We start from the raw sequence: 72,089 nt of genomic DNA, 5'->3' as shown, positions 1-72,089 counted from the left end.
GTTATTTGCAGTCAACGAAAATATTGCTTCTGACTGTGAGGTTTCCTGGATGCGAGTAACCCGCCTAAGAGAACTTTAATTAATCATCGGATGTTTCTGCTGGCCGCTTGATTCCGCCGTAACAGTTGTGGAATCATTCAAAGGAAGTTTGTGTTCGGTAGTGCAGAAGTACCCAGCACACATGGACTAGCAACATTGGAAATCGTAACTAGCGCCAAAAGATAATTTAACCTCACGAAACTCGGACTGAAAAGGCTGATTCTAACCTGAAACACAAGAGAATTACACGAGAAAAAGTAACATGCTTGTAACTATTACATTATTCATTTATTATTTATTTGTAAAAAGGAACATGTATGACAAACCACTGAAGATGCTTCATAAATAAAAGAAGCCAAACGCGTATGGCAAGAAACAAACTGGCTTTCATTTAGTTGCAAAGACTGGACACACCTCCATGATCAAGTGAAACTATACGGTTCTAGAGACCTTCTCAAGTCTCAAAGGTCTATTGCAGATACATGCAGACTGAAGCGACAAATGGAAATTTGCACCGGGTTGGAACCTCGGCCTTGGTACAAATTTTCATTCGTCGCCTCAGTCTGGATATATACATTATACCGCCGTGAGTTCTGAAGCAACTAAGGTATGACGGAAAACGGAAAAAACGACTACATGCAATATGTCTGTTTAACCTACCGAGCATAGACTGGAACGCCTATGAATTCGTTGCAGGTAGTACGCCAGACAGTCTTCTGAAGTAGTTCGGAACACATTTTCCTAAGACTTTCTTGACCGGCTTGTTCGATAACCCACTCACAATGGGAAAAATTTTAGACTTTGTAGTTAGAAAGAAGTCTGACCTTATCGACAGTGTCAGTAAAGAGAAAGGGATTAATGATCACGGTATCATAGAGATGATGGTTTTCGAAGTTAATAAATCCGGCAAGAAGTCTAGGAGGGATTTTATGCTGGAAAGAGCACAAAAGCTGCTGTCTGCATCCTACTTAGTTTCAGTATGATGGACGTAGAGGAATTATGGGTAAAGTTTAAACTAATTGCGAATCGCGCACAGGAAAAGGTGTGCCGAGTAAGTGGCTTAAGGACAGAAAAGTCCCACCGTGGTTTAATAACAAATTTCGATAGATGCTGAGAAAACAGAAATTGTAGCACTCTCGGTTCAAAAAAGAACATGGAAGTGTCGACAGACAAAAGTTAGTAGTATTTTGGGCACCTATAAAAATATCGCAAATCGTACAACAACTACCACCGTCATATGTTAGCGAAAGATCTTAGAACCCAAGAAAATTCTGGTCTCCGTAAAATCACTAAGCGGATCGAAAGCTTCTATTCAGTCAATCATGCACCGACCACTCTGGTGTGGCAATAGAAGAAAGCAAATGGAAAACTGAAGAGTAAATTTCACGTTTAAAAGATCATCGAGTAGACAAACCATCGTTTGACCATAACATAAACTGCCCTGTAGAAGATATGGAAACAGGCATCCCTGGAGTTGAGAAGCAACTGAAAGAGCTGAAAACACATAAGTCGCCAGGTTCATAGGGAATCCCGGTTCGGTTTTACAGAGCGTACCCTTCAGCAATGGCCTGTTACTTAGCCTGCATTTATCGCGAATCTCGCGCCCAGCGTACAGTCCCAAGCGACTGGAAAAAAGCGCAAGTGACTGTCTCATATAAGAGAGGTAAAAGAACAGACTCACAAAATTACTGACCAACATTCTTAACATCGGTTTGCTGCAGGGGTCTTGAGCATATTCTGTGTTCGAATACAATAAATTTCCTTGAGACATGAAAGCTTCTGTCCAGAAATCAGCACAGAATTGGTAAACATCAGTCAGTCAAAAGTCAGCTTGCCCTTTTCTCACACGATATTCTGAGCACCATGGATGAGGGGCAACGGGCAAATTCCATATCTCTAGATTTCTGTAAAACGTTGATATGGTGCACCACTGCACACTGTTTACGAAGTTCGAAGCATATGGTATAACTTTTCAGATATGCGAGTCACTCGAAGACTTCTTAAGTCAGGCCTGGCCAAACAGTGCTCCCCGAGAGCGAGCGCCCCGTCGAGAGGGGCTGAGGGTCGAGGATGAAGAGGACAATGAAGGCTGCTGCATCCGGACGCAGCTAGAGCTGGACAGTCAACTTGTCAACCGCCGAGCAGTTTGCTGATGGTACTATCTGCGTTAAATTAGATCTACGTTGTGTCTACGCAGGCGTCCAAAAAAGAAGAGGAGGAGAAGCCACGTGTTCAGTGTCGAATGGGAATTGCCTCAGTTTTCGTATTGTTTACAGGACAAGCAAAGAGCTTAATATGCCACTGCACTGTTATGAGGTGCAAAAACATTTAGGAACGTCATTACAAAGACAATACGATGCACTTTTTTCCTGACAAACAATGGTGAATGCTGGCTGAACTGAAGGCTGCCATTAGGGAATAAAAGTGACTTAGTGTTAAGGAGAGTGGTGACAAAATCTTTTATTGTTGACATAATAAATTATTTGAATTTTTTAAGTGTCTAATACAAGGGCAGAATCAATTGGTAACAGATGTGGTGGACAAGACTGATGCATTGGAAAAATCAGCTTTAGGTTCATGACATGAAACACGTTCCATAACTCAACACAGCAATTTGTAGGTTAGATATGTTTGTGAACCTTTTTCCATCTGTTATGAAACTCATGAAGTCCTGCCAGTGTTCAGGTTAAAAAGATTACAATCTGCTTAACTCCATGAGTTGACTCTATCATGAACCATGTTTCAGAATTATTAAATGTTCTAAAATTGAAATGTGTGTGAGTTCTTAAACATCACAACATAATGTTAAATGCCTGTATGAAATGCTTTTTGTAGTCATGCTCACCATATTAGCACTGCATAATGTATTTATTTAATCGAATAATACAAGTAATTGCTTTGGCAGAAAAACAAAAAGTTGAAAACAGACAGATGTGAGAAACACCTGCTTATAAAAGTATGATGCAATATTCGTCTCTTATAATATTACAACAAGTCTTCCTAAGATTCCGTGCGCGCAGCTTCAGCACAGTGCAGCCGTCTCAGACTCGACGACGCTCGCTGGGCTCCGCTCCAGCGTTCTCCGGGAGCGCAAAAGTTGCCCTGGTCTGTCTTAAATAACAGACCTCAGTATGTTTCCCTGGATAGCGAGTCAGAAAAGGGTATCATCTGGAGTGCTTGGGGGAAGAGTGATAAGACCGCTCATCATCACTACGTCATCTATATTCATGGACTGAGGACCCTGTTCTGGCTTCAGGTTTTTAGTTCCATCGCTTCCTGGGTTGACCTACTATCCTCACCCCTTTGGGTACGTATTGTGAAACATCTTTAGGACATCCAATTTCTTGCATTCTGTTTATATGTTCCTTCAATTTCTGCTCGTATTTGCCAATTTTTTCCGTAACTGTAAATATCTTAAGCACATTTCTAATATCTATATTCCTTAACCTACAGGGTATTCATAATTAAAGTTCCAGTTTCAAAGGCTGTAGAAAGAAAATCACTGCTCAGTATGTCAAATCTGAACAGCATACTATTAGTGACACAGTGGGAGACATCATGGAACAAACAAATTTAACGAAAATTTACCTATAGGTGGGATGTAAGTGTAAGAATGTGTACACCAACAGATGCGTCGCACATGGTTGTTCTTGATTTTGCGTCCCAGAAGCCCAACACGACTGTCTCTATGAAAGATCGCGCGCTTTCGTAAAGTTCTTTTGTAAGAACAGTGACAGCACGCCAGTAGCTATGCAGAAATTCTGGACACTCAAGGGTATGAAAAATGGCGTCAGTCCAATGTCTGCTAAGGTTCTGGAGTGAAATATGGCAGAGGGAGAAAAGAAGTTGATCCGGCATCTGTCAAAGATGTAGCCACAGCACTGCTGGAGGGTTCGACTAGTAGTGTGCAAACATGCAGCAGATGGTGAACTGTCCGAACTTTGTACATGCTGATGACCATGGTGTGTAAAATTCTACGATACATCGTGCATTGCTATCCATATAAAATCACCTATATTCAGGAGATGCTTCCTGCTGAGCTGCCAGCAAGACAAACGTCAGCTACCGAATTTCTTGCTCACATGGAAGTGGACAGTGAATGGCCATGGAACATTCTGCGAACAAAGAAAGCTCCTTTCCGTCTCCAGTGACATATCAATACACAGAACTTCAGAATATAAAACTAAACTAAACTCCATCCAAACAAGCCTTGGAAGGCCCCACGGTACCAACCAGCTGCCGTGTCATCATCAGCCCACAGCGTCACTAGATGCGGATACGGAGGGGCACGTGGTCAGCACACCGCTCTCCCGGCCATATGTCAGTTTACGAGACGGGAAATGCTACTTCTCAATCAAATAGCTCCTTAGTTTGCCTTACAAGGGCTGTGTCCATCCCACTTGCCAACAGTACTCGGCAGACCGGATGGTCACCCATCCAAGTGCTAGACCAGCCGGACAGTGCTTAACTTTGGTGATCTGACAGGAACCAGTGTTACCACTGTGGCAAGGTCATTGGCACTTCAGAATATGGGCAACGGAAAATCCACATGCACATCACCCGGTACCATTTCATTCTGAAAAGATGACTGTGTGGTGCTGGTCGACCGTGTAGCAGGGCCATATTTTTTCAGGGAGATGAGTCCTGTAGGTCCTCTTATCTATAGCGACACTGGTAAATGCTATGAGAGTCTATTCCACACCATCATTCCAGCCCTTCAACAGTGTGGGATCATTTTTATGCAAGATGGTGCTCCTCCGCAAAATGCACAACCAGTGAAGCGGATGCTGCAGAGTCATGTCGGAAATGCTAGTATTATCATCCATCATTTCCCTACCGCCTGGCCGTCTGCATCACCAGTACGATCTGCGGCTGTGGAGTTATCTGAAATATGTTGTGTTCCGCACTCCAGTTACGAACTTGGCTGAACTGAAGGCACGAACTGCGCAATTCTTTCTGAACGTGAGCCTCAAGACACTCCAATATGTTGTGGAACATTCTGTTCCTCGATTTCAATTTGTGGCAGAAAACAGTGGACAGCAAATTCAACATGTCTTGCGCAAGTCTCACTACTGTTAGCAACCGATGGCATTGTGGTTTTTATGCGGTTTTTGGCCCCAGGATAGTTAAAAGCCCAATGTCACTTTGCTCTTTGTGTGGTTTTTGGCCTCAGGACAATTAAAAACCGATTTTTCCCATCCAATGTGCTTAATGTCCTGATGGCAGTGATCCTCTCCCTTTCCTTTCTCCCCTTCAATTAACATATAATCTAACACAGCTGCAGCTTCTGAGTGGTCACTGCTCTTTCGGACATGCACATTTGCATAACTGACAAGTCTGTTTCACATAATGCATTTTGTTCTATGTTTATCCTTGCCATGTTCTAAGAGCCAACCCTTACACAATTTAGTTTCGCGCCAGTCTAGACTGAAGACACATTTTCCATTCAGCACTATATCACTGAAACTGGGCCAGTAATATGTATCTAGACATTGTCAGAAAATGTAATGTCAAAAATGGGTCATTCCATAAGAATATACCCACTTTAAGGGGACTGATGACCATAGATTTTAAGTCCCATAGTGCTCAGAGCCATACCCACTTTAAAGAAAGTAGTTGTGTACCATATAAAGAAATAACTGCTCTATTCTTTCACAGGTTATTATCAAAATATACAGCATTACAATTTATTCACATAAAAATATTCAGACTGGAAGTAAAAAATAAAATAAATGACTCCAGAATTTTTTTTACACAGGAGACATCACAAACAAAAATTATCATTACAGGAGTAGCAGTCTCTCATGAAGTCATACATTACGGATACAACAATGTTTTAGAAAAACCATTAAATTAGGACTACCAGTTTACCGAGATTTTACATAGTGTTTATTAAAAGGTATCAGAAAAAAAATTATTGTCCACAAAACATTGCTTCAAGAGTTCTGCTTTATGGCAGGATGCCTTGTCATGCTGATACAATCAGTCACAGTCTCTGAACTGTAATGATTATTCTCCATTTTGAAAATTCAGTTTCATTGAGTACACTGCACACAGTGAACAATGCTGTAACATGTTCATATACTTCTATAATTTGCATGTTCTTAAGGGCAATAATGGGGACACACACAAACCATAAAAATCATCCCCAGTCCATAACACCACTACCTCTGAACTTCACTTTTGGTGCTATACATAATGATGGGTAACGTTCTCCAGGCATTTTTTGCCAAACCCAAACACCTCCATCAGACTGCCACAGCATATAGAATGATTCATCTCTCCAAATCACTCATCTCCAGTAATCCACTGTCCAATAGCATCATTCTTTATGCAACCTCAAGTGTCACCATTGGCTACAGAAATGTGTGGGACTTATGAGGAGCTGCTTGTCTGTTATATCCAATTCTTTTTAACCACCTACACACTCTCATAGTGCCAGCTGGACTGCTGATAGCACTTTGGAACTCGCGAGTGATTCCTCCGATTTTTTATAAACACCCTCTGCAACATTCTGTGGCTGCTTTACATCAGTACATAACGTCTGCCTGGTCTTGGTTTAACTGTGAGTGTACCTGCACACTTCCACTTCACCATCACATCACCAACAGTTGATTTGGGCAGCTTTAGAAGAAATGAAATGTCCGTGATGGATGTCTTAGTCAGGCGGCACCCAATGGCATGTCCATGTTCGAAGTCACTGAGCTTCCCACTCTACTGTTACTGCTCCTCTGAGACAAAATAATACTCCCCACCCCTCTTCTATACCGATTATATGCCTCTTGTGACATGTAGTGGTTAATGCCCAATTACTTCTGATCAGATAGTGTAGACATGATTCACATTTGGTTGAAAGTTAATTTTATTATCTACTAGCATACCCATATAATCTACTAGCATACTAGCGTACCCAGCCCCCCCATTAACCATGGACCTTGCCGTTGGTCGGGAAGCTTGTGTGCCTCAGCGATACAGACAGCCGTACCGTAGGTGCAACCACAACGGAGGAGTATCTGTTAAGAGGCCAGACAAATGTGTGGTTCCTGAAGAGGGGCAGCAGCCTTTTCAGTAGTTGCAAGGGCAACAGTCTGGATGATTGACTGATCTCGCCGTGTAACAATAACCAAAACGGCCTTGCTGTGCTGGTACTGCGAACGGCTGAAAGCAAGGGGAAAATACAGCCGTAATTTTTCCCGAGGACATGCAGTTTTACTGTATGATTAAATAATGATGGCGTCCTCTTGGGTAAAATATTCCGGAGGTAAAATAGTCCCCCATTCAGATCTCCGGGCGGGGACTACTCAGGAGGATGTCGTTATCAGGAGAAAGAAAACTGGCGATCTACGGATCGGAGTGTGGAATGTCAGATCCCTTAATCAGGCAGGTAGGTTAGAAAATTTAAAAAGAGAAATGGATAGGTTGAAGTTAGATATAGTGGGAATTAGTGAAGTTCGGTGTCAGGAGGAACAAGACTTCTGGTCAGGTGACTACAGGGTTATAAACACTAAATCAAATAGGGGTAATGCAGGAGTAGGTTTAATAATGAATAGGAAAATAGGAATGCAGGTAAGCTACTACAAACAGCATAGTGAACGCATTATTGTGGCCAAGATAGATACGAAGCCCACACCTACTACAGTAGTACAAGTTTATATGCCAACTAGCTCTGCAGATGACGAAGAAATTGAAGAAATGTATGATGAAATAAAAGAAATTATTCAGATAGTGAAGGGAGACGAAAATATAATAGTCATAGGTGACTGGAATTCAAGTGTAGGAAAAGGGAGAGAAGGAAACATAGTCGGTGAATATGGATTGGGGATAAGAAATGAAAGAGGAAGCAGCCTGGTAGAATTTTGCACAGAGCACAACATAATCATAGCTAACACTTGGTTTAAGAATCATGAAAGAAGGTTGTATACATGGAAGAACCCTGGAGATACTAAAAGGTATCAGATAGATTATAGAATGGTAAGACAGAGATTTAGGAACCAGGTTTTAAATTGTAAGACATTTCCAGGGGCAGATGTGGACTCTGACCACAATCTATTGGTTATGACCTGTAGATTAAAACTGAAGAAACTGCAAAAAGGTGGGAATTTAAGGAGATGGGACCTGGATAAACTGAAAGAACCAGAGGTTGTACAGAGTTTCAGGGAGAGCATAAGGGAGCAATTGACAGGAATGGGGGAAAGAAATACAGTAGAAGAAGAATGGGTACCTTTGAGGGATGAAGTAGTGAAGGCAACAGAGGATCAAGTAGGTAAAAAGACGAGGGCTAGTAGAAATCCTTGGGTAACAGAAGAAATATTGAATTTAATTGATGAAAGGAGAAAATATAAAAATGCAGTAAATGAAGCAGGCAAAAAGGAATACAAACGTCTCAAAAATGAGATCGACAGGATGTGCAAAATGGCTAAGCAGGGATGGCTAGAGGACAAATGTAAGGCTGTAGAGGCTTATCTCACTAGGGGTAAGATAGATACTGCCTACAGGAAAATTAAAGAGACCTTTGGAGATAAGAGAAAGACTTGTAAGAATATCAAGAGCTCAGATGGAAACCCACTTCTAAGGAAAGAAGGGAAAGCAGAAAGGTGGAAGGAGTATATAGAGGGTCTATACAAGGGCGATGTGCTTGAGGACAATATTATGGAAATGGAAGAGGATGTAGATGAAGATGAAATGGGAGATACGATACTGCATGAAGAGTTTGACAGAGCACTGAAAGACCTGAGTCGAAACAAGGCCCCCGGAGTAGACAACATTCCACTGCAACTACTGACAGCCTTGGGAGAGCCAGTCCTGACAAAACTCTACCATCTGGTGAGCAAGATGTATGAAACAGGCGAAATACCCTCAGACTTCAAGAAGAATATAATAATTCCAATCCCAAAGAAAGCAGGTGTTGACAGATGTGAAAATTACCGAACTATCAGTTTAATAAGTCATAGCTGCAAAATACTAACACGAATTCTTTACAGACGAATGGAAAAACTAGTAGAAGCCAACCTCGGGGAAGATCAGTTTGGATTCCGTAGAAACACTGGAACACGTGAGGCAATACTGACCTTACGACTTATCTTAGAAGAAAGATTAAGGAAAGGCAAGCCTACGTTTCTAGCATTTGTAGACTTAGAGAAAGCTTTTGACAATGTTGACTGGAATACTCTCTTTCAAATTCTGAAGGTGGCAGGGGTAAAATACAGGGAGCGAAAGGCTATTTACAATTTGTACAGAAACCAGATGGCAGTTACAAGAGTCGAGGGACATGAAAGGGAAGCAGTGGTTGGGAAGGGAGTAAGACAGGGTTGTAGCCTCTCCCCAATGTTGTTCAATCTGTATATTGAGCAAGCAGTAAAGGAAACAAAAGAAAAATTCGGAGTAGGTATTAAAATCCATGGAGAAGAAATAAAAACTTTGAGGTTCGCCAATGACATTGTAATTCTGTCAGAGACAGCAAAGGACTTGGAAGAGCAGCTGAACGGAATGGACAGTGTCTTGAAAGGAGGATAAAAGGTGAACATCAACAAAAGCAAAAAGAGGATAATAGAATGTAGTCGAATTAAGTCAGGTGATGCTGAGGGAATTAGATTAGGAAATGTGACACTTAAAGTAGTAAAGGCGTTTTGCTATTTGGGGGGCAAAATAACTGATGATGGTCGAAGTAGAGAGGATATGAAATGTAGACAGGCAATGGCAAGTAAAGCATTTCTGAAGAAGAGAAATTTGTTAACAGCGAGTATAGATTTAAGTGTCAGGAAGTCACTTCTGAAAGTATTTGTATGGAGTGTAGCCATGTATTGAAGTGAAACGTGGACGATAAACAGTTTAGACAAAAAGAGAATAGAAGCTTTTGAAAAGTGGTGCTACAGAAGAGTGCTGAAGATTAGATGGGTAGATCACATAACTAATGAGGAAGTATTGAATAGGATTGGGGAGAAGAGAAGTTTGTGGCACAACTTGACCAGAAGATGGGACCGGTTGTTAGGGCATGTTCTGAGGCATCAAGGGATCACCAATTTAGTATTGGAGGGCAGCGTGGAGGGTAAAAATCGTAGAGGGAGACCAAGGGATGAATACACTAAGCAGATTCAGAAGGATGTAGATTGCAGTAGGTACTGGGATATGAAGAAGCTTGCACAGGATAGAGTAGCATGGAGAGCTGCATCAAACCAGTCTCAGGACTGAAGACCACCCAACAACAGCATACCCAGCAACACTTCACAATTGTTAAATATGTATTAGAGTTATACAGGGTGTAATAGGTACAAGTGTAGATGTTTTTATATGTAGTGACTTAGTATCTACACACATCAGTATGTTGATTGGTTGATGCATGTTGGTTGTTTTTTTCTCTGCATCACAGACACGTCACAAACTTTACGACCTGATGTTCTCTGTATGGCTGTGACTGCACAGTAGGTGGACTATATCTATCAGTACAGAGTAAGAGTTTGCATCCACAATACAACACCTTAACTGTTTCCCAAGGGAAGATAATTATTAATGCCTTGCTCTTGTAATATGAACTTGCAGGTACAACCAAACCTAAAACCATACAACTCATAACAGCTAATTATTTGTCTGCAAATAGTGAAAATACAGATGTAATGTTGTTCAGTACATCATCCTCTGTCACCAACACAAATATCTGCAATTACACCCGTTACACCTTGGATATGAGTCTTAATCTCCTACTCTTCCCCCCCCCCCCCCCCCCCCAATCCACTAGTCCATTTCACCTCTGCCCACCCTTCACTGTCCGTCTCCTCTTCCTAATGTTACTGCAAACAAAATCTTCATCGGGAATAAAAAGTCACCTCAAATGAGTGCGTAAATCACTTGGGATCATGGGAGTATGGAGTAGGAGGTACAGCTCTCCAACTGCTGGAGCTGTGAGGATACTAGCTTCAGTGACTATTTAGTCTGTTTTCTGTTAAAACCAACTGCAAGGAAGAAAACAAAAAAACAACACACTGTTACGTATGAAATTCTTGTTTAAAATTGTATATAAGGAGAAAGAATATATATGGGGGGGAACAATTTGTCTGACAGTTTAAATGCCTTACTATCATAATTAAAACAGAGAAACAAAACTACACCACACATTTTCATACTCACTGTCAGTGTTAATGGAAAATCTCAACATTATTATTTAATCAATATACATCCTACGTCCACCTGAATGTTAATTAGAATATCAAGTAATAATTCGAAGTAAAGCAGTCAAGAATTTTTTGTACAGTTCACTGCCTTTGAGGCTGAACCTGCGTTCATAAAAAAAACAACAGTACTCCACCCTTCCCTCCAACAAACTTTCACTTGACACCAATGAAGTCGCAAATGGTGGTGGTTTGAGGTAAGTGGAATGCACGCTACAGGGAATCTGGCTCAGAGCTGTCCTTGAAGTAACTGATTTGCAACAGTTCATAGTGTCACTGTGGTGCAAACTGCTGCAGCAGATGCAGTAAGATGCGCCACAACTATACACCAAACATGATGGACTTCCTTGTTCTAGTGCCATGTGGCTGTCCAGAGCCCAGTCTTCTTGTGACCATACATTCTGGTAACCATTGCTGCAAGCATCATGTACAATGGCTGTATTCTTGGCAAGTCCTCCATCAGATCACAGAAGAAATATCCAATTTCTCACAGTCCTATTACATGACCTCATTCAAACTCAGTGAGGTGTTGACAATGGCATCATTGTCACCTTAAAGGCTTTCTTGCCCAACATCAACTCACCAAGGCCAATCTCAAAGGTAATTAACACTCATGACTGTTGCAGCATTTATTTAAAGCAAATCTGATTTCAATCCTCATAGTGGCACTACTAGGACACTCTTACCTGAAATTTGAATAGACATCATCTTTCATATGAAGAATCACACTAACAATCTTTCGTTTATGTCACACAACTCCTTCCTGGGGTTGCATTTTTTTTAACAGTGTATGTGAAGAACAGGATTTCAGTGGTTGTGATGTTACCAACATCATGAAAGTTATTGTTTTTGTAGGCGTTACATTACATTATTTATTTTTTATAAAGAGCTTGGAGTATTCACCATTTGCCCAATGTACTGCAACTTGCATTTACGCTATTGCTTTGTACCTTGAATTGTTCATGTCAGCCTCCTGTGCTGCTTCAAAGAAATGATTATCAAATATGTTGGCCGCCTGACTACAGTAATACAGTTGACACATTCCATACCGTATTTCCCAGTTTCCCTTCAAATATTGGCCACATAAATTTAATTTTACTATCCAGATCATTAATTTCAGAGATACCAAGGTTTCTTTAGCATTTCAATCACTTTTCAAGACAGAACCATATTTATTACAACATGTAATTAGGATTTCTGTTTGTGCAAACCAGTTCCAACCATTCCCTTGTAAACAATATGATGATTCTTTTTGCAGTCCTTGTGTTTCTGTTGTCTTATTATTACCAAGCTTGGTTTTCTTATGAGATCAGCAGTTAAGGATAGATAGAAGCCCATTTATAAAAATATTAAATTTAGAATTCATACCTGTCACATTATACACATCCCTCCAGCAAGCATCATGTAAGGCTACTTTGAAACTTGGTTGGCTGTTCATTAACTACTCTATTTCCATTTATCTATTTCATTTCAATCAGCTGCATATCTCGATCACAGGCCATTCACTACTGGATAAACAAATATCATGTATTAACTGAGGTGACAAAAAATCATGGGATGCGGCAACTTGATGTGGCATGGACAACAGCAAGTCATTGTTAAGTCCCATACAGAAATATTGGGCTGTGCTGCCTCTACAACCATCCATAATCAGTAAAGTGTTGCCTGTCCAGGATTTTGTGCATGAACTGACCTCTCAATTACATCCCATAAACATTCAATTGGAAGCATGTTGGGCGATCTGGGTAGCCAAATCATTCACTCAAACTGTCCAGAATGTTCTTCAAACCAATTGTGAACAAATGTGGCCCAATGACAGGCACATTATTGTCCATAAAAATTCCATCATTTGGGAGCATTAAGTTCATGAATGGCTGCATATGGTTCCCAAGTAGCCAAACATAACCATTCACAGTCGATGATCAGTTTAGTTGGATCAGAGTACCCAGTCCATTCCATGTAAACAAAACCCACACCATTATGGGGGCCACCACCAGCAGGCCACAGTTTTCCAGTCCTCATAAGTCCAACCAGTTTGGTCACGAGCCTAGGAGAGCTGCTACACGCAGTGTCATGCTGTTAGCAAAGGTACTCACGTTGGCTGTCTCCTGCCATACCCCATTAATGCTAAATTTTGCCACACTGTCCTAACGGGTAAGTTCGTCGTATGTCCCACATTGATTTCTGAAGGTGTTTTGTTCAGTGTTGCCTGTCTGTTAGCACTGACAACTATACACAAAGGTAGCTGCTCTCAATTATTAAGTGAAGGTTCACTGAAGTGTCTGTTGTGAGAGCTAATGCCTGAAATTTGGTATTCTCAACACACTCTAAATACCTTAATGAATTCCGAAATGGAATGTACCATGTGTCTAGTTCCAACTACCATTCTGTCTTCAGTCTGTTAATTCCTGCCCTGCAGCCATAATCACATAGGGCACTTTTTCACTTGAATCACCCAAGAACAAATGACAGCTCTACCAATGCACTGCCTGTTTATACCTCGTGTACGTGATACTACCACCACCCGATTCTTGTCACCTGGGTGTTTCAAGTGCTCACCCGCAAAATTCTTGTCTACTAGTGCAGCGCTTTCCTGTGTCATTTTGGTGTGAAATTTGCAAGAGAATTTTAAACATTCACAAATAGCTCTTAATAACCAGACTTGTCAACAGATAGATCATTAGTATCCCAAAATCAAGAATTAATTAATTAATTCCATGCAATCTTCTTTTTTTTTTCTTTTGGAATAACAGCAATTGTCACCTGACTGTCCTACTTCGACGTCAATACCACCCCCAAGATGTGACGTCAAAGTGTGAATAGCTCCTTCCCACAAGTAAAACACTCTCCCTCTGTTACACCTTGTAGCTGTATTGTTTTGTATGTGTGCATAAATGAAAAATGTGCGCACACCATGTGGTCTTTCTTCTACCACTACTGTCATAAATTAAGATTTCTATGCAACCATCTTCCACTGTGCAGTAAAAAGGAAAATGGCCATGTTGCTACCTTGAATAGCAACATTTATTACCACAATGTGTACATCACATGACCCCAACAAAAATTCGGAGACTGATTCTTCTCCAGGCTTATAATCAAGGTCAGCACTGCAACTATGGGGGCAGCTTGAACTGTAAACAACAGAAGTGCATTCGACCAGTCAGTTATGAATAGGCAGTGTTAAGTAGTTGATGTGCGACCATAGTGTATCAATGTTGTGTCACAAATTGTGACGGAGCAACATCTCTAAATGAAGTGTTTCCAAATAACATCATAGACATGGCTTGATTGAAATGCAAACCACAGACAATTCATGTCTTTCAAGAATCATCACTGGTGACGAGACAGTGTTATCAATTTGAACCTACCACAAAACAACAAACTGCAGAAATTCACATGGAGGGTCAACTCTTTGATCACATACTTACATTCAGGCCAGTGTGGCATCCGAGATCATGCCAAAGAAGGAGTTTACCGAGTTTCACATGGGTGTTCTATGAACATTCTGCGTATTGTGTTACAGTGGAGGGCAGATTAATTAGTTCTCCATTCTTGGCCAGGCTGTTACCTGCTCCCTCAACTGCTTCACTCAAATCTCTAGTGATTAGGCAATCAGTTGTTTACAGTTCCGTTACCTGTACCTGAGACCTGGTACGCTGATCTCAAATCTTCCTCCCAAAACTACTACCTAGCACCAGTATCTTTCTGTTCTCCTCACTTTCCAACGTAACTTTTAAATTCTTAATGTTCTGTTGTGCACTTCTTTCTTCTATACCTGAAACAGGCTTCTCTCTCAAAAAGACAAGAAGCTAAATTTGTTCTTGACTTCAGTGGTAACAAGATTTCCCAAACTAGTCCCTTTTTGCAAATTTCCTCCCCACCCCCATATTTAATAATAAAATTTTTTGCTGTCTCAGTCTGTGCCAGTTGGGCACAAATCTTAGCTACTTATTTTGCCATCTACAGATCTTTTAAATATACCCCACATATACATCGGAGAACCTTCATCTGATCAACTCCAGCTGTCCCAACAAAACAGCAACTTACCAGCCCAAACTATTATTCACTGCAGCAACATGTACATCTGTCATTTATGTCCATATATTAGAAATAATTACACAGATCTGCATGTGTCTACATATTAGTAGCATGTTGCAGTTCTGTTTGTACTCACAGATAATACACAAACAAGTTAGGGTTACCAGTAGTGACTTCCAACACTGAATAGCCTTATAAAAGCTTAAACAAAATCAAACTGTGTTATTTTTTGTAGATAAGCTCTAATCAGTCTGATACTCAGCCTGTCTAATGAAAGAAAGACATTAATCTGATCAGGTTAAATAAATAAATAAATAAATAAAAAATTAAATCCAGATAAGTTAATCCCATGCCAATCAATACCCAATTTAAAGCTAAATATACGACTTCTCTTCTTCTGAAGTTTTCCCTTTCAATAAACAATACAACTGAAAATTTGAAACTGCAGCAACGTGAACTAGAACACACTTACAGAGCTAGCGGTTCAAATCCAATTAACAACTTACCTTAACACCAGCACGAAATGAGAGTACCTCATTTACAACCAAAAATAAGACTGGCCCAGGAACAGCAGGTAATGAAGTAGGATGAGAGGTGCACTCAGAGGAATTTAAGCAGTCATTCTTCCATCCTCTATATGGAAATGGAATGAGAAAAAACCCAAATGCATACTACAATGCGACATCCTTACCACTAAGCACTTCTTAGTGGTTTGTAGAGTAGGGATGTAGATGTATATTTCAGGAAGGAAATTATCTATGCCTTTTTCAAATGGACTGTCATGACATTTGCCATAAATAACACAGTGAAACAATGGAAAACCTAAATATGGATGGCTGGACTGGGATTTGGATCGCCATCCTACGAAATCCAAGTCCAGTGTCTCACCTCTGAGCCATTTCATTCAGTGCTATAGAATACAATGTTGGCGAAGGGAACACTAAGATTACAAATATATCATTGGTACAGTAGATCTCAATTTTTAAAACTTACTTAATTGTAACTTAATTTTATTTTTTATGTACAATTTTATCCAAAAGTTAGCATTTTAAACTTTGAAGTATCCAGAATTTATATGTCTGTGAATTTTTACTAATATCCTCTTTATAAGATTATAAAAATACTTTACTTCTTGAGACATCATACAGCAAAGAAATACAACAATCCATAATTGTGATATTGGCATAAAATTTAAGTTCTTTCTATAAAATTAATAGTCTGCAAAATATTTGTACGCTTTCATCATTATCTTACAGGTTCAGTTCTTACAATCGATGTTCCTTAGAAAATCCATAAATCTAAAGTTTGTTGCACTTTTGTTCATATACCAAAATACGTCAGTTGTGTTTGAGAGAATTCACATGTAACTTACATATTTGAAATGGACAAAATAACTGTGATGTTTCAATAAACATGGTGTACAACCAAGTCAATGTTAAAAATTAACTTTTATAGACAAGAACAGGAAGACAGACTCGAATTACACATGCACATGCACACGCACACATATATTCATCAGTGAAAATGCAATGCCTTGAGAAAAGTGAGAATACAATACATTAACAAAAGAAGACAAGAGAGACTGATCATTTGAACAACACAACAGGCTGTACTTTTTTATATAACTATGGTTAACCACTTGATGAAAACAGTCTTGTTGCAGATCCATGATATCCATCGCACTCTTCACTGCCACTAGTACAAAAATACTAAATTCTTTCTTTTAAGCATTCAAAACGCGGTCTTTGTATATTGTGCATGTACGTACATGTGTACACACACACACACACACACACACACACACACACACACACACATACACACACACCCCTGACAGAAAGCACTTTGGCAGAAAACTGCAATTTATACAATATGTATACACATCAGACGTGAATGAGATAAGCTCACTAGGAAAGCCAATCTCATCTCCAACAGATCACTGGGATTGTTTAAAACAACTGTTTTGGAACATATACCCTGAAGGTTCATTCATTATCTGGGTGTATTATTTTCTTAATTATCAGATGTCTGTCAGCTTCATACTTGAATCCATTACCAGTGAAAATATGAGACTTGAAAAATGTTGATACATCAGTAATACCAATGACTCTGGCCTGCAACAAAAGAAAAATGCAATTATTTTATGCAAAACACCAATGCTGCTTATCTCTAAAAGAAAAGATATGTGTCAAATAGTAAGAAGTATCTTTAATGTACTTAGATGGATATGGTGTCTGTTCTTTCGGACTTGTCCGACAGGTGAAAATGTGTGCCGTGACTCAAACCCGGGATCACCAGCTTATATGACAGGCGCTCTATCCATCTGAGCCACCAAGGGCACAGAGGATAGCGACTGCAGGGACTATCTCGCGCACGCCTCCTGCGAGACCCACATTCTCACTTTGTATGTCCACACACTACATTCGTAGTGTCCCACCCCAACACACTCATTACTCACGGAAGACATTGTTACGAAGTCCCGTAAGAGTTCGGGGAGTATGTGTGCATCCGCACAGAAGAAGAAGGTCATGGTCGGTGTTGCCAGAACTATATACTTGTATGGATATGGTGTCTGTTCTTTCGGACATCAGGTGTTGCCGTCTGGAAATGGCTGTTCGGGTGGTAGACTCAATGGAAACAAGATTATCAGTGGTAGAGCGACCCTAGGTGAAGCCACTCTGACATGGAGCCAGCAAGCCACACGACTCCAGGACACAACACAACCGCCGACATACCATATGTTCCAGCAGCTTACAAAGAACGTTGGTGAGGCTGATGGGCCGACAGCTATCCACATCAAGTGGGTATTGCCAGGTTTGAGCACTGGACTGATGGTGCTCTCCCACCATTGCGATGGAAAGACGTCATCGCACCAGAGGCAGTTGAAGATGATGAGGAGATGTCACTTGTAGTCGGACAAGAGATGTTTGATCATCTGATCTGGCCCAGGAGCAGTGCGGGGCAGTGGGCAAGGGCGCTGAGGTGCTCCCATTCTGTAAAGGGAGCATTATAGGGCTCACTGTGACATTCAGTGAATGAGAGGACTTTCCTTTCCATCTGCAATTTGAGGGTGCGAAAAGCTGCGGGATAATTCTCCAACGCAGAGGCTCGAACATAGTGCTCAGCAAAGTGCTCGGCAACTGCGTTTGTGTCGGTAGATAACATGCCACTTATGTTAATGCCAGGGACACCTGTTGGGGCCTGGTACCAAAAAACACGTCTGATCTTCCAGACTTGGGAAAATGATTTATGGCACCCAATGGTCGAGACCCACCTCTCCCAACACTCCTGTTTCCATCTTTTTATAAGCTGGCGAACACAAGCACGGAGTCATTTAAAATCTATTAGGTCGTCAAGGGGAGTGACAGAAACAGAAGTATCACCCAGCTGGTCACAGGCAAGTAATGCCCGGGATTGGGCTAGGGATACTGCCTGAATCAAGACTGCACTGTTTCTCATCTTGGACAGTGCTGTCACTTCCCCAAACTTATATCCGCAAGGTGTTCAACAAAAAATTGAGGCTTCGTAGCTAGAAAGGAGTCCCCATCTATTCTGCTACAGATTAAATACCAAGGTGAATACAGCTCTCTTCTTTCTGTAGCCCTACGTTCCTCCCATGGGGGAGAGAAATGATTTAGGGTCTTACCTGTCAGCACTGTACTCGATCTTACCCTTCTTAGAGACTGCTGGCACCATACGGTCACCAGCAAGAGATGACTTAGACCGCTTCATTGTGGGTCATCTGCCCTGATGCCACTCACTCCGATCGGGGGCTCTCCCTACAGGCGCCACCCAGACACAACAAAGGCCACCTGGCATGGTGGCCATTGCTGGGAGGAAGACAGGCATCTACTCCTTGGCATATGTGGGGAGTTTACAGCTCAGCAATCAGCAGTGCGATCCCTGTGTTGTCAGGGGGCTACCACCAAATGGGTACATCACGGTCCCACCGTAACGGACTGGCTACCGTGCTGAATATTGGGCACAGAGAAATTTAATACTGTCATGGGAGCAAAAGAGGACAGGAGACAGCAGACGAAGATAACACACACCAGAAAGTGTCCTCGCCCAAATAGTTGAATTGCAGGTGAAGATGCAAAGCCATGACGACAAGAGGTTCAGGAGATGGAATCTAAGGGCGTTACGGATAACTTGTGCACCGTCCCCATATGGCCCACACTTCTGTAGAATTTAGAAAGTGGCAGGTCAAACCATAAAATGGAACCTGAGCTTACAGGGCCGAAAAGTGTGAGACACCTCTTAGTCAACTCTTATGACAGGCAGGAATACTGTGGGCCTGTTCTAACCCCCAGATCTGCAAGGGGGTGCTGGACAGAGATCATGTGTTTGTGCTTCCAGCAACTCCCAGTGTCAAGTCATATTGTGTGTATAGTAGCAAAAAGTGTGACGATACAGTGTGTGTATAGCAGTTTATGAACCTGTGCACTGGTTACTACCTCTTCCATAACATGAGAGGTTGTCATCTGTCATTCCATCACCTACAATTTTAATTTTACAAGGCTGCACTTTTTTGAGTGTCACAGTGCGACCGCATTATCACACATTTGATCATTTCAATCACATTTTTAGTTGTGGATGCATACTGCTGGGCAAAATAATTAAATTCCGTAAAGGGACCTAACTTATCCCAGCAGCACAGTTCACTAATGCCCGGAAATAAAGAATTACTCAACTACAACATAGCTGGCCCAAATCCTCGTGATAGAAGAAATTTTCACCACCAGCATTTGTCTGGCAATGAGAAGAGGGGTGGTATTATATATTCTTTACGACCAGACTACATAAAACTGTTGTTGGTTTAAATAGCAAACCTCTCCGCAGTAACTGCACGTGACTATTCTTACAGTGATTTGCGCATTGGAATATGAATCCACTGTCACGTTTCTCAAACGTATCACAAGAATTTTGCATTTTATGTTCCATAAATACATAAAACACGTATCTAACTGAATGTTCTGGCAAAGTCTTCTTGTAACAAGAAAGGGCACTCATACGGACAACTTTGCGACAGTTTGAGCTTCAGCATTCTTCCATAGAAGCACATTCAAAAGTTTCTATTCTTTTATTTTCTGAACTGTTTATCATCCATGTTTCATTATACTCCTGACAAATATCTTCAGTGACATACTTACATATAAACTTATATTCAATGTTAATAATTTTCACTTTTTCAGAAATGCTTTTTTTGCTATTGCTAATCTGCATTTCTACTTTAGCCATCATCATTCATGTAGCTGCCACAACATGAGAACTCATGTACTGTTTTTAGTACCTCAGTTCTTAACATAATTCCCTTAGCACTGCCCAATGTAATTCAACTACACTCCAGTACTCAGTTCCCTCCACAGCTTGCTCGCTCTACACAGTGAACATCAGGAACAGGCTACAATCATTTCTCTCCCTTCTGAACTACTGCTTCCCTTTCATGTCATTATTATTTTTATAACTGCAGTCTGTATGAGCTGTAGACATAACCGATGTATCTTGAGCTTATCTGAAAAATCCTATTACAAGTTACAGTATTTTTGAACCAGTGAAGTAAGAGAAGGACTGACATTTTTTCAAACTGGTGCTCACTTTTCTTGATAGCCAATAGCATACACTTAATAATGGAGTTATTGAATTACAGAGTTCCTGTACAACAGTTTACAGCACTAAGTGTGTTCCATTTTCTTCTCACGAACAACTAAAGAATTAATAGTTCACACAAACTGGGATCAGCATACTAGACATGCACAACAAAATTGAACAGGTGCCACACCAGTTCATAAAGAACATGATTCTCACCTTCTTCACAAATTCAACTGCTACTCAACTGGATTTATCATTATGTATACTACAGGAAAATGAAGAGTGTGCTGGGGATAAAATTCTGTTCAAGAGACACATGGAATACAGCATGTCTTCCCGGAACACAGGACACGACATAAAAGTTAGTAACTGTCTGAAGAAATTTGCAGATATCTGAGATCGCTGCAATTATGAATTACAAGAAAGGCCAACACGAGACACAACTATAACATAGCTTTTATGAAAGTACATTTATAAAAATACACTTTCTGATGTTATAGCACAGTAGCTATTGTATTGAATATGATTTTATCATATTTATCAGAGAAAATTCATTTGGCTTAGGCAGAAGTTCTTAATATCCAAAGCCCTGAAGACAGTTATATTGATAGAAAAAATTAAGATGTAAACATAAAGGGAAGAGTATTACTACAAGATAACAAACACGTAGATGAAAACAGTCAACTATTCAAAAATAGATAATGCCAGAATTCACAATCCATTTACATAGCATTACAAAAAAGAAAGTTATATTATTATTATTACTTCAGTCAACTAACCCTTTCTCCATCATTTTCAGGGGAAGTAGTTTGATGGCTGACTACAACAGTGCACACACACACACACACAGAGAAAGAGAGAGAGAGAGAGAGAGAGAGAGAGAGAGAGAGAGAGAGCATCCAAAATTCCAAACCGTAACCAAGGCACAAAATTGGTATGGCTTTCATGGTCAAATGTTGACACATTGCCTGTTGGCAATGAAGAGTGAAACTTTGATAATGCCAGCCACTTATATTGGCAAAACATTTGAAAGATCATCAAACAAAATTTGGTTGAAGAATCCAAGCCAGAAACCAAGAGCAAGTTGTTTGTTCATAACCACACAAGTAACTACAACTACGATAAAAATTAACATTATAAATAATCATAGGATTTTCAATTTTTTGAAAATTTTTAATGAAGTGAACAAAAATGTATAAGTTAATCAATCAATTGCGAACTCTAATCTAGATTTACTTTAAATGTTTATTTGAGCACACCACATAGAGCCTTTTTTATAAATGGGACAAAACTAATCCTACATTTAATTATTAAATTAATTTTCACAATCTACTACACACCTTATCTAAGAAGTCTTTCTCTCTCAGCTTCAGCATACGAACTTTTGTTCCATGTAAACTTCTCATGAAAATCAATTGATCCTTCGTCATGGACTGTAGGATGTAGTACAGCAATTCATTATTGTCTTTGTCATATGAAAGGTATTTCTGGAATGTCTGGAAAATAAAATGCAATGCCTCTTGTGCATATCAAGACACAACAAAGAAATGCAGATATTAAAATTAAGTGTAGAAGGAATATAATATTCATGCAAGAATATAATAGCTTGGAGGAACAAGAAAAGTAAACCATCAAAATGAACATACACAATCAAATAATTAAGTCATGATTAATAAATTTTTATTCAGCACTTACCGTTTTCATAGCATTCATGACACTGTATTTCTGTGTCTGGATAAAGCTCTGCAACATCATGCATATAGCCATGTTGACATCCGATTCTTGTACATATTCACGCAAGTGCATCCTTGCATGAGCTTCAGACATTCTAATTATACTTTCTATATGCCTTGCAGTAATTGGAAGGCTTCCAGTCACCTGCAATTGAAAAGTTATTATTTCAGAATTGACAACTCTTTTATCAGTTTCTTCAGACAGTAGAAATATAGATGGAAGTAAAAGCTGCACTCAGCAAATTTTTGTAAAAATTGAGATACTTTATGTCTTTCCCACTGAGACCTTACAACTATTCTGAATTCATAAATCAATCCATCAATCAGATAATGTGCCATTTACCTGATAATAACTGGAAAATGTCACAACAACAACAACAACAACAACAACAATAATAATAATAATGCAGCAAACGTGAATGCAGAAGACATATACATATTGATATAATGCAAGTGATGAAGTTTATTTTCATATTGCAGAACAGAATGAATAACAAGGGACAGAAAAATTTCGTGTAATTGAGAACACACACAAAAAAGCTAGAAATTGTCACTTTCTAAGAAATATAATTAAATTCACCATTTTCCTCATTCTCACGAACAAATGTTGTAATATGCATCAGATAGCATCTGATGGTTATTCAGTGTTGAAATTAGGTTTCACCTTTTTGCTGGAGGCTGAGGTACACATATAATCTTAAAATTAGAGTACATTTCTCTTGTTAAGAGCTGTAGTCCTAGAAGTGACAAAAAATGAAAAAAATTCTGCTTTTTACAAACTTCATTCCCAGAACAGTTACCTTTCCCAACAATTTAGCAGAGAGAATCTCCAATGCAGTGCACCAATTAAACTGCACACTTTGATGGTAAGTGTGTATAAAAATGAAAACCCTCCAAATATGACATTTTTTCTGTGCAAACTCATAAATCAACATCATATCTGTTCGGTTCACTTCTATCAGCCAATCACAGCACAGGATATGCACTTTATTTGATGCACCCCTTTAAAGATCTTTTTGAAATTCCTAGTGAGCTTTAAAAAACATTAACAGACAAAGACTTCCAGCAGAGGTGAGCAAAAGCACGACTCGCGCCCGGTCCTCACAGCCTTACTTCTGCCAGTATCGCGTTTCCTACCTTCCAAACTTTACTGGCAAAAGTAAGGCTGTGAGGACCGGGCGTGAGTCGTGCTTCGGTAGCTCAGTTGGTAGAGCACTTGCCCGCGAAAGGCAAAGGTCCCGAGTTCGAGTCTCGGTCGGGCACACAGTTTTAATCTGCCAGGAAGTTTCATATCAGCGCACACTCCGCTGCAGAGTGAAAATCTCATTCTGGAGAGGTAAGCAAGTTCTGAAACTAATGATTGCACCTTCATGCTAGGCAAACAACTCTTATGGCCATAAATCTGTTGTCTATGTTTACAGTCCTAAGTTTTTGTTCCATCCATAGGATGATGGTAATTAACTCCATTAATGCTGACAAGGCACAGAACGTTATGTGTATACTTGGAATGGTATGTCTTAACTATGATGATGATAATTATTTAGTGGAAAAGTAACTTTCCATCCTGAAAGGAAATGTAAAATTGTCAAAATCTTGGTATTATGCTATAAACAGTTTGTTTTCACATCATAGAGAAGTGTTGGTGGACAGCTGGCATACTATCTCAGAAAAGAAGTTTGAAGTTATGGCAATGCTTTCTTTTGGATGGAGCAAATTGCATTGTCTAATTCATAAAAAGACCTTTTGGCTACAAGCTTACTCGTTTAGAAGTCTGTCTGTGACTCAGCATATCTCCACTATATGGTGAGTAGCTATTTCCTTTTTTCATAATACTGTTTAATTTAAGATACTTGCCATTCAACTTTTGTTTTCACATTGTTCAACCCAACAAGGCTTCTTTTCATATTAAACTAGCTCGATAAATGAGTTCACAGGTCTAAGAAAAGCAGGAGCATACTACATCGAGTACTGCCATGTCAAAAAACTGTGGTGTTCAAATCAACCTTCAGGTTATGGACAGCATTTTGTAACAATTGTAACAACTCTCACATAGTTACATAATGTGAAATATTAAGCACTCTTTAGTCTTAGGAGACAGCTTGATATTCCAAATTAAAGAGCGTGAATGAAGTTAATTTACATACGTAAATCATTTTTGACAAGTGTATATTTTAGCAATATAAAGAAAATAAAGAACTTTAGACCACTTTGGACTTGTTTGTTCTTCTCATATGTCAATTCTGACAATGCAAAGGAAAACACAAAACATGAAATTTACAATGAAAATTTCTTTTAAAAGACAGTAGATTTCAATAAATTAACATAGTCTTATCAATTAAGAAAACATATATCTCAGTTTCACGGTTATGTAAAATAAGGGAAAGGCAAATGTTTCTTGTTACTTACAAGAGACTCTTGACGTAATTTGCTGTACATATTTGCGATTTTATCCTGGTCAATGTTTTTGAGTGTTGGGTGGACATTTTGACGTGCATAAAGTAGATATTTTTTAAGCAGATCCTGAGGTATGACATCGACTTGTTTCAGACCTGGATCTGGGAGTGGCTCGTCTGCGTAATTGCATGGTCTGTACATTGCATGAACCTTCCTATGAGACTTCACAACAAATCGAGCGAGCTGTTCATCTTGCATCACATCAACTTCATCTCTCACAACACACAAAATATCAAATCTTGACAAAATTGGCTCCGAGAGATTAACCTGAAAATCAATCCGACAAATCTTAAGTCATTCAAGCCTTATACATTAAACAATGAACATAGTGCAAAAGAATGTAAAAATAACAATTACATTAAAAATTTTTAATCACAGCATCACTGCTTTTAATCAATAACAAGAAACCCTTAAGTTGAAAAGTACTGTAGATGTGAGAAAACCATTAGCTTTAGAAATGTAACATTGGGCGACACACACGCAGACGCACACGCACACACACACACACACACACACACACACACACACACACACACTGGGAAATCACTATCAATGATAAGGACTAAAATGAATTAAATATTTCATACAGACTAACAGGTTGGAAAAATTAAATAAATAAAAACAGATGCCAGGTGTCAAGAGATTAACAGAAAGAAATCTGAAATGAACTGTAAATATTATGTGTATTAATTCCAAACATCATATACTACTTAGCTAAACATAGAAACTGGAAGGCACTTTTCTATACACATTATACTAAAGGATTCGAAAAGTAAGTAATCAAAAATTCTGGGGGAAAAAAAGAGCACGTCTATAATGAAAAAACAAGCTCAGATTATAAGAAGAAACCAGCATGCAGCATTTTCCTAATACTTGTATAATCATAAATGTACCCCACCCTGATAGTATATTCTTGCCATTTCAACATAGACCAACTGCAAGATAGAATCAATCCAGTAAACAGAACTGAAATAGAACTTTACTGTTGCGCTGTGTACTTTGTCTCCACACAGATGGGAATTCCTCCAAGCTTAATGGACATCACAAGTTTCTCTTCAGCTCACTTCAACAATGGCCCTGTGATTGCAGAACGACTGGGGGTACACAAGAAGAATACCACTGGGAAACACCGAGTCTGACCAAGAGCATGCCATGGGATCAAAAACACAGATATTCAAGTCATGCACACACTTGAGTATTCTTTCAGGAAATATACACACATCAAAAAAAGTTTTGCATCACCCCAGTTCCCCGAACTCCTGAAGATAGACACTGACTGTGGATATTCTATCACACAGTGCCTTTGACTGTTCAGAGATGTCACTAAATCCACCCAAAGATGTGAACAACCATGCATGTGCCTATTAGATGGAGGGGGTCCGACAGCCAATCAGTTCCAGTCATTCCACCAGGAAGGGTGTACAAAGCTCGTGCTGTCTGTATTTCAACCATGCGTAAGCGGTCAATATCACGGTTCGATCATGTCTGCATTGTTACTTTGTGCAAGGAGGACTCTCAACAAGGGAAGTGTCCAGGTGAGCGAACCAAAGTGATGTTGTTCAGACATGGGGGAGATACAGAGAGACAGGAACTGTCGATGACATGCCTCGCTCAGGCGACCCAAGGGCTACTACTGCAGTGGATGACCTCTGCCTACAGACTACGACTCAGAGGAACCCTGACAGCAATGCCACCATGCTGAATAATGCTTTCCGTGTAGCCACAGGACATCATGTTACAAGTCAAACTGTGTGCAACAGGTTGCATGACGTGCAACTTCACTCCCGACATCCATGGCGAGGTCCATCTATGCAACCATGACACCATGCAGCACTGTACAGATGGGCCCAACATCATGCTGAATGGATGGCTCACTCAGGATTGGCATCGCGTTCTATTCACGGATGGGTATCGTGCATGCCTTCAACCAAACAATCATCGGAGACTTGTTTGGAGGTAACTCGGTCAGGCTGAATGCCTTAGACACACTGTCCAGTGAGTGCAGCAAGGTAGAGGTTTTCTACTATTTTGGGGTGGCATATGTGGGGCCAACATACACCGCTGGTGGTCGTGGAAGCACCGTAATGGCTGTACAATACATGAATGCCATCCTCAGACTGGTAGCGCAACCAGATCGGCAGAATATTGGCAAGGCATTCGTCTTCATGGATGACAATTTGTGCCCCCATCATGCACATCTTGTGAATAACTTCCTTCAGGATAACGACATCGCTCAACTAGATTGGCCAGCATGTTCTCCGGCCATGAACCCTATCGACATGACTGGGATAGACTGAAAAGGGCTGTTGCTGGACGAAGTGACCCCCCCCCCCCCAACCACTATGATGGATCTCCGCTGAATCGCTGTTGAGGAGTGGGACAATCTGGACCAACAGTGCCTTGATGAACTTGTGGATAGTATGCCACAACGAATACAGGCATGCATCAATGCAAGAGGACGTGCTACTGCATATCAGAGGTACCAGTGTGCACAGCAATCTGGACACCTCTGAAGATCTCACTGTATGGTGGTACAACATGCAATGTGTAGTTTTCATGAGCAATAAAAAGGGTGAAAATGATATGTTGATCTCTATTCCAATTTTCTGTACAGGTTCTGGAACTCTCAGAATCGAGGTGATGCTAAACTTTTGTTGATGCGTGTATATTTAAAGACATTTACTTCCTATGGAAAATCCCATTTAGAAACTAAGAGAGAGACTATTTAAAACATGGCTTGATAACAAAAGTCAAATAAACTAGTCCTACTGGTTAATGAGTAAGCTTTGGTAGCTGCAGTTTCATTGGATTGCCATCTGAAAATGCTGTAGTAGGACTTATCGTTAAAATGAATTGCCAGATGCTTCTTTTTTAAGTTCAGAACTGGAAGTTTACCTGTCTTTAATCATCACAACTTTAAGATCATACCAATGATGACTACGTCTAGTGTTTACAAACAGGCTGTTAATTTGGAAATAGGAGGAGCACAATAATTCTTTAAACAGTTTTTGATGTTGCTGAGCAATAGTCATACAATAATTTATAAACAAACGCACCGCCACTTGACACGGCTACTGAATCTGCTTGATCAAAGGGCACCACCAATTAACAAACAAACACTAACTCACTCCCCGTTACACTCACATGACAATTCTGTAGCTTCCTAAAATGAACAGGCACTACTGGTCAAACACTATATTGGTTTGCAAAGCACTGCGCTCTCAAATAAATCTAAAAACTATAATATACCAATAAAACACTTTCAAATACAGTGGAAACACTGCACCATATCTTACTTTTAACATTAAGACATAAACTATCTGCACATTTGAACTGAAAGAGCAACGAAGTTCAAAGCTTTGTTACTCTTCAGCCATGGTACTAATACAATGGTGTACTACTACTGACTACTGAAGTACTTCTACCTAACTCACATTTTCACTGAAGGTCATGCTCGCATCATATCTTCCACCAATTGGATTGGCTGCAGCAATAACAGAACATCGTGCTTGTAGCGAGGTGACAATGCCAGCCTTGGAAATAGATATGGTTTGTTGTTCCATGGCTTCATGAATGGATGTTCGGTCCTGGTCATTCATCTTTCAATGACAAAACAAATTATACAATTATTTTCAATTATGTTGAATCATTTCACCGGAAAAAAAAAGAAACCCAGATACATAAAGATTTTCACAAACTTTTGCTATAGAACAACAGAAAATGATTGATACGCTGAAATTGTTTTGAAATTTTCACGAACAACATTAGTTTAGCTTTTTTACCTCCTGTTTATTACTTTTTCCACAAAACTTCAAGATAAACTTCCATTTTACTGACAAAATCATTTCAGGTTATTAGCCCAGTGACTGACTTCTGTTGTTGACCAATTTCAATGTGTTTTTCCTCTTCACCTACTGGTGAGGTATACTGGTCATGTATGAAGCCATCATTTTGGAAAAGTTTGGCCCACTTTCGTCCCACAGTGAGGAAAATTTACTAAATTGCAGTACCAATTTCACACGATGTATAACAACATGAAGTTCACAATGGAGGTGGAAGAAATTTGATATCTATCATTTTGAAACATTACGATAAAGATTCTGGATAGCACACACTAGCATTCCATGACACGTTTGAAGTTGCATCTAACAGTGCACAGAGTTGGGTCATCTCATCACAAGACGTGGAGGCATATCTATCCATCTTCAAACAAATATGAATAATAAAATTATTAAAGAACATGTGCTTAGTTTTACTACAACTTGCAATACTACCCATTCTCAGTACCTCTCTGCTCCTGGACCACACATCTAAATTAAGAACTTCATGGGCTCCATCAAAGATACACATACCTAAACGTAACCTGGGCTCCATCAAAGCCAACCAGAGCTATACACAGGCTAATTGGTACTACAAATGACTTGCTGTTTGCAGCTCTAGGTGTGAAGGTAATCACCCACTATGGCCAAATCCAATGTTCTATCTTGCAGCAGTGGGCAAAAGACCTTGGAGGCATTTGCCACACCAACAAGGAGAAGTCTACAGCAGTAGAATGGGAAGACAGTGGAAAAACACTGTTAACGATCTAGTCACCCATAACAACAGTTTCCATCAAGTTCTGCATCGGATGCAGCTGGAACAAGAGTTTTTGAAGGGCACTTGAGGTTGAGGGTTGTACTTGCAGATATGGATGTTACAGAATGACGGCAACAGGGACACATTGGCTAGTCACTCCAACACTAGCTACAACCTTCACATCTAAGTATGCACAGTTCTAAATAATTTAGGGAAAAGTTGTTTCTTGACTGATACCCAGAGAAGATTTTGTCAATGTTATTTATCATGAAAGCCTCGATTCCCTCTCACCTTACTCTACAACAAAGAATAGCACACACGCACACACATACACAAAATAAATGCAATGAACAATATTTACAATTACAATACCTTGTCAAATTCATCAATGAGACAGACACCTCTGTCGGCCAAGACAAGTGCTCCAGCCTCCAGCGTCCACTGGCGTGTAATGGGGTTTCGATTCACATACGCAGTCAGACCAACAGCAGATGCCCCCTGGCCTGTTGTGAATATTGCTCGGGGAGCTACCTTCTCTGTATACTTAAGAAACTGTGACTTTGCTGTACCAGGATCTCCACATATCAGCATGTTGATATCACCTCTCACCTTGTGTTTTTGCCCTGACAAAATAAAGATAATAATGATCGTAGACCTGATACAATACATGCAAATTTTGCAAAAACAAACCTCTTGCCCATATATGCAATAGAACTGCATCTTTAAATTTCAGTAACAATCACTATTACAAAGGAGGTCTAGGTCATCTGCTTCAAAATCCATTGAACTGGCAGTATTTTTGACAGTCCCCAGCAGAATCAAGAATTACAGAGATTGGGCACAATCTAATACAATGTAATAGCACTGAGGTAACAGCACATTCATTGGAAAGAAAATGAGTAAGTCTACTGCTCAATTATACCACAACATACTTGAGAGGTGAAACCACATCTACCGTTGATTCAGCGAGCAATTTTACAATACTGTGGCTTCTTTCAGTGTGTTTTTAATACATAATTCTTAACTGGATGGAATATATCTGTCATCAGCCTTATCTGCCTGGAAATGACATGTGAATGGTGACAGATCCGATAGTGCCACTAAATGAAGTGGTAGAGGACACTTGAAGAAATCAGCTACTTGAGCAAAAAAGAACGACGACACAGCATTACAAACCTGCAAGCTAGAGCAAGGGAGGATAATAGGAAAGGAAAAGAACTGTATACTGTCAAAATGGACAAACAAAAAACTACTATCTCTACACGGAGCTTCTAGTGTGCAAGAAGTAAACACTGGTGATCGTTTAGCATTCTACCAAGAACTTCATGGTCAACCAGCTTGATATGTCACTTACAAGAGAATTAAAGTAAAAAACTATAGAAGATATACAACTAAAATAACACCAGGTCCAACCTCACACAAGCAACTGGTTGGGGGGTGAGTGTCCTGTCACAGTTTTATTTTCATTCCATGTGAAAAATCCTCACAAGAAAGAACAAGTACTGTGTTCACTTCAAGTGACTTTTTTAAAAAGATAAATAACACCACAAAAATTTTTTGAACATAATTATTCTATAAGCTATTTCCATTTCACAATAGCCACCAAATTATCTATAGTATCTTACATGAAAAATATTAATATTCACCTAAGTCTCTACACTCTGAATCTCTCTCTCTCTCTCACACACACACACACACACACACACACACACACACACACCATAAATATTTGCATCTTACCAGGATTTTTTGGTTCTCCTCCAAATAATGCAAGTGCCAGACCCCTTTTAATAAAAGCATGGCCATAGATGGATGGTGCAATGCTAAAAATTATTCTGTCAGCAATCTGTGGATCCTTGGACAACTTCATGATGGCATGTACATCATCATCTGATAATGACTCAACAATATGCTTGCAGTCTTTTACAACAATATAATTTGCTAAGATAACTGTGTTGAAGACAGGGAATCCCTGTTCTGTATTTAAGGAGCCCTCATAGTTATTTGTGTATACTCCTGTGAGATCTATCTCATCACCTGGCTTACACCTGTCACAAAGATCGCCCAATAGTATACATTCCTTTGATCGTGGAATACGACCAGCGGGAATACGCCCTGGTGACTCCTGAATTGTAATCTTTTGGAAGTTACGATAAACGGTCTCCTCCATGTTCACCTGGAATAAATCGGACAAAAATTTTTAGAAAATATAGAACACTACATTTCTGACAATCGAAAATGGATGTACAAATAAGAAACTGAAGAAAGACAGAGAGAAAATCGTACTTAGTGCTTTACACATGCAAAAAACTGCAACAGCTCTCGAAACACTCATATACTACTGAGCCCTTCAAAGCACATATTTTCTCTTCCACAGGCATGTCGAAAGAAACCAGAATTATCATTGCATGGCATAATAGGTGTTATGGAAAATAATTTTCTTGTGCACCTACTTGTGTTTGGCAGACAGGGAAAGAACACTGTGACGGTAACTTGTCAAAGATGAGGCCATTAGAGACTGAGCATGAGCCTGTACGGGCAAGGATGAGGCAGTAAACTATTTGCATCCTTTTAGAGGGAACCATTCTGGCACTGCCATACACAATTTAAGAAAACAATGAAACACACAAATCTGAATAAGAGTTTAGTGCCTTAACCATCCAATAGTGCTTGCTCCTACAGAGCTCTGTCAGACAAAACACAGAACTCTAAAATGAAAACTCTGGGTGTGTATCACTGAAATAACATTTCTCAAGTTTTGTAAAGCCTCATACTGATAGTTTCTTACCTTGGGCACACTTTGTCGTAGAGTTAAAGTCAGCTCAAGACTTCGACTTAAAAAATAATGTAAGAACAGATTACATGCTGGACAAAAAGATTTTTTAAATATTTTAAACGAAATGTGGTTCATGGTGTGGGTTCCTGTAGTCATGTCCTAGTTCATGAACCACGGGCAACGTATGAGTGGCCAGGTAAGTGGTCCCGACAGTCGGGATACCAGTTACTATGGAATAAGTCTGGGGATCTCGGACATATTCTGAGTCGTGGTCACCTTTGTGCTCATATGGCAAAGACTACCAAATCCACCGGTTAGTCCCTCAGCCGTTAGGGGTAAAACCCAATGGGACTCGGGGCAAGTAAGGCTAGCAACCTGCTTCACTGGTACTTTAAATATGATGCTGGCAACAATCAGAGCAAAATGCCTCGGACCTTTGGAGGTGACGGAGTCTCACCTCTAACTGACAAACCAGGGACTCCTAAGATACGACTTGGCAAACAAATGGTAATGAGATGGGGAGCTATTAATATCAATGCGGGCTACTCTGGCAAGAAGGTAGAACTGGCAGAGGCTGCAAGTTAGATGGGGCTGGACGTTTTAGCTGTTAGTGACACTCGGGTAAGGGGTGAGAAAGAAGAGGTAGTGGGAGAATACAAGGTCTACCTGTCAGGAGTCAAAGCAGGAATAGCACAATGGGGTGTAGGGCTTTACATCAGAAAAGAAATGGAACCCAGTGTAGTTGCAATAAGGTATGTAAACGAACGATTGATGTGGATAGATTTGACACTGTCTAGCAAGAAAATTAGGACTGTGTTAGTATATTCGCATTGTGAAGGGACAGATCAAGATAAGATGGATAGTTTTTATGAGGCACTCAGTGATTTAGTTGTTAGAGTAAAGGACAAGGACGGTGTTCTGCTCATGGGTGATTTTAACGCCAGGATTGGAAATCGAACAGAAGGGTATGAAAAGGTTATGGGTAAATTTGGGGGGGATATGGAGGCCAACAGGAACGGGAAACAACTCTTGGATTCCTGTGCCAGTATGGGCTTAGTAATCACAAACTCCTTTTTTAAACATAAGAACATTCACCGGTATACTTGGGAAGGCAGGGGAACCAGATCTGTCATTGACTATATAACAGATCAGGAATTCAGGAAGGCTGTGAGGGACACACGTGTATTCAGGGGATTCTTTGATAACACTGATCATTATTTAATCTGCAGTGAAATTGGGATTGTGAGGCCGAAAATGCAGGAGGTCAGGTCCATATGTAGGAGGATAAGAGTGGAGAAACTTCAGGATAAGGAAATCAGGCACATGTACATAACAGCGATCTCAGAAAGGTACCTGTTAGTTGAATGTAGTCAATTACAGTCATTGGAAAATGAATGGACAAGGTACAGGGACACAGTACTAGAAGTGGCTAAAGAATGTCTTGGAACAGTAGTGTGTAAAAGTAGGATGAAGCAATGACACAGTCAAGGCAGCCTGTAAAAGGAAAAAGAAGGCGTATCAAAAATGGCTACATAATAGAAGTCAGGTAGACAGAGAAAGTTATGTTGAAGAAAGAAACAAAGCCAAACAGATAATTGCAGCATCCAAGAAGAAATCTTGGGAAGACTTTGGAAACAGGTTGGAGACTATGGGTCAAGCTGCTGGAAACCCATTCTGGAGTGAAATTAGCAGTCTTCGAAAGGGAGGTAAGAAGGAAATGACAAGTATTTTAGACAGGTCAGGAAAACTGCTGGTGAATCCTGTGGATGCCTTGGGCAGATGGAGGGAATATTTTCAAGAGTTCAATGTAGGTGAAAATACGATCAGTAATGTTTCAGATTTCGAGGTAGAATGGGATAGGAATGATGATGGAAATAGGATCACATTTGAGGAAGTGGAGAAAATGGTCAATAGATTGCAGTGCAATAAAGCAGCTGGGGTGGATGAAATTAAGTCGGAACTCATCAAATACAGTGGAATGTCAGGTCTTAAATGGCTACACAGGATAATTGAAATGGCCTGGGAGTTGGGACAGGTTCCATCAGACTGGACAAAAGCAGTAATCACACCAATCTTTAAACATGGAAACAGAAAAGATTGTAACAACTACAGAGGTATCTCTTTAATCAGCGTTGTGGGTAAAATCTTCTCAGGTATTGTTGAAAGGAAAGTGCGAGTATTAGTTGAGGACCAACTGGATGAAAATCAGTGTGGGTTTAGGCCTCGTAAGAGGTTGTCAGGACCAGATCTTTAGCTTATGGCAAATAATGGAGAAGTGTTATGAGTGGAACAGGGAATTGTATCTATGCTTTATAGATCTAGGAAAGGCATATGACCGGGTTCCTAGGAGGAAGTTATTGTCTGTTCTACGAGATTATGGAATAGGAGGCAAACTAGTCAGGCAGCAGTTAGGAGAGTTGATGGTAAATTGAGTTCATGGTTCAGAGTAGTTTCAGGGGTAAGACAAGGCTGCAACCTGCCTCCACTGTTGTTCATATTATTTATGGATCATATGTTGAAAACAATGGACTGGCTGGGTGAGATTAAGATATGTGAACACAAAATAAGCAGTCTCGCATATGCGGATGACTTAGTTGTGATGGAAGATTCGATTGAAAGTTTGCAAAGTAATATTTCAGAGCTAGATCAGAAATGTAAGGACTATGGTATGAAGATTAGCATCTCCAAAACAAAAGTAATGTCAGTGGGAAAGAAATAAAAACGGATTGAGTGCCAAATAGGAGGAACAAAGTTAGAACAGGTGGACGGTTTCAAGTACTTAGGATGCATATTCTCACAGGATGGCAACATAGTGAAAGAACTGGAAGAGAGGTGTAGCAAAGCTAATGCAGTGAGCGCTCAGCTACGATCTACTCTCTTCTGCAAGAAGGAAGTCAGTACCAAGACTAAGTTATCTGTGCACCGTTCAATCTTTTGACCAACTTCGTTGTATGGGAGCGAAAGCCGGGTGGATTCAGGTTACCTTATCAACAAGGTTGAGGTTACGGATATGAAAGTAGCTAGGATGATTGCAGGTACTAGTAGATGGGAACAATGGCAGGAGGGTGTCCACAATGAGGAAATCAAAGAAAAACTGGGAATGAACTCTATAGATGTAGCACTCAGGGCGAACAGGTTTAGATGGTGCGGTCATGTTACACGCATGGGAGAAGCAAGGTTACCCAAGAGACTCATGGGTTCAGCACTAGAGGGTAGGAGGAGTAGGGGCAGACCAAGGAGAAGGTACCTGGATTCGGTTAAGAATGATTTTGAAGTAATAGGTGAAACACCAGAAGAGGCACCAATGTTAGCACTGAATAGGGGATCATGGAGGAATTTTATAAGGGGGGCTATGCTCCAGACTGAACGCTGAAAGGCATAATCAGTCTTAAATGATGATGATGATGATGATTTTAAATGAAAATAAAAACAATACTGTGACAGCTTGTTTTGACTGCCAGCAGAATCAACCCTTATCCAAATTGTTTGTTGAAGAAGCATTTTACTCCACACAGATCTGGTTGTATAATTGTATGATCTTGAAATATTTATAAAAGAAATCACACAAAGTAGGTAACTACACATGGCTTGAGACTGACTCAGAATGGGGACAAGTAAAATTGTCTCTCCTGTGACTTAAATTCTTTAAAGCAAGATCTAACGAAAGAAGGTGCAGAAAAAAGTAGAAGATTATTTTGTGATTCTCGTGGCTCTCAAAACAAAGACTCCACAATAATGGCAATGTTTTTACACCAAAAGTGCAAAGGTATTTTCAGAATTCAGCATTATTTCCCACTATGTGAGCATCACTCTTTGTCTCCCGACACGGTTTCTGGTCTTACTGAAAAGGAAATAATAAATTATGAAACAATCGCTCTGCCCTCAGAACACTGCGATATTTTGAGAAAGCTGGTCAGTAGCTCCCAGGTATTGAAGGGTAGGAGGGAAATTAAAATACATCCCACAGACCAAAAAGTCAGAGAGAAATCTCATACCAAATTCAGCTACAACAGCCTCAGAAAACCAGTAGTGGATAAAAACATGCTTTCAAACATGGAAAAAGGCTCAGAAATGAGGCAGGAGACTAGTTGGAGATGAAGTACTAGTAGAAGCAAAGGTGTGAGGGTGGGTCATATGCCATTCTTGAATAGCTCAGTTAGTAGAACAGTTGCCAGCGAAAGGCAAAAGTCTCAGATTTGAGACTCTGATTAGCGCATAATTTAATCTGAAAGGACGTTTCAGGATGAAAATTGATAGACTTTCATAAAAGGACTGTACCAGGTGTCACAACACCTGGGTTAAAGCCTTAAGATTACATGGTATGGATATAAGGTAATCCCTTCCAAAGCCCTAGATAGTGATCACAGTCTTTTAGTAGTGATGATTGGAGGGATTAAAGAGGAAAAAGGGACAGGGAGGAATGAAGGATAAGAGTGTGGAATATGAAAAAAGAGAAATGTAAGGAAAACTTCATATAGTCAGTAGTGGAGGAATGGGGGACGTTCAAAACAACAATGGTGGAAGCAGCAGAAAAAGTGAGAGAAAAAACCAGTGATAAGAAAAGCTGGAGACATACACCCTGGTGAAATTATAGAATAAGAGAAGACGTTGCAAAGAAAAATGAGGCTTTCCAAATGTATGGACAGGAAAATTTTGTGTTAATGATCATGTTAAAAATAACAGCAAATTGGCAGTTTTTATTAACACATCACGAAACTGGCTATTTTTAACAAACTGTCACAAAATTTGGCATTTTTCCAATTTGTATATTAGAAATGTCATTAAGTGTTAGGGCACTGGTTTATTAATATTGGTAACTAATAGTTATTTAACGTTAAAATTGGATCTTAAGGTTGATATTTGCATATAACCTTGCAAATGACCATTTCTCATGAAAACAATTCCAGTCCTACAATTCACTTAAAGCATCTGATGCAAGACCAGAGACAGAGTATCTCTCTTTGAGATTACCTGGAGCATGAAAAACTCTGTTTCTATCACATTGCAAACTCAGATTATAATGTTTATGTTAACCAATGTAAATGTCATTTAATAGCAACTGGATTGTGTGGACATCCCCATCAAAATAGTTCAAAGTGTTTCTTTGTCAAAAGCAAATTATTTCCAACTGCACTTGTCGAGCCAAAATTCGCCTCACTCCCAGATCTTTGACCTTGCAGAGTGGTTGTTATGTTTCACATCTTTGTCCAAATAGCACGGTAGTGTCCACGTTTTCTTGCGATTTCTCGCTGTTTACTTTATCTCATTCACAGTACTAGTTTTCATAACCGTAAAAAATGCCGAAAAAAACAGCACAGGAGTTTGAAGCTAATGGTCTGTATGCTCCCGATACATCTACATTATTCTGTAAATACTGCAACCGTAGGATATCATGGGACAAAAAAGATACTATATTGAAATGTGTGTAGAGTGAGAAGCACAAAGGAAATAGATCCAAGATGTTCAATGTGCAAATAAAGCAGTAAGCTTCCATTAGTGGCAGCTTTGAAGTCGCCAAGAAAAAGAAAAATAACTGCGATTATCTGGCTTGAAGGACTGTCGAAACACTTCTGAAAGTGAACATTTCACTTCACAAACTGAAAAATAAAGATTTTCAGGAATAGATAAATGAATTCATCGAAAATAAGCAGAGGTTGCTGACAGTAAATAGCACGATAATCAAACTGTAGTTTTCAGCTTGCCACATATATTTAATAAAGCAATAATTTTGTCAGCACGGATTCAAATTAAGTTGTACTTAAATCGAATGCTAACAGTGGGGTTATTTTTGTATAAGATACTGGTGACAGTCTGTGCATCAACACAATAAGGGAAACTTTTATATCTTCAACACAAAAACAACGAAAGGATAAGGTGATGCACCAACTAGCTTCAGCAGTTAAGAACACTTGAAAAGAAGTCATTTTGTGTTTTGGCCGTGATGCTGAAGACTGTTGAGCCATGGAACAAACAAAAAATTTTTGCAGCGAGCATGCAAGTTCTTGAGACAGCCTACTCTTCACAGTGTGCTTGTGCTTTGCAAGACTATAATATTCAATAAGATAACGTTAATGTTATCTTAAGTGGCAGTGAATATACGTGTCAATTCATTGAAAACAATTATAGGAGACTATTTAAGCCATGTTCAGTATTGGTCACACAAGCTCAATTTGGTCACAAATAAAGGGTGTCTCTAAAGTCACTACCCATTTCCATGAAAACGGATTTGTTTTTCTTTTCTCTGCAGATACTGGTACCTTTGCGCAAGATATTTTGCAAAGACGAACAGGTTGCCACTGTTTGTCCACAGGTACGCGGACTGTCATACGAAGACACATGGGCAGAATTTACCCATGAATTCCACAAACCATCCACATCAAGGGAACAAATTCGTCTGCTTGTGAACAAATTTAAGCATACCAATAGGTATGTGTGATGAGGGAAGTCGTGGACAATCACACGTATCATCAGAAATAGTACAGCGGAATTGAATGTCCCTCACAACACAGTGTGGAAAATCCTATGTTTCACTCTCCAAAAATGTCCTTATCACATTCAGGTTCTGCACAATCTTGAGGATGAGGATTTTGCCTGTTGTCAGGCAATGTGTTATGACCTCCTGGAATCTGTAGAGAAAGAGAATTTAATGGACAATATTTTATTCTCCTATGAAGCCACATTCCACATTTGTGGGAAAGTTCACAGACACAACAGCCAAATACAGGCATATGAGGAACCACATAAAGTATCGGAGAGGGAACGTGATACACCAAAGGTCAATGTGACAAAAGCTTTATTTGCTGAGAGATCAATAATACGTAGCAACTACCTCACCATGTTAGAACTGTTCCTTGAGCCGCAGATTCAGGATGACAGCATAGGTGCGCCTCAACAGTCTGTACACATCATCCACGATTACCTGGACAGAACCCTTCCAGGAGGTGGAGAGGCAGAGGATCACCTCGACTGGGGGCTTCCCATTCACCAGATCATACTCCTTTTGACTTTTTTGTGTGGGGGTACATGCAGTCCAATGTGTACAATAGCAAGTGAATGATCTGTTTAATCTGCAGAATCATATCAGGGAAGCAACAGGCCAATTAACAATTGAAATGTTGAGGTCTACATTTTGTTTCACTACTGAAAGATGGGAGTATGTGTTTTGACCTAGATGGCAGTCATGTAGAAGCGCAGAGCTTCACAATAAAACAGATTTTTCAGTCACTGCCTTCCTTCATTGAAATTGATAGTGACTTTAGAGACACCATATATTTTTTTCTATGGAACTTTTTAAATTTAACTTAGCTATTACTAACTTAAAGTGTGTTTTCCTGAATACCAGGAATCCATTTACATCCACAATTTTTAAAGACGACGGATCCAAAGCCATTTCCTCTTCCAGTGTTGACACATTAGAACTCTTGGCTTTCTGCAAACCACATGTGGCAGAATATTTTGAAGACCTGGTGGAATTATTCGGCAGTGGTAATATGTGGGAATTATCCAATGCAGGAACTGATTATGTTGATTCACTGTCTAGTGATGATGTAAATTCAATTCTTGGGGAGGCCACATTCATTAAGGAGCATACAAATGATTTGATGATATCAGTATGTACTTAAAACAAAATTTAACGGCCATATTGTGGCAGATGGAACTTATGGTGAGGAAACCAGAAAGCTTGTGAATAAGGTGTAGAGGCATATTCTTCAGGCAGAGATGAGAGAAAAATGTAAACACACCAGACATTGCATCTCCAAACAAAGCTGACAATGCTCATGGTTACAGATCCACTCAAGTCTCTGTTCTGAGGCCAAGAATTGTGTTTCAACAAAGGACAGCAACCACAAACCTTGTTACTGCTGACATGTAAAAGTGTCTCATGTATACCTGGCATGGCAGCTCTCAGCAATACAAATATTCTGAAGGGAAACAAATCTCTTCGGAATTTAATTGAACAGTAGCTTTCAGCACGAACTGTGAACAATGTCAAATGCCAGCAGGCAACTTAACCTGACAACCCACTATTTGCTGCAATTGCACTGAAGGCAATGGGGATTCCATGTTCAAACATATACTCAATAGAATGAAGTAGTAACAGACTGGTGATCCAATCTCTCAGAAGAGAACACAGAACTAATGATAATGATTTCATATGAAAAACTGTCTGTGGTGTACACTTAAGTGTTAATTATTCTTTGGGGAAATCAATTGCTTTCACATAAATGTTCTTTCTGTACAATAATGTACATAAATTTGATGCCTAAAATCTAATAAATACAATATAATTGAGAGGTACATCTTCGTTCTCCTAAATCTAATCAATACAATGTAATTGAGAGGTACATTTTCGTTCTCAACAAAGTACTGAGTTACAATGAAATAAGACAAAAAAACAAACTTAAATATAGGTTGGAAAAATTTCTTTTCCAGTGAAATATTGAAATAAATTTGATGTTTAATTTCTAACAAATATAATGTATCTGAGAGGTACATTTTCATTTTGAACGCAATCCGGAAAACAATTAAGTAGACAGAAATGAAGAACAAATACGAAAAATACACAATGGGAAAACAACATCAAAAATGGCAAAACATAATACCAAAATTCACCATAAAACGAGAAGAGGAAATGGATGGAAGAATGGACTAAAAATCATAGAAGAAGACAGGGAGGTGAGTAAAAAGATGCGCTACAGAATGGTTAAGAGTAAGAAGAGAGGCACAACGGATAATCTGAAGATGATCAATAAAGAAGGAGAACAAGTTAAGCATGTACCGGAACTCAAGGAGACATGGAAGGAATAGCTTGTCCTGCAGCTATGCTATGCGTCGGAAGTGACGGAAACTTGGTGCGGTCTCTCAGGTGCCATCAAATAACAAATAAATAATGTTTCGCATATGTAGCATTGTTTCCGGCTGAGAAAAAACAAATGCTGTGCGTTACTTTCTGGACAACCCTCATAAAATGAAGAAAATCAAAATGAAATTAAAAACTAATACAATATTCATGGCTGGTTGATCTCATAGTTCAGCTGCTAAACTGAAGGGCTCATTGCTTTAGTGTACATTTGCTATCTCTCCTGACAGACTAAGCAATCCACTTGATGAGTCACAAGGTCATAACTAAAGTGCAATGACTATGTGAATTATACTAACATACTGTCACTTGGCCATCAAACAGACTCCCACACAGATGACGTACAAATAAACATCCATGGTGAAGAGAGAAAGCAAATAAATCACAAGGTCTGGATGTAATCTCAATTCGGTTTCATGAAGAATACTCTACAGCACTGGTTCCTTATCTAACCTGCATTTATCATGAATCTCTTGCCCAGCACACAGTCCCAAGCAACTGGAAAAAAGGTGACACTAGTGTATAAGAAGGGTGAAAGAATGGACCCGCAAAATTACAGACCAATATTCCTAACTTTGGTTTGTTGCAGAATTCTTGAACATATTCTCAGTTTGAATATAATAAACTTTCTTGAGACTGAGAGGCATATGTCCATAAATAAGCAAGGTTTTCGAAAGTATTGCCCATGCGGAACACAGCTTGCCTATTCTCACACGATATACTGCGAACAATGGATGAACGGGAACAGGCATATTCCATATTCCTAGATTTCTGGAAAGCATTTGACATGGTGCCTCATCACAGGCTGTTAACAAAGGTATGAGCATACAGAATAAGTTCAAAGATAAGCAAGTGGCTTGAAGACTTCTTAAGTAATAGAACCCAATATACTGCCCTGGACAGTGAGTGTTCATCAGACAATGGTATTGTCAGTAGTGCCCCAGTGTAATAGGGCTGCTGCTATTCTCTATATACATTAGTGATTTTGCAGACAGGCTGGGCACCAATCTGTGGTTCTTTGCTGATGATGATGTGGTGTATGGTAAGGTGCCAAATTTGAGCAACTGTAGGAAGATACAAGCCGACTTAGACAAAATTTCGGCTCAGTTTGATGAATGGCAGCTAGATCTAAATGTGCAAAAATATTAAGTTAATGTGGATGAGTAGGAAGAACAAACCTATAATGTTAGGATACAGTATTACTAGTGACAAGCTTGACACAGCCAAGATGTTTAAATAACTGGGTGTAACATTGCAAAGCAATATGAAATGGAACACGCATGTGACAACCGTGGTAGGGAAGGCAAATGGACTTCAGTTTATTGGGAGAATTTTAGGAAAGATTGGTTAACCTGTAAAGGAGACGGCAAAGAGAATGCTGGTGTGACCTATTCCTGAGTAGTACTCGAGTGTTTGTGATTCATACCAGGTCAAACTGAAGGAAGACACTGAAGCTATTCAGAGGTGAGCCACTAGATTTGTTACAGGTAGGTTTGAACAACACAAGTGTTACGGAGATGTTTTGGGAACTCAAATGGGAATTCCTGGAGGGGAGACGACATTCTTTTCGAGAAACACTATTAACAAAATTCAGAGAACTGGCATTTGAAGCTGACTGTCAAACGATCCTACTGCCGCCAACATACATTGCGCATAAGGATGCCGAAGATACAATATGAGAAATTAGGGCTCGTGCAGAGGCATATAGACAATCGTTTTTCCCTCGCTCTATTTGGGAGTGAAGCACGAAAGGAAATGACTAACAATGGTACTGGGTACCCCCCCGCTACACACCGTACAGTGCCTTGCAAAGTATCGATGTAGCTGATCACTTTTGATATGTTGGGCTGTGTTTCGAGTTGTTATCAATGTAACACCTTATACAGAAGAGACACACGACAATGTTATAAGAGGACAATCACATATCCAGTAAACATGATAGGAATATTAAGTAAATGAAGTAAGATGCTGTGAATGAAGCAAGACGCAGAATAGAAAGGGTAGCAATATACAAATGGCCACATATCTGACCAAACTAAATATACTGCAATCATCCAATTTGATACATACCATATTACTGTTATGATAAACAGTTCACTTACATTTGAAGAAATACAAAATTTCAGTCAAAACTGAATTAGTGAGAATGTTTGATCTGCAAGTCAAATCTGCTCAATAGTTATTTCAAATAATCCAATATTATAAAGACGCATCCAAATTTCTTGTAGATGGTTAATAATTAAAATCAATGCTCACCATGAAAGGCCCTCTGCTTTGACATTCTGGACATGATCCAGGTTTAAGATCTTCACTTTGATTCTGTACAAATGGACCCAACACACAGCCACACTTGTTACAGTCATATTTGACAAGTGATAACTGTGGCAGAACACCAGTAGTTGTTGAAACCACACCTCTAGTACGGACCAGCTGATTTAGATGCACTTTCCTGTGACAAAAATTGGCCTATTTGTAAAAACAATAACAGTCCACAACTAAGTATAATTTCATTGTGATTTACATACTTACCTCAATGAACGTATCTCTTCTTTAAGTGGAAGTTCCGCAATTCTGACATGAATTTCACTTGTAACTCTCCCGTAACTTGGAAATATGTTAAACACCAACTCTGTAGCTACTTCATCAAATATTTTCAGCATTTCTATTGGAGCATCAGGAAGGAAAAATGCCAGCACTTGTTCTTTGAATGCTAGATGTGGGAAGTCAACAACAAAGCTGGATTGATTGTATTCGCACATGCGACGAATTCGGTCTTTATACACTGCTTGACCTTTTTTGTTAGTATATGTCCGCAAAAAATGCCTGAAACGGTTCATTATTTCAGTTCGTGGACCTAACATACAGACCCATTCTCTAATTGGATGTCCTTTAGTATCCTCAAGGTTTTCCAAGGATTCAATCATCTGAAAGGAATTATAAGTTTTATAATAAAAATTTAAAGTTCCATCTGAGGCAAATAAGTACCCGACATTGGGTTGCTTAAGATGCTGATTCTTACTTCATCTTCTCCAAGCTCCCCAGCAGCAGACTTCTCTGCCAATCTCCTTTTCCTCTTTGTAGGCGCATCTTCATCATCACTTGGATCTGAAAAAGCATAAATGGGATATATCGAATTACTCTTGCTGAGAGTTTTAAAGTAACTAAAAACAATTATGTGCTTCAACTTTCTTTACAAAAACAAAACCTTATTCGTAATATGAGTTTTTCAAACAAATGTTCAGAATTAATGTTATTGGCATCGTTTTTACACTATACAATAAACAGATATACAATTTTGTAAGATCACTACTTACATTAAACCAAGTGTTCACGTGTTACCAATTTATACTCATTACTCAGGTTACTAGTTTACCGTATTTACTCGAATCTAAACCGCACTCGAATCTAAGCCGCACCTGAAAAATGAGACTCGAAATCAAGGAAAAAAATTTTCCCGATTCTAAGCCGCACCTGAAATTTGAGACTCGAAATTCAAGGGGAGATAAAAGTTTTAGGCCGCACCTCCAAATCGAAACTAAGTTGGTCCATTATGATACGAGACACAATTGAGGTCGAACGAATGACGATACAGCTACAGTAGTTTGGTTCGAGTCGTAAGCTTAGCAGTTAAGCTTTACCAGGAAGCCATTGCTATGCGTCAGGCGCTCCGTCCGTATTTATACGGGTACCCTTCCTTTTTCACGTGCTTCGTCTGGTTTGAATTGATTGCTTATTTTTCTTTGATCTGATAAGTGCCGTTATGTGTTTACGTCACTCTAAGCTGAAAATGCATTACTGTACTGTGTCACGCATTGTTTGTCGCATTCTGATAATGGCTTGCTCTTGTGCGCCGTTACTTACACTGCTGCTTTCTTTGATAATGATCAACAAGAACCAAATAATAGACTGCATATGATGGAAGATGATCTGAACGAGAGTTTAGCGAACATTTTTCTCCGTTTGAAAATCTTTGCAGACGCCTCTTTAGTACATTATATTCTGCACAGAAATTAGAGTCATCTTAGATTTAAAAATCTAGTCAATTGCCGTGCTTCGTTTCTGACTGTATCACTATTAGGAGGAGGAGGAGGATATTAGTGTTTAACGTCCCGTCGACAACGAGGTCATTAGAGACGGAGCGCAAGCTCGGCTGATGGAAGGATGGGGAAGGAAATCGGCCGTTCCCTCTCAAAGGAACCATCCCGGCATTTGCCTGAAGCGATTTAGGGAAATCACGGAAAACCTAAATCAGGATGGCCGGAGACGGGATTGAACCGTCGTCCTTCCGAATGCGAGTCCAGTGTGCTAACCACTGCGCCACCTCGCTCGGTGTATCACTATTAGGCATAAGAATAATACGAATATAAACATGACATGATTTGTGCATTCTTCCGCGATTGCTGTGCTCTCGCTCTAGTTTCGTTGGTTATTAGGCAGACAGGATTTAAACAAGACAGCAGCAAACACGAAAGAATACATGGCAAAATGTTTATATTCGTATTATTCTTATGGTGAAGAGAATACTGCATGTGATTCACAATTCATAAAAGTTCCTAGTAGCAACCATCTCTTCTCACAGGTACGAAAAAATTCAGGACGTAAAGTTTCCCATATTGACAAACACTCCAAACAGTCTTGCCAGTCGGATTTTCGTAGTACATTGAAATGCTGCTAGAAGATGAACAATACGAAATTTCTATTTACTTCGTTGGATAATGTATGAAAGTGCAATGGTCGAAAATCGGAGCGGAGAAAAAAAGCTCGTTTTCCACCATTTTTTTTTTTTTAATTTATTTACTGACGAAGAGGTTTTGGCGCCAGTATTTATCTTTGTGTCTGCAAGACATGCCTGTTGTAGCGCTACATATATTCGATGGCAGAAGTTAGTTGTGGCGGCACCTACCAACATTTTTTAGAACTTCTGCTTACTTTGCACTCTGATTCTAAGCCGCAGGCGGTTTTTTGGATTACAAAAACCGGATAAAAAGTGCGGCTTAGACTCGAGTAAATACGGTATGTCATATATTTTTCAAATTATGTTCCAGAAGGTAAGATTTTGTTTATTAATGAAAAACATCCTAGAATGAATTAATGACACATAGATACAAAATAGAGAGCTTTTAAAGCTCAAAATAATTAATTACAAAATTTTGAAGATCTCCAATAACAAAATCCCAAGTATATTCCTGCACTGGACTTTGACTAAAATATCCAAAAACTTGAAGTCATTCTTTTTAGTTTCTGTGTAGCTATTAGGTCTAATCATGCATTTCACAATGGTTTGGAGGAACTTCCTGGAGCAAAGTGGATATATTTATCTTATACCACTTACAAGCACTTGTCATTCAACTGACAAACTGTCATCACTTTCAGTCTCTATATAGCCATCCTTTTCTGAAAGCATTGCCTAAACAATACAGGAGAGTCTGAAAGTGTGCATTTTGTTGTCAAGTATCCAAAGATGCACACAGTGAAGACAATATCTCGTAACAACTATCTCAACCAAAACATGACATCCAGGATTTGTAGCCTGGATGTCATTATTTATGATACACTATTGAAGCCACTCATGTATGTTATCCAAATCTAGTATCATATATTCTGTATTGGCTTAACATAAAACTATCAGTGCAGAAGCAGATATAAGAAGGTTTATGGTCTGTTCTTAAGCAGCCTGAGTATACTTTGGATTTTAAGTTTCTGCCAAAATAATACAAACAAAATAGCTCAGGGTATTATGTTAAGGGTTTAAAAGTCACTTTGGACTTTATACAACAACAGTGATAAAGTGTTGTCATTATTTATGATACACTATTGAAGCCACTCATGTATGTTATCCAAATCGTTGAATAATGAACACAATGTAAAAAAATAGATGTTCAGAAATATCAAATGGTGTTGGCATACAGAGAAATCGGCCAACTAAAAATTGACACTGAACTATACCAGTTATAGCTCATCAACAGCCCAGTGAAAACAAGTATCCTGTAAAAAGCACCCCCCCCCTCCCACGCACACACCACCACCACCACCACCAAATTCATAAATTCATCTATTATGAACCAGACTGTAGCACAAAATTGTGCAACAAATGTTCATGAGCACAAGTACTAATGAAAGGTCTGTTTAAAGTATAAATGAAAATAATAGGCTTACCATATTTTTTTGGGTCCAATACAGAGCATATTTTTCAAATTTCTTGAAGTCTTAAGAGTTTACTCAAACATTGTACTTTAATTCTTCAGGTATGTTTTTCCCTAGATAAGACTTTGTCAGAAATGGTTTGTTTGTTTTCATTAGACAACTGGGAAGTTCCTGATTAATTTCAACTTTTACCAGATGTTTACCACTACGGTAAGTCCACTCCTCTCTGCAGACCAAATGTTCCCCATAATTGATGGAATCCTTCAACTGGAGCTGATGTCTCAGATATATACACTGCATACTGAACCATTTTTGAGATACCGCAATATGAAAAATCGGTCTTTTGAAACACCTGAAAACTGCTCTCCACCTCTCATCAATAGTACCTGGTTCTTTTTCAGAACTTTAACCACAACCTATCCCTTTGTTCTAAATTACTTTGTTCAACAATGAACATTCATCAAATAGTTCATCAGTATTTATGGGATCTTCTATAATTTCATTAACAACATTTTCACTCTCTTCTAAGTCAGACTATGCAATTTCAGTTCATAAATTAATCTACTGAAATTTACAAACTTCATTAAAACTGGTCCTCCACAAATCTAATTATTGGATACTAGGGTTATAATAATTGCTTATGCTTGAGAAGAATTTCTCAGGGTGTATACACAAACAAGAAAAAAGTTTCCTGGATTTTTCCTGGTTAAAAATACACTTTTTCCTTGTTAAATGCAGCATACTTGCTCTCAGAACTGTAAAACTTAATCAATCCTTTGAATGGTTAAGGTTTTATATGCCAGCGTAGAACTTCTTGGTGCTTTAGAAAACAGAAATATACAAAAGATCTTTGATGCGCAACATCATGTGCACTGCATATTTTCATATTACGAAAGTACAAATTCGAATTCCACCAAACACAGCAGATTAGTTTCCAAAGCATTGAAATCGAGATTTGCGTTGCATTTTTGAAAGTCAATCACGGCTCACGTGACATGATCTCACCAGCCAATGACAGCAGATACTCAGAGTATACGACACGTGATGATGTCAGCCAGTAGCAATATCACTGTTAAGCAGTGCAAACACACAAATAGAAAAAGTTACTGGTTTAAATTAATACACATAGTGTAGCTACAAGAAAAACTAGCTTTCACATATAATATTGGTCTTTTTGTGTGTGTTACACTTTAAAATACGTAACACAAATGTGCCAATACAATTTTAAGGAACGACATAAATTTCCGGTCTTCTGGGCTTGAAATTCTTCTTAGTGGCTGGTCCTCAAAGAGTTAACTTTCAAATGAGAGTCAAACGATCTGTGGTTTATGAAAATCATCGCACATTCTCACAAATAATATAATTCATCTTGTGTAAAAGGGAATTTACTTTGAAAGTTAATGTTTTTCAAGTCACCGTTAGCAACATTTTCCCACAATGTATTAGAAATACGTTCGTTTCAGCTGTTGCTAGTGACCACCAGAAGACATGTGGACACGCGTTCTGCATGTGCGCAGCTATGACGTCATAGAAAACCATATAGTCATATGTATAAAGCATTAAAAGATCTTACATTACGTCATAAAGGAAATACGACATCAGATGATACTAAAAGAGTAATGGAATTTCATAAACCATACCGCAATGCACATTTTGGCTTAAAGTGTACACTCATATATCCAGATTCATAATGAAGTAGGCTGCAACCTGATACTAAGCTTTTCAGTGTGGTTTTTAGGTTGTTAACTTTCTTGGAGTACAGTAATGTATTATCTCATGTATGGTTCTTTATTAAGGCATACTGCCATATGTGCCAGGAAAACATTAACTTGAAATTCAGTGAACAGTTGAAAAAGAGTCAATAGTGTGGAATGAAACACTTGTTTTCAAGTAAATTGACTGCCTCAGTAGAAAAGATTAATAAAAGCCAAATTTCTTTAGCAAACCAAATAAAAACTTGATTTTTCTGAAAGGCAATTACTGCCTGACATACAAAAATATGGAAATAAAATAAGATCACAAAATTGAAACTAGTAACATATTTTAGCCTTCTGTAACTAGGTGGATGTATTTTAATTCACTTGATTGCTCCCAGCCACAGAAATCCATTTTGTTTTTATTTGACACGAAAGCTGTAAATGAAGAGGAAACAGCAAAATCACTATACGTAAACATGGGTCATGTAGAGAGTATCCCCTCCCACTACAACCCAGACTGCTCAGCGCATGCACAAATCTTGCAGCTTGGGCATGCCATAAAAATTTTTCCAGGCAGCATTTGGCTGTTTGATGCTACTGCCAATGCAACTAACAGCCACACTTCAGTGACGAGAAGCAGGAGAAGGTACTGCTCATACGCGACTCAATTGCGCATGCACAAGAGCCTGCTACCAACTGCTCATACATACATAATGAAAATAGTTGTGACGTCACACCAATTTAAAGCAAGTTTGTTATGATGTGTTACATAGACGTGCTAAAGCCTTTGACAAATTTTGTAGCTGGCAGAGCTTTATGTGCAGCATATTTTGTTGCTGTAAATGGCAGATTTCCCTTGCAACTTAAGTTTTATGTATTTATTTTCTCTCATCTGTTTTACTGCTGCAGTACTACTCTGCAGTAGTGGGAAACAGTAATATTCTTTGGTACAGTATCAGCTCTTACCAGTCAATATTATAAAACTTTAACTGAAAACTAAAACAATGAAAAATTCCTACGCTTTCCCCAGTTATCCCCCAGATGAAAAAATTCCAGGGTTTTTCCTGGAGTGTATATAGCCTGATTTCTGTTCCCGAGAATAATTACTTTCTTTTAGAATAAATAGTAATTCTTTGGCAGAAGGTGCTACAGGGTTGTGGTTTTTTCCCCTTAAAACCAATCAATTAATTCAGAATATGCCTGAAATGCTGCTGTTGGTGCAATACATTTAGCTTCCAGTTTCAGAACTACCTTATTAACTAATTGTAGACCACCGTACCCAAATTTATAGAATTTCAAAAATCAAATTATGATTTTGGTTATTTTTCACATGATTTTAGGCAATCAAAAATGGAAATAATTATATTGCAGGTAACAAACTACAGAACCTTGTGGTACTAAGCTAATACTTGTTTGTTATCAGTTACCACAAATTCGCAGTCCTCCAAATAACTTTTCTGAACTTGTTTTCATTCCCCTTTCCCTTCACACCATTAAAATTAGTGTTATTAGCAGCATAACAAACCAACTTTTCTTCAAGTGTGTTATTTTTCCACTGAGAAATTTCACCAGACACTTCATCGAAATTTAAAAGTTTAACTTAGATTCCTTTCTCTCCACTGACACATCTTACAACAATCGGAACAGATTTTACTTCAGTTCTGTTAGAGCTCAACACTGTTATTGTTATATAATTAATGCTTTCCAAAGAGTGTAAAACATTATCAAATACAAACAGCGAAATACTGTTAACAGTAATTGCCTGATATTTTGTTCTATCAGATGAAGATTTTGGGTCGTGTAACTTTTTAAACAATTCAGATGTGTCGGCTGACGTCATGAAAATGAGTTTGTGCCTAGCAGTGTAGTCTCAAAATACCACCTCTTTAGCAGCACATTCGTGAACACTGTTATTCCCACCTTTCACTTTAAAATTATCTCTTATGTGTGGTGAACCAGTAGCACTGATAGCACTCCAGTGTTTAGCTGTTCATAAGCTGACTTCGCCCTTTCCTTTCCGAGTAACAGAAAATTCTACTGTAAATAATGTGCTATATATCGGTCTCCCCCACCCCCAATGAACCATGGACCTTGCCGTTGGTGGGGAGGCTTGCGTGCCTCAACGACACAGATAGCCGAACCGTAGGTGCAACCACAACAGAGGGGTATCTGTTGAGAGGCCAGACAAACGTGTGGTTCCTGAAGAGGGGCAGCAGCCTCTTCAGTAGTTGCAGGGGCAACAGTCTGGATGATTGACTGATCTGGCCCTGTAACACTAACCAGAATGGCCTTGCTGTTGTAGTACTGCGAACAGCTGAAAGCATGGGGAAACTACAGTCATAAATTTTCCCGAGGGCATGCAGCTTTACTGTATGATTAAATGATGATGGCGTCCTCTTGGGTAAAATATTCCGGAGGTAAAATAGTCCCCCATTCTGATCTCCGGGCGGGGACTACTCAGGAGGATGTCGTTATCAAGAGAAAGAAAACTGGCGTTCTACGGATCGGAGTGTGGAATGTCAGATCCCTTAAAAGGGCAGGTTAGTTAGAAAATTTAAAAAGGGAAATGGATAGGTTAAATTTGGATATAGTGGGAATTAGTGAAGTTCGGTGGCAGGAGGAACAAGACTTTTGGCCAGGTGAATACAGGGTTATAAATACAAAATCAAATAAGGGTAATGCAGGAGTAGGTTTAATAATGAATAAAAAAATAGGAGTACGGGTAAGCTACTACAAACAGCATAGTGAACGCATTATTGTGGCCAAGATAGACACGAAGCCCACGCCTACTACAGTAGTACAGGTTTATATGACAACTACCTCTGCAGATGACGAAGAAATTGATGAAATGTATGATGAGATAAACGAAATTATTCAGGTAATGAAGGGAGACGAAAATTTAATAGTCATGGGTGACTGGAATTCGACAGTAGGAAAAGGAAGAGAAGGGAACGTAGTAGGTGAATATGGACTGCGGAGAAGAAATAAAAGAAGAAGCTGCCTGGTAGAATTTTGCATGTAGCATAACTTAATCATAGCTAACACTTGGTTCAAGAATCATGAAAGACGTCTGTATACATGGAAGAACCCTGGAGATACTAGAAGGTTTCAGATAGATTATATAATGGTAAGACAGATATTTAGGAACCAGATTTTAAATTGTAAGACATTTCCAGGGGCAGATGTGGACTCTGACCACAATCTACTGGTTATGAACTGAAGACTAAAACTGAAGAAACTGCAAAAAGGTGGGAATTTAAGGAGATGGGACCTATATAAACTGACTAAACCAGAGGTTGTACAGAGTTTCAGGGAGAGCATAAGGGAACTTCAGGGAGAGCCTAAGGGAACAACTGACAGGAATGGGGGAAAGAAATACAGTAGAACAAGAATGGGTAGATCTGAGGGGTGACGTAGTGAAGGCAGCAAAGGATCAAGTAGGTAAAAAGACGAGGGCTAGTAGAAATCCTTGGGTAACAGAAGAGATACTGAATTTAATTGATGAAAGGAGAAAATATAAAAACGCAATAAATGAACCAGGCAAAAAGGAATACAAACGTCTCAAAAATGAGATCGACAGGAAGTGCAAGATGGCTAAGCAGGGATGGCTAGAGGACAAATGTAAGGATGTAGAGGCTTATCTCACGAGGGGTAAGATAGATACTGCCTACAGGAAAATTAAAAAGACCTTTGGATAAAAGAGAACCACTTGCATGAATATCAAGAGCTCAGATGGAAACCCAGTTCTAAGCAAAGAAGGGAAAGCTGAAAGGTGGAAGGAGTATATAGAGGGTCTATACAGGGGCGATGTTCTTGAGGACAATATTATGGAAATGGAAGAGGATGTAGATGAAGATGAAATGGGAGGTACAATACTGCGTGAAGAGTTTGACAGAGCACTGAAAGACCTGAGTCCAAACAACGCCCTGGGAGTAGACAACATTCCATTGGAACTACTGACGGCCTTGGGAGAGCCAGTCCTGACAAAACTCTACCATCTGGTGAGAAAGATGTATGAGACAGGTGAAATACCCTCAGACTTTAAGAAGAATATAATAATTCCAATCCCAAAGAAAGCAGGTGTTGACAGATGTGAAAATTACCGAACTATCAGTTTAATAAGTCACAGCTGCAAAATACTAACGGGAATTCTATACAGACAAATGGAAAAACTGGTACAAGCCGACCTCGGGGAAGATCAGTTTGGATTCCGTAGAAATGTTGGAACACATGAGGCAATACTGCCCCATGACTTATCTTAGAAGAAAGATTAAGGAAAGGCAAACGTACGTTTCTAACATTCGTAGACTTAAGAAAGCTTTTGACAATGTTGACTGGAATACTCTCTTTCAAATTCTGAATGTGGCAGGGCTAAAATACAGGGAGCAAAAGGCTATTTACAATTTGTACAGAAAGCAGATTGCAGCTATAAGGGTCAAGGGACATGAAAGGGAAGCAGTGGTTGGGAAGGGAGTGAGACAAGGTTGTAGCCTCTCCCTGATGCTAATCAATCTGTATATTGAGCAAGCAGTAAAGGAAACAAAAGAAAAATTTGGAGTAGGAATTAAGGGGAGTTGGAATGCCGGAAAATGGAAAAAATTCACATTTTCAGTTTTTAACCTTATAACTTAATTTGAAATTTTCTGCTTAAAATGGTGCAAAATTTGTTAAGAAATTCCAATTGGAAGTATTTTTATTTAATTTTTCAAAATTACATGTGCGCCCAGCAAAGTTACCCATCTTGTGATTTGTACACATTTAAATCTTCGCATTTCCGAAAACATTACATATAGAAGGCTGTGGATTTCACTCTTCAGTTGTAGAATCTTTGATCCTTCCATAGGTACCATTGTTTTTACGACTAGCTGTGTTTATTGTTCAGTTTTTGATCTGTGAGTGTTTGTTTTGAGCCTCGAGTTTAGTTTGTCGCTCATTTGGAGTTTGTTATCTGTCTTGTTTTGACTTTCAGTGGTGAGTGCGTAGTTTCTACGATGCCTAGGAGTGCATCATTATTTAAAAAGCGAAAGTTTCGCGGTAATAGATTTACAAATAACGTTTGTTCAAGTGATTCTGCTTCAGCACCTGTTGATGCTGGTGAAAGTTCTGACGTTTGTACAGCTGAGATGTGTGAAGGAGACACGCCCACCAGTGCATCAAAAAAGAAGTTATCAAACTGTGCAAGTGAAATTACAGATGAAGCTTCTAATGAACAATATGTTTTAGTCGACTTTCCTGTTTTTACTGAGTTTATGAAGAAATGTTTGTGTTGTAATCTTTGTGGAGGTTCTTTTGATATGAACATAACAAAATCTATAGGACTTTCCTGCAAAATTGCTATAGTTTGTGCCAGTTGTGAAAATGAGACCTGTTTTTGGAGCTCTAAAACATGCAGTAGCAATTTGTTTGAGAGTAATATCAGGCTAATGTATGCAATGAGAGCAATTGGTAAAGGACATACTGCTGCTCAAACATTTTGTGCCATAATGAATCTTCCACCTCCACCTGCTAAAATTGACAATTACACTGAAGTGATAGGAGATGCTGTTCAGTCTGTAGCAGATTTATCAATGAAAGCTGCTGCCAGTGAAGCAAAATATATAAATGAAGGAAACCCAGATATCCCTGTTGCTTTTGATGGAACCTGGCAGAAAAGGGGTCACACATCCAAAAATGCTGTTGCTACTGTTACTAGTGTGGACAGCGGTAAAGTTTTGGACTATGAAGTGCTCACTAAACATTGTTACCATTGTGCATCTGGTAAGATAGAAGCAGCTCACATATGTAGCAAGAATTATGAAGGTACGAGTGGAGGCATGGAGGCTGCCGCTGCTGTGAAAATGTTTAGCAGATCAGAAAAAGAACGGGGAGTATTTTACACAAAATTCCTTGGAGATGGGGACTCCAAGGCATACAAAAGTGTTACAGAATCCATGCCATATGTCAATAAGACAATAACTAAACTAGAATGTGTCGGTCATGTTCAGAAACGAATGGGCACTCGTCTAAGGAAACTGAAACAGAATCTGAAGGACAAAATTTTGTCAGATGGTAAAACCATTAGAGGTCGCCTGTCAGATAAAATTATAAATGAATTACAACAATACTATGGTATGGCAATAAGAAATAATGCAAATAATTTGCAGGAAATGAGACAAGCTGTATGGGCCACATATTTACATCGATCATCAACTGATGATAATCCTCAACATTTTGCTTGTCCAGATGGTCCTCTGTCATGGTGCAATTATAGAAAATCTCAAGCTACTGGGGATCCTTATCACCATAAAAATTATATTCCATTGGCTGTTATGGAAGTAATTAAACCAATATATAGAGACTTGGGGCATCCTGATCTTCTGCGAAAATGTCTTCATGGTTGTACCCAGAATCAAAACGAGTCGTTCAACAACCTCATTTGGACTCGTGTACCTAAGAATGTATTTGTTGGGATAAAAACATTGAAATGGGGAGTCAGTGATGCTGTTATTTCATTCAATGATGGTCATATGGGTAGGCTAAAGGTCATGGCAAGGCTCGGCATTGCTCCTGGTATCAACACCATCAGAGGTCTTCAGCTTCTGGACAGCGTGCGAGTAAGGAAGGCTCAGTATGCAGCTGAATTTAATACAAAAAAAGCAAGGGCAGCAAGGAGAAGAAAGCTTCTAGGTGAAGAAGAAGAACTAGAAGATGACCCTGATTACTCTGCTGGACACTTTTGATAATAGAATAAAAGGTATTTGTGAATTTTCATAATAAATTACTTTAATCGCATTTTCTGGCATTTGACATTTTTAGTGTTACATGTACCTTTATCTCATAAACCACTCAACCAACAACATTCAAATTTTCAGAAATGCTGCAAAACAGTTCAAAGAGGCCACTGAACTAGAATCATGACAAGAACTGGCTTATTCTCTGAACTAGGGAAGTTTATGTTATACTTTTTCCAATAAAAAATGGCTTAATGGTAAAAAATTCATAAATACTATACCAACAAAAAGAAAACATTGGTTCTAGTTCAGTGGGCTCACAATATATGCTGAAAACCTCTGCCAGAATTTCAAAGTTCTGAAGATAATAGTTCCAAAGAAAAAGGTACACAAAGTTAGCAAATTTAACATTGGCGAGATAGGGCATTCCAACTCCCCTTAAAGCCCATGGAGAAGAAATAAAATCGTTGAGGTTCGCAGATGACATTGTAATTCTGTCAGAGACAGCAAAGGACTTCGAAGAGCAGTTGAACGGAATGGACAGTGTCTTGAAAGGAGGGTATAAGATGAACATCAACAAAAGCAGAACGAGGATAATGGAATGTAGTCGAATTAAGTTGGGTGATGCTGAGGGAATTAGATTAGGCAATGAGACACTTAAAAGTAGTAAAGGAGTTTTGCTATTTGGGGAGCAAAATAACTGATGATGGTCGAAGTAGAGAGGGTATAAAATGTAGACTGGCAATGACAAGGAAAGTGTTTCTGAAGAAGAGAAATTTGTTAACATCGAGTATTGATTTCAGTGTCAGGAAGTCGCTTCTGAAAGTATTTGTATGGAGTGTAGCCATGTGTGGAAGTGAAACATGGACGATAAATAGTTTAGACAAGAAGAGAATAAAAGCTATTGAAATGTGGTGCTACAGAAGAATGCTGAAAATTAGATTGGTAGATCACGTAACTAATGAGGAGGTATTGAATAGAATTGGGGAGAAGAGACGTTTGTGGCATAACTTGACTAGAAGAAGGGATCGGTTGGTAGGACATGTTCTGAGGCATCAAGGGATCACCAATGTAGTACTGGAGGGCAGCATGGAGGGTAAAAATCGTAGAGGGAGACCAAGAGATGAATACACTAAGCAGATTCAGAAGGATGTAGGCTGCAGCAGGTACTGGGAGATGAAGAAGCTTGCACAGGATAGGGTAGCATGGAGAGCTGTATCAAACCAGTCTCAGGACTGAAGACCACAACAACAACAACAACAACAACATATCTGTTCATTTTTACTATTATTACAAATTTTCAAAAATTTGTATTCCTGTTGCTGGCTAACCTCAAACACACACTTTACTTTCTTTTGCCTACTGCTAAACAAAACAATGAGAGAAAAAATGAATACATCTAAAATGATAAACTTGTCGAGAGTTACTTCACACATGAAAATGACACACACAATGCCCCTGTTGTGTTGCCAAATGACTAACTGAAAAGTTGTGGTGAAACAGACAGATATGTCAATGTGAGCATTTGCTGCAAGCTTGGCTGAGACAGGCATGGCAGTAAGACAATGATTAGAAATATTATGTCAAAAACACAGGTCTAAAATGAAAAGAAAAATCCATGTCAGTCATAAAATCCTCAAACCCATACTTTTTGCAGCCCTGGATAGCACTAGAAAATCATGACTGTCTGGGCTAATTCCAGATACATGGAAAGCCAACAAACTAACATCTCTGTTGTATATATGTTGCTTAACTGCTGACAAAAAGGTCACAGACTTTCACAATTAGTTTTTACGCTAACATCAATGCTGCATCGACAGGCACCAAAATATTTATTTCCAAAAATCCTGAATAATTTGTGAAACAATATCCTCACAAACTGATAATTCTAGCATTCCAACACACCTGAGATTTTCCAGTTGGTGACCTACATTATCTCATAATTGAAACCCATCATAATCTTTTCTTTCAATCACAAACAGGAAAATAACAAACAGGTTAAAAGTTACAATAGTTGTGCTTTGTACCACAACTATAAATTCATTGTTCTTGAACTTTATGGCAATTAATCCACAGTGTACATCTTAACATCTCATGGAATTATAATAAAATGGCAATATAATACACTTCCAACAACACATCTCTCACTACTATATACCCTTCGCATTCTGAGCAGTGTTTCCTACAGACTTATTTCTAATGTATCCTTTACCTTTAGTCCCTTAAACATGTGGCAGGCTGATTTATCATTAATTCAAATGTAAAATTTACAGGTTGGCTGAACTGACTGATAATGGATACCAGCTTTGGCACCCGTAAGATAATATGAAATGTCACATGAGCACAAACATAAGTAAAACACTGACTATTTATATGGTTCCTACATTTTCTGGAATTTAGGTTGGTGTGAAACAATAATGTGCAGCACAGCTCGACATATACATTAGGCTGAAAGGTGGAAGTTTGCATGTGACATCATGAGAATAAATATAATTGTTGTTCTAGCACATAGTGGATTTCAGTGGGTGATTTCTGTTCACACCTTTGATGACACAACTGTTGTAAGGTTCAAGTGGTACTATTAAGTTCAATGTTTCTGATGTAAAAAAAATCTATGGTAGGGTCTATTAGGGGTGACATATCTGAATCTGTATGAAACACAGTAAGGAATATCAGTTTTAGTCTCTACTCATGACAAGTTGTCAAAATATCTTCTACGTGAGAACTGGCCCAAAAGCTCTTTATTCCAAGTCAAGCATCACTGTAATATTGAAGGGAACGTCATGTAGGACTCAGGATTACATTAGATTATTAGTAGCATAGGCAGGTTAAGTAACAGGTAAGTGCAGAGTACGCTAAAGTAGAGATAACAAACAGAATAACACATTTGCGTGACAGGCCACTTGACAAACTTTCACAACAAAGAGGCACCGACATACCATAAATAAGATGAAAGTCATCTCGGCGAGCATCTGCTTCTCGTTCACGTCTTTTCATTGTAATTTCAGCCGCCAAACGATCTGCCATTGATATTGGATCGTAGTCAAAATCATCCAGGCCTTCATCTGCATATCGATCCAGCTTTGGTATTGCACGATAATCACTGCAAGCAAAACCATTTCAATGTCACTTGTCCCAAAACAAAGCTTCTACTTACACATGTTACATTAAGATCAGCAAAAGAGGTATTTTCTCAAAACTGAAGTATAATAAAAAAAGTCTAAAAACTTACTTCTCCATATTGTCTCCAAAGAGCTCCTCTCCATCACTTTCCTCATCACTTGCCCCTGACCTGAAAATCAATTAAATATAAAAGAGTAGACAAATATTCTATTCCCATCCCATGCAAATACATTTAACAAATAAATTTCATTGGATAATTATTAAATTACAGATGATTTTTAAATGGATGGATATTTCTATAAAGGGGATTTAAAAAAATAAAAACATCCACCCACACTCACACAAATGACATGGCTACAACAATAATCACATTATTTCTGAACTATTGGTTCCTACTGCTTGCATATTCACCCACCAACGCATTGTACTTCCATGTCTAGGATGAAAGGGAATTAAATGCCCCATTGACAATGAAATTATTGCAGAAAAGGTGGATGGTAGGTTTGTACAAGTATATGGAAAGAAATTGCTCACATTCTTTCAAAAGAACTGTTTGGCATGTGCCCCTTCAGAAATGCAGGCCCAGCGTCTTACCACTATGCCACCTCACTCAAAAGTATGTCGCGGAGACCGGCTTCAGTTGCATCTAATGAGAAAAAGTGATAAATTCAAAACGAAAACACTTTGTTAGTATAAAACACCACAAATATTCCCAGTCTCACAGCATCCCACTAGGGCAATATAATGGTTTTATTAAAACCAAGACATTCATAAAAGTTCTCATCATTATCAGAACAGAGAACACAGTGGCTTGTACATTATGTACCAATGAGACAAAAACAAAGATCATGACACTTGTCATTGTGAGGGCGTTACATACTGATGAAGGCAATGTTACTGCGTGATTGACTGAGTGAAACTATGATACAATCAGTTAGCTGGTTTGGTCAATCAAATATTTTTTCCTCTTTACTTCCAACCAATGTCTTTCCAATCTCCTCGTAAGCATTCTTCTCAAGAATTGCATCACTGGCTGCATTCGGCCACCACTGTCCACACAGGGCTGGTTGGCTTCTGCATTTTTTACGTCATCACTGTGGCTTCTCATATGTCATAGTAGCCTGCACAATACTTCTCACCCTGCTCCTGGAGGAAAAAAGTTTGCCTGAGACTACCTTCTCTGTTACGAACATGCAATTTAAGTGTAGAATATCTCACCTGTTTCAGAACTGTAAGGATCATTTGTGAAATAACATGCAGTAAATTCTCTTGGACATATATTCTAAGAACTTTTTTTGAAAAACCAACTGCATTACTATGATCATGCAATGCAGGCTTTCATGCCAATGTTTGCAATATTGATAAGAATAGATTTATGGACATAAGGACATGATCCAAGGCATAATTATCTACCTATGATTTCAGTATTAATGCCTCTGATGAAATCTCCAGGGGTGGAAGACAAACATTAGGCAGAGAATTATGCTTTATACCCATGAATCAAATGCCAGCAATATGTTAAGATGCTTGTGGTGGCATTGACGGCCGGGAGTCTACACTTGTGGAAGTTCAGCCACCGAGTTGCAAGTCTCTTCTGTTGACACAACATTAGGCGACTTGCATGCCAATGATGATGAAATGACAATGAGAACAACCCAATACACAGTCCCCAAGTGGAGAAAATCTCCAGTCCAGCCTGTAATTGACTGCATGGCAGTCAGATGTGCTAATCACTTGGCTAAGGGGATGGACAATATGCTTGCAGAAGACAATTTGTACCAGTGAACAGTTACGGTTCATTCTTAAAATATAATGAAATAGGCCTACATCTTGCTATGTACAATTTGCAATACTCTGTTAGGATTATGTGAATAGTTGTATGAAGCTTGCTAATCAACCAAGGTTGCTGTTTGGTCCAACTTTGCAGAAGAACCATCATATCTACTGCTTTACAACATATCGCTTGTCATTTTGTTTGGATTACTTGTAAGTAATCAACACACAATCTCAAAACAATCGAAATTCCAGGTAGGAATATCATCGGTGTAGGAAAAGACAAATTGTTGCTTATTGTAAAGAAGAAATGCCAAGTTGCAGACAGGTACATATTTAATTGTGCCTGCCTGCAACTTGATGTATCTTCTTTACAGTAAGTAGCAATTTGTCTTTTCCTACGTTATCAATATGTAGTTTTATTGTTGAAGGAGCAACAATGTAACATGCAAGAGACCCATGCCAGCTTGATTTTCATAGTTTGGCAAGGAACAGCAGCACTTATTTCTATTTGGCTGCTCAAAATTACTTTAGGACTGAAAGCTGTGAAAAGATTAGTGGGGGGGGGGGGGGGGGGGGATGTGGGGGGGCGGGGGTGAGGTGTGTGAGGAAGGCACAGAGCACATTCAACCATTCTTAGGAAACCTGCAGTCCAAGCAACCACCCATCATTTCCCACCATGACACTTCCTGTTTGTACTATGCTGTAGTTTCAGGCAATTTGTTGTCGAGTGTTATCTCTCAGTGCAAAATGAAATTTTGCTTTTCAGTTCTTATAGTTGCAGGGTTCACACTTTATCTCACGAGCCTCAGCCTCTAATTCCTTCACAGCTTTTAGTCCTCCCTCAACAACAAAGAAACTACATATTACTATTGTCTGTAGTGTAATGCTGAATGACACCAGAAAGAAAGTTCATCAAATTTTATTCAGTGGAAATGATGGTCCTAGTTCTCTTAGCCAAGGGACTCCCCTGTACAATCAGTCTACGAAAACCGTTTGCTTGTTATGTAGCTACACCAACAACAACAGTTCTTGATAACACTCCCAACTATTCTCTTGTTGACAAGACACCCAACCATTCTCTTGCTGATGAGACACATACCGTGGAAAGCAAAAGAAGATGATTGACTTCAGAGTCAAGACACAAAGTGAATAAGAAATTTAAAAAATAGTGCTTATGGATCTGATACTTATCCATATGCCACAGTCCTCATACACAAAATCCACAAGGTGGCAAAAACCATACATGCATATTGCTATAGAAACCTCAAACCAATACAATTGTATGGGCTCAAAACCATGTATTTTCACAAATGAACTATCTCAACATCTGCATTATAATCGTTGTAATACTGAAGTAGTGTATTTTATTGTTAAAACTCTTCTTTCTTGAAAACTGCTAAGTTTCCTCACCTCGATTAACATGCAATTTCCTTATTATTTTGTTACAAAAAAATTGAAATAACGCATAGCTACACTGAAGAGCCAAAGAAAATGGTACATCTGCCTAATATTGTGTAGGGCCTCCGCAATCACACAGCAACATGATGTGGCACAGACTCGACCAAAGTCTGAAACAGTGCTGGAGGGAACTGACACCATAAATCCTGTCACCCTGTCCATAAATCCATAAAAGTATGTGGGGATGGAGAACTCTTTTGAAAAGCATGTTGCAAGGCATCCCAAATACACTCAATAATGTTAATGTCTGGGCAGTTTGGTGGCCAGCAGAAGTGTTTAAACTCAGAAGAGTGTTCCCGAAGCCACTCCGTAGCAATTCTAGAGTGAGGGGTGTCACACTATTCTTCCGGAATTGCCCAAGTCCGTCAGAATGCACAATGGACATGACTGAATGCAGGTATTAGACAGGATGCTTATGTATGTGTCACCTGCCAGGGTCATATCTAGATGAATCAGCGGTCTCATATCACTCCAACTGCACACACCCAACACCATTTCAGAGCCTCCACCATCTTGAACAGTCCCCTGCTGACATGCAGAGTCCATCAATTCGTGAGGTTGTACCCATACCCGTACACGTCCATGTCCATCTGCTCGATACAATTTGAAACGAGACTTGGATGAGTTTCCAGCCACCAACAGTCCAATGTCTAAGTTGATGGGCCCAGGGGAGGCGTAAAGCTTGTGTCAAGCAGTCATCAAAGGTACACAAGTGGGCCTTTGGCTCCGAAAGCTCATATCGATGATGTTTGTTGAATGGCTCGCATGCTGACACTAGTTGATGGCCCAGAATTGGAATCTGCAGTAATTTGCAGAAGGGTTGCACTTGTTACGCTGAATGATTCTCTTTAGTCGTCACTGGTCCCGCCTTTGCAGGATATTTTTCTGGCCACAGCGATGTCAAACATTTGATGTTTTACCGGATTCCTGACATTCACAGCACACTTGTGAAATGGTAGTGTGGGGAAACTCCACTTCATCGTTACCTCGGAGATGCTGTGTCCCATCACTCACGCACCAAATATAACACCACACTGAAACTCACTTAAATTTTGATAACCTGCCGTTGTAGCAGCAGTAACCAATCTAACAACTGCACCATACACTTGTTGTCTTGTATAGGTGTTACCAACCGCAGCACCGTATTCTGCCTGATACATAACTCTGTATTTGAATATGCATGCCTATATCAGTTCCTATAGCACTGCAGTCTATAAGGCTAGTTCTCTGCTTCCCTCAATTAGGCTACACCAAACAGGCAATTGATGACATTTAGAAGTGTGAGCGCAGCATCATGCATCACATTTAACTGAAATTGCCTGCTGTTAGAGATCTCCAACACTGTACCATTTTGAAGTAGGTGAAAGTATGACATATTCTTAAGATTTTGTTTGTATACTGTGTTCACAAGAACATTAATTAATAAGGTTTCACCATCAATCAAAAATCTTAATCTTTCAATTGCTGACAACACAATTTGAAGCTACAACTCCATTTTCGAGGACTTTATGGCTGTACAGGGTGTTACACCTGCTTCAGTCTTTTCCTAATAGTAACAGAAAGACAGAAGTGTTAGATTTATTGATATGAACTACACCTCAAGTGGGATTAATGAGGAAAAAAGCGAGAAAATCCAGTAATATTTTACCAAAACTTGCATTTGTCCACATAATTTTCATCTTTTGCATTGATGAGCGACTTCGACATCTGCATTCACATTTTGAAACTATTTAACATGTTATGAAAGTATTACATGAGTACTGGATTTACAATTATGTAGGTGGGGATAACAGTAAGTCCGATCTAGCATTCTCTCATCAATCCCACCTGATTTGTATTTTATCTCGCAAAATCTAACAAATGAGTCGTTCTATTACCGTTAGGTGAAAATCTGATATAACACCAAATACGGCCAGACAGACCTTGCAAATGGAGCTGTAGCTCCAAAACATGGCAATTAAAATACACAATTTTATCACTGATGATGTAATATTATTCATTAATAATCCCTAAGCTATAACACCACCAGTTGTAGGTTACTGCTATGATTGGCTTTGTTTGGTATATATCAAGTGAACTTTGCAAGGGAAATACGGAAGCGTCCGATCCCGCCCGTCTGCTTTGACCCATGACGTCACAAATATGGCGGAAACGACCATAAACCACGATTTCAATATGGCTCGTATAAAGTCGGTACGTACACATTATGAGGACGAAAATACGTCGAAAAACAAACACACACACTTTCCACAAAAAGCCTAATGACACTAACGGGACAAGCGCGGGAAATGGGGTGGTTTTGGGTGGGGGCAAAGTAAATATAAACAAATTTAGACACCCGCCCCCATACAAAACGACGAAAAAAAAACGACATCACAAAACTCCTGAAATACCAGTAAACACAATATCATCTGGAATCGGACACTTCCCTTGACCTACATAGCTCAACAGCAGCTCCTGATCCCATAAATTAGGATCAAACACTTTCCTTAGCCTATATAGCTCAAAAACATCTCCCGATACCAATATCAACATACACAGCCCCACATTCGGATCGAATACTTCCGTTGACCTGCGCACTGTTAATTTTATCCGTCATATCCATCCCTGAACAAAAACAACAACCGATTAATTTTACTATAATTACCACACAATGTACAGCAAACAACACTAAATTAACCTTCACACAAAATCGTTAACTCACTGAAACGAATTCCACTGCAAACACAGCCGACACTCTAACAATTCTGGCTAATGAGCAAAAGCAAACTGAGCCCATTACACCACACAAACGAAAACCCTGAACATACCACCAGAGAGCACAACAAACCACAACATAATGACATCTACAAACACGCCACACCCACAAACCAAACTCCGCGCTGTCATGATGTCACACACGACAACACCCTTACGTCATGGGTCAAAGCTGATGCGCGGGATCGGACGCTTCTGTCGACCCCTTTGCAAGACTTTTTTCTTTTGTTAGTTTTTATGGAGGGAAGGGGGTTTTGGTATCGCTGCCTTTGGTTGAGCTGTTTAGATCAAATCAATCAATTCCAATTGTGTGTGTTTTTTGTATACATATCTTTCATTTTATTCACAAGGATTTCATGTGAGTTATTTTTCAGTTTAGTGTGTACCATACGGCAGTCATCTTACTGTTGTGCATTTAGCGTGCCCCCGCCATACCCTCTACTTCATGTGGTTATCCCATAAAATTTCATTTTATTGCTGGACTGAAATATTTGGAGTCATATACAACTTCGTTTGCAGGTGCTTTTAAGGATGTTAAGGTCACAATATTCTATATGGTGGAAATAGGTATGTCCGACATTTTGATGACGTCACGTGACAAAGCATACAGTTGAAATTGGACATTTCCATATTGCCCTGATTTGTGTACAGCCAAAACAAATTTCGCTATCAAGTAAAACAGTTCATACCATCAATGCAAGTAGACAAAACACTCATCTCCCTCCACTGATGAGCAACGGCGCAGGAGGGCATAAATTCTCACTACATCTGAACCATATCCCACGATCCCCCACAAAGTATCAGTTAATGACATTAGATAAACACTTGTGGAATATGAAGACTTTCAGTGGCATGCTCACTAACTTCTTGGGGTGTACGAAAAACAGTGACGCAACGGTACTGAATCTACATGGTTCTTTGCTCAAGATAATATTTGCTATTTCCTCGAAGAAGTCTCCAACAGTGGTTCATTTTTATCTTCTTCTAGCTACCATTTATCTGTAGTTAATCAGTCAGCAATCAAGTTAAAAACGCTCACGGCAAAGTTGAGTGACATGACAGAATTTAGTTAATGCACAGAGGGGTACACTGGATTCAGTCAAGTGAGTGTGGTTAGGAACTTCTGGCATCAAATAATTTATTTTACATGGCATCATGTGGATCTTACCCTCGACTTGCATCATGCGGGGTAAAGGGAGACTGGATATCGTCGTCTCGAGAAGGGCGCATCCGAAATGGGCCTTCAAAGTCTGAGCCATCTTCTGAGCCACCAGGTGATGGTGGAACAACAGATGGTGGATTACTCTGGGGAAAGAAACACAATAGTTTATGAACAACCCATATTTACATACAAATTAAGTGACTCAACTACTAACTACAACTAGATGCCTTTACATATTAGATAAAGGTAATAGTAAGAACAGGTCACAATAAATGATTCTTGCAACTTCTCTGCCGCAATTACACACAGAAATTTCCACTCCACAACGAATTCGCATGTAATGCGCTTAAATTTACTACTCAAAGAACATGTGAGCTTCCAGAGTGGTCTGGAAAAACTCATATATAGGGTACCGTGGAACAAATGCTCTTCCAATGCAATTCATCACCAATGTTTGCTCCTCACTTGTCCTCAATGAGGTATTTGGCTGGCAATTAACTGACAAACTGAAAATGTAATTTCATTTAACATCGCGTAGCAACTGCGTAACTCTACCACTAATCCGGTTTCCCATCAGATGGCACTTACAAGTTATTGACTTAAACCTCTATTACTTCAAACAAAATTTCTACATCACGAGTCATTTTAAAAACTATACAACTGATACATAACGATCAATGAATTTAATACTAACGAATGGTGTTTCTGACGAATCACAGGTTAAAAATCTACTAACAACTAATACGTCGGCAGTAATATCAGTATCGATACGCAATAAATCCAATGCGAAACTTCTGCTATTTCCACGAGTGTTCACTTTTGTCGTCACGCGGAGAAATTAATTTTTATCACAGCACGTATGTAACAGATAAAATGTAATAAATAACTGCATCGTTCAGGATGTGGCGTCTTACCATGGCAAAACAAAAACAATAATTCCCACTATTTGGTCAAAATAAACTACACCACACACAGCAATATCACAAACAATGACCAATTTACGCGGGAAAAGTTACCGCCTCCAAAGATTATAAATGACACAGTAGTCTTTCATTTAGCAAAGATAAACTCTACAACTTCACCATTAAGAATCGATTCACACTCGACGGAACAGAACGGAGCGGAACAGAATGTCAAAACGTTCCACAGTACATCCCAAAGGGCCACATTCACACAGCCTGTCAAAGGATCGAAACGAGGCAGGAAGGTACAGCACGTCAACGTCAAAGTTTCTCAGTATGAAAAATATGACGCTGAAATTGCTAAGGGAAATTGCATCGTCGCCGCTAACATCGTAAGTTGACGTATTTACTTTTCGCTTACTTGTTTTACAGAAGTGTATTTGGTACTTTTCCGTCATCTTAGTCTTTATGTATTTTTTTATTATTACTTCGTTTTGTTTCCGAGAAACATTGAACTTGTTTTATGACGACCTTGACTTTTTCACATCGCGAGCCCTTACACACGAGAGGCCTGATACATGCAAAAGGAAGACCGTAGGTTTATACAATTAGTCAAAAGAGCTGACAATTAAATTGTATACAAATAAGAACATAAATTAATGAAGCAATTTGACATCCAAAAAGTCAGCTCTACTGGAGCAGAAAAATACTGTTGCTTCTGACGTTATTTACTATTTAGTGTAAAACCACCATGGATGAGGTAAACGGCATGTTTATATTCCCTCACAAGTGTTATTCGACTTGATTGTGTTTATATATGTTCGTTAGTATACAAACATCGCTGTTCTGAACTGTTCGTTTTGTTCTCAACAGTTACAAAAAGTTGATCAAGGAAATCCGTTATGAGGTTTTTATGGCCGTTAATAAAATTTATCATTGCTAGTTTCATACTTGTGATACTGTATTCTGACTTTTTTTTATCTCACCGGTGGTGTCTGATAACCTTACTTTCACTTTTCGGTACTGGGCTAATTGAATTGACGTCCAGTTGCTGTCCCACCTAGTGCGAACATACCACAATATGATGACGATGCCGCCTGACTTTCCGTTCCGTTTCGTTCTGTTCTGTTCCGTTGTCATCTATTGTGAAATGGCATTTAATGGCGATATTTGCACACGCCGTCGACGGAACGCAATGGGACGTTAAAGTCAAGGTTTTTCGGGAAAAAAGATTTGACATCAGCGATGGTGTGGGGTTTGATCTTGAACTATGCTCTCCAAACCACTGTGAAGTCCATGTAATAGGGTACACCCCACTGTACCAGTTATTATGGCGTTTCATCGTTCCATTCACGTATGGAGTGTGAGAAGAATATTTGCTTAAAAGTCTCCTTGTGTGCTGTAATTAGTCTTACCTTGTCTTCACAATCCCCATGGGAGCGATATGTAGGGGGATGTGGTTTTCCCCTAGATTCTAGAAATTTTCTAAGACGTCTTGTCAAGAAATTCTCAGTCCTGTCGCAAATCTCTCTTGATACCCAACATGACAGTATGTTTGATGATAAACATATGTGTGATTTTGAGGTAAATACTGTTGGCAGTCAAGAAACTCTGACTTGATCCATGGCTTTCAGGATGTCATGTGAGAAAACCACTAGTTTGGTTTCACATGACTGATGGCTTGGAGGACTTTTTGTATTCGAGATACACTCCTGGAAATTGAAATAAGAACACCGTGAATTCATTGTCCCAGGAAGGGGAAACTTTATTGACACATTCCTGGGGTCAGATACATCACATGATCACACTGACAGAACCATAGGCACATAGACACAGGCAACAGAGCATGCACAATGTCGGCACTAGTACAGTGTATATCCACCTTTCGCAGCAATGCAGGCTGCTATTCTCCCATGGAGACGATCGTAGAGATGCTGGATGTAGTCCTGTGGAACGGCTTGCCATGCCATTTCCACCTGCCGCCTCAGTTGGACCAGTGTTTGTGCTGGACGTGCAGACCGCGTGAGACGACGCTTCATCCAGTCCCAAACATGCTGAATGGGGGACAGATCCGGAGATCTTGCTGGCCAGGGTAGTTGACTTACACCTTCTAGAGCACGTTGGGTGGCACGCGATACATGCGGACGTGCATTGTCCTGTTGGAACAGCAAGTTCCCTTGCCGGTCTAGGAATGGTAGAACGATGGGTTCGATGACGGTTTGGATGTACCATGCACTATTCAGTGTCCCCTCGACAATCACCAGTGGTGTACGGCCAGTGTAGGAGATCGCTCCCCACACCATGATGCCGGGTGTTGGCCCTGTGTGCCTCGGTCGTATGCAGTCCTGATTGTGGCGCTCACCTGCACGGCGCCAAACACGCATACGACCATCATTGGCACCAAGGCAGAAGCGACTCTCATCGCTGAAGACGACACGTCTCCATTCGTCCCTCCATTCACGCCTGTCGCGACACCACTGGAGGCGGGCTGCACGATGTTGGGGCGTGAGCGGAAGACGGCCTAACGGTGTGCGGGACCGTAGCCCAGCTTCATGGAGACGGTTGCGAATGGTCCTCGCCGATACCTCAGGAGCAACAGTGTCCCTAATTTGCTGGGAAGTGGCGGTGTGGTCCCCTACGGCATTGCGTAGGATCCTACGGTCTTGGCGTGCATCCGTGCGTCGCTGAGGTCCGGTCCCAGGTCGACGGGCACGTGCACCTTCCGCCGACCACTGGCGACAACATCGATGTACTGTGGAGACCTCACGCCCCACGTGTTGAGCAATTCGGCGGTACGTCCACCCGGCCTCCCGCATGCCCACTATACGCCCTCGCTCAAAGTCCGTCAACTGCACATACGGTTCACGTCCACGCTGGCGCGGCATGCTACCAGTGTTAAAGACTGCGATGGACCTCCGTATGCCACGGCAAACTGGCTGACACTGACGGCAGCGGTGCACAAATGCTGCGCAGCTAGCGCCATTCGACGGCCAACACCGCGGTTCCTGGTGTTTCCGCTGTGCCGTGCGTGTGATCATTGCTTGTACAGCCCTCTCGCAGTGTCCGGAGCAAGTATGGTGGGTCTGACACACCGGTGTCAATGTGTTCTTTTTTCCATTTCCAGGAGTGTATCTCATTAAGGCCAATTCACACTGGTCATTATGCCACATCTCATCATGTCAATTCGGTTACCCCAGTAGTGAATGACGAAAGTGAGGTTATTTGTTTTATTTACGTATTACAAATTTCGTGACACCATACTGTGATGAATTGCAAGAATGTGGAATGAGTCAGGTATACATCAATAAAGTGATACAATAAAGAAATGTACAATTACAAAAATGTAGCAAATTTCTGAGCAAACTTAAAAGTTGGAGTAAAATCAATAACATACAGTTCAAGTAAACATGATATAAGTTATTGGGAATGGCTTACGGTACTGAAAAAAGAATATTTACACATGGATCATCTTAGACATGGAAGTTGAAGAATGATTGACACGTTATAAAAATAAAATCTCAAAACATAAATATGATCGACAAAACAAACTTAGAAAAACAATTATCAATTAATCTGTGTGAACTTATCAGGAGAGTGTAATGATTTATCCACAAGGTAATTTCTTTATTTAGATTTGAATGTAGATAGATCTTTAGTTTGGGCTCTTGATATCTGAGGGAAGAGAACTGAAAATGTTTGTCGCAGAATAGCGAACACCTCTCTGTAGAAGACATAGCCGTTTAAGATCCATATAAAAATCATTTTTTGACCTTTCGTTGTGATCATGGTATGCACTGTAAGAGTAAAAAGAGAATAGTTATTCAAGGCAAAAATCATCGAATAAAATGTGTGCTGATTAATAATTGAGGCTTACAGAATAGGTTTCTGCAAGAATATCTCAGATGAACGCCAGGCATGATTCTAACTGGTCTCTATTGTGCTGTAAAATTTTTTTTGATTAAAGTTGGATTACCTCCAAAAACTATGCCATATGACATGATAGGGTGAAAAGTAGCCAAAATAAGCAACTTTGATAGAATTTACATCACCAGCAGGGTAATTACGCACCGGGCATCAGTCTTTTCTTTAGGTCTAGAATATGCACAGACCAATTTAACTTGTCATCAGTTAGAATGCCCAGGTTTTTAGAAGATTCGCAAGTAATATATTTTGGTTATCACAATTGAAGTGGATTACTGCATTTGTTTGTTGAAATGCAAGAAATCGAACATTTGAATTTTTTCGATACTTAATATTAATCCATTATATTCAAACCAGGGTAATATGTCTACAAGCAAAGTATTACATTTATTTTTTAGTTTATTAAATGTTCGCATTTCAATATTTCATCAGCAAGAATAGTACATTTGCTCTCAGTGTTCATACAAACTGGGAGATCGTTGATGAATATAAGCAACAGTAAAGGCCCCAAAATGGACCCTTGTGGCATTCTCACTTTAATGTGCTCCATTCAGCCATCAGTGCCATTAAGCATTGCCTTCTGCTTTCCATTGTGTATATATATGATTCAATCCATCCAGTAGTGCGACCTGCTTTCCTTTGTGTAAATATGATTCAATCCACCCATTACTGCTCCAATTCAGATAAAAAGACGGGTTTTCTTAAGAGACTGTAGTGATCTACACAGTCAAAGACCTCTGACAAGTCATAGAAAATTCTAGTAGGTGGCATTTTGTTATTTACTGACTCAAGGACTGAAGAACTTCATTTGTGAAATTCCTCCTCTCTTGATCTTATTTTTTATCTTTTTTAACCAATATGCTTTTGGTTGAGGAAACTTTGAATTGTGAGGTGGTCTACAGTTCTTTTAGACATCAGTTTCTCTGACATTTTCGAGAAACAACATAGCTAAGGTACTGGCCAGTAGTAGGATAAATTACACTGTCTCCTTTCTTAAAAAGCGCTTTCACAATAACAAATGTCAATCTCTATGGGACAGCATGTCGCTGCAAAGATTCATTGAAAATGTGATATATGACTTATATAATACTACAGTGCTTTATAACTTATTGAAATGTTGTCAATATGTGCGGTATTTTCGTTTTTAAGGCCTTGATTATATTCTTAACTTCTCAACAGTGACTGGAACTATAGAAACTGGATCATGCAT

At 39.4% G+C, this 72,089-nt stretch overlaps 1 protein-coding gene across 1 annotated transcript; it reads right to left on the bottom strand.

Annotated features, from left to right (window-relative positions):
- Positions 1-16,668: 16,668 nt before the first annotated feature.
- On the bottom strand, positions 16,669-67,088 carry LOC126411268 (DNA replication licensing factor Mcm2). Its single transcript, XM_050081352.1, has 14 exons — positions 66,971-67,088; positions 66,063-66,199; positions 59,013-59,072; positions 58,720-58,883; positions 44,249-44,334; positions 43,759-44,153; positions 43,486-43,678; positions 31,334-31,769; positions 29,966-30,216; positions 28,453-28,617; positions 24,971-25,285; positions 22,527-22,709; positions 22,172-22,327; positions 16,669-17,353 (listed from the first exon to the last, which is right to left on the bottom strand). Exons 1-14 carry the CDS (start codon positions 66,971-66,973, stop codon positions 17,225-17,227), a joined length of 2,673 nt encoding a protein of 890 aa, XP_049937309.1. The 5' UTR covers positions 66,974-67,088; the 3' UTR covers positions 16,669-17,224.
- Between the last annotated feature and the right edge of the window lie 5,001 nt (positions 67,089-72,089).

The sequence above is a fragment of the Schistocerca serialis genome, chromosome 1 (assembly GCF_023864345.2).
Source record: "Schistocerca serialis cubense isolate TAMUIC-IGC-003099 chromosome 1, iqSchSeri2.2, whole genome shotgun sequence".
In the NCBI taxonomy this organism is placed as follows: domain Eukaryota; kingdom Metazoa; phylum Arthropoda; class Insecta; order Orthoptera; family Acrididae; genus Schistocerca; species Schistocerca serialis.
The sequence above is the reverse complement of the archived record's forward strand: the minus strand, read 5'-3'. Positions and strand labels throughout refer to the sequence as shown.

Excerpts from the sequence above, each read along its gene's own strand:
- LOC126411268 (XM_050081352.1), bottom strand. Across the intron at positions 43,679-43,758 it reads GAAGAGATACGTTCATTGAG|GAAAGTGCATCTAAATCAGC; the intron begins GTAAGTATGTAA and ends TTTTTGTCACAG. Across the intron at positions 25,286-28,452 it reads GCATGACCTTCAGTGAAAAT|GTTAATCTCTCGGAGCCAAT; the intron begins GTGAGTTAGGTA and ends ATTGATTTTCAG.